This window comes from Bos javanicus, chromosome 3, assembly GCF_032452875.1.
Source record: "Bos javanicus breed banteng chromosome 3, ARS-OSU_banteng_1.0, whole genome shotgun sequence".
In the NCBI taxonomy this organism is placed as follows: Eukaryota; Metazoa; Chordata; class Mammalia; order Artiodactyla; family Bovidae; genus Bos; species Bos javanicus.
Genome location: NC_083870.1, coordinates 76,979,510 through 77,040,457, shown reverse-complemented (window position 1 = coordinate 77,040,457; position 60,948 = coordinate 76,979,510). Strand labels below are relative to the sequence as shown.

Sequence of the window (60,948 nt, the reverse complement as noted above, 5' to 3'; positions counted from 1 at the left end):
ATGCAGTGGACACAGCAGGTATTAGTGAGTGAATACATGAATGGAAGAATGAATGGTGCAACTTTTCTGTACCAGTTGATTGTCAAGGGAGTTGTTTTGAGTAAATAGGCCTTCTGCCCACTGTTCTATCACCCATCAGTCAAAATGGCTAACAAGTTTATTCTCAAGCACAACTGAGGTTGGTGTGTAATCATAGGTTAAGTGTTCAGTACATGTTTTCTAAAGTTGTAATACTAAACTTCTATGACAACTTCAAGCTTTTTGCCTTTAAATTTAAATGAGCAGCAGTAATTCTTAAATTCAAAGAAGTGAGAAGCTAATTACGTATCTACTTGAGTGTTACTCAGTACTTACTTCACAATATGACAAAGGCAGTTCTGTGATCTTTTATGTGAGAGAAAAAAAGTGAGGCAACAAAAAATTGTGGCCCATGACCATGGCAGCAGGATCTTTTTGTCTCTAGGATCTAGAACAATGCCTAGAAATGAAGAGATGAACACCATCTCATCCTTCTCAAGGCTAATTCACCATCAGCAAAATGTATCAGTGCATAGCTGAAAAAAAGAAGTGACCTCATTTTTTATAATATCAATTTGTGATGAGAATGCTATTATAATAGATTATGAAGAGAATTCTAATTTATCAAAGGGTTTCTTCTAAAGCTGCCTCTTTGAAAAAGCAGAGATTTTCTAATCAAATGGGTGAGTAGATTGCTTTTTAGAATATCTGTCGAATATAAGGCTTCAACTCATGCCAAGCTATTGAAGCCATGATTCAATATCCCGAATTCCAATCAGATTTGTAAAATAAGATGCCAGATTGAAAACTTCAGTCTTTTTTTTTTAATATAAATTTATTTAAATTGGAGGCTAATTACATTACAATATTGTATTGGTTTTGTCATAACATCAACATGAATCCACCACAGTTGTACATGTGTTCCCCATTCTGAATCCCCCTCCCACCTCCCTCTCCGTACCATCCCTCTGGGTCATTCCAGTGCACCAGCCCCAGGCATCCTGTATCATGCATCGAACCTGGACTGGCAATTCATTTCATATATGATATTATACATGTTTCAATGACATTCTCCCAAATCACCACACCCTGTCCCTCTCCCACAGAGTCCAAAAGACTGTTCTACACATCTGTGTCTCTTTTGTTGTCTCACATACAGGGTTGTTGTTACCATCTTTCTAAATTCCATATATATGTGTTAGTATACTGTATTGGTGTTTTTCTTTCTGGCTTACTTCACTCTGTATAATAGGCTCCAGTTTTATCCACCTCATTAGAAGTGATTCAAATGTATTCTTTTTAATGGCTGAGTAATATTCCATTGTGTATATGTACCACAGCTTTCTTATCCATTCATCTGCTGATGGACATCTAGGTTGCTTCCATGTCCTGGCTATTGTAACAGTGCTGTGATGAACATTGGGGTACACGTGTCTCTTTCAATTCTGATTTCCTTGGTGTGTATGCCCAGTAGTGGGATTGCTGGGTCATAAAGCAGTTCTTTTTCGAGTTTTTAAAGAAATCTCCACACTGTTCTCCATAGTGGCTGTACTAGTTTGCATTCCCACCAACAGTGTAAGAGGGTTCCCTTTTCTCCACACCCTCTCCAGCATTTATTTTTTGTAGACTTTTGGATAGCAGCCATTCTGACTGGCGTGAAATGGTACCTCACTGTGGTTTTGATTTGCATTTCTCTGATAATGAGTGATGTTGAGCATCTTTTCTTCTGTTAGCCATCTGTATGTCTTCTTTGGAGAAATGTCTGTTTAGTTCTTTGGCCCATTTTTTGATTGGGTCATTTATTTTTCTGGAATTGAGCTGCAGGAGTTGCTTGTATATTTTTGAGATTATTTCTTTGTCAGTTGCTTCATTTGCTATTATTTTCTCCCATTCTGAGGGCTGTCTTTTCACCTTGCTTATAGTTTCCTTTGTTGTGCATAAGCTTTTAATTTTAATTAGGTCCCATTTGTTTATTTTTGCTTTTATTTCCAATATTCTAGGAGGTGGGTCATAGAGGATCCTGCTGTGATTTATGTCAGAGAGTGTTTTGCCTATGTTCTCCTCTAGGAGTTTCATAGTTTTTGGTCTTATGTTTAGATCTTTAATCCATTTTGAGTTATTTTTGTGTATGGTGTTAGAAAGTATTCTGGTTTCATTCTTTTACAAGTGGTTGACCAATTTTCCCAGAACCATTTGTTAAAGATTATCTTTTCTCCATTGTATATTCTTGCCTCTTTTGTCAAAGATAAGGTGTCCATAGGTGTGTGGATTTATCTCTGGGCTTTCTATTTTGTTCCATTGATCTATACTTCTGTCTTTGTGCCAGTACCATGGTGTCTTAATGACTGTGGCTTTGTAGTAGAGCCTGAAGTCAGGCAGGTTGACTCCTCCAGTTTCATTTTTCTTTCTCAAGATTGCTTTGTCTATTCGAGATTTTTTGTATTTCCATACAAATTGTGAAATTATTTGTTCTAGTTCTGTGAAAAATACCACTGGTAGCTTGATAGGGATTGCAAAACCTCCGTCATTCTTAACTTGCTTCTCAGAAGATCCTTGTATGTAATCAGCAGAATAGTACAAGGGCACACAGGAGAAGAAAAACAAGCCACACACAAACAGAATGTGGTAAAGTTGGGCATAAGTTACAGGGCTTTAAACCTATTTTATAATTAAAAACTTGGTCAAACATTTGTTAAGATATAAAATATAATTATGAAAAGGTGAAATATCAGAAAAGAATTCACTGAAAATACCCAAATCAGACTTGTTGAATTATTTATTTCCAGACTTTGCTTATCCTGCATACGAAAAAAAAAAAAAAAAAAAAAGCTGAGTGGGAAAAAAAGCAGATTAGTAGATTCTAATAGCTTACCAAGCAAGCTTTGTCAATTAGTTTGCAACTGCTGATAAAAGCACAAAAATGTGTACTAGAGCTGTGAGATAGTCCATGAAACTGTTACAGTGTCTTTTCCTGGTATTAATTGCAAATGCAAAAATTGACATTCAGTAAGATTTACTAGTAATTTCTTTCCAAATAAATCCCTCATAATCTTTTTTTAGCTAAGTTAATCATGTCTGTTCAGATTGCGTGCAACTGATTCAATTTTTCAAAGAATCTTGGTCTCAAAAAAATCACTTTGATCTGTAATATTCATCTTTCTGAATGAATGCTTTCAACTTGAAACTTTTATCTGAATTATCTACTGTTGAGTCAAATTCCTATTTTATTCTTTTGCATGAGGACATATTTTTGAGTGTCCTGGTAGCTCAGCTGGTAAAGAATCCAACTGCAATGCAGGAGACCCTGGTTCGATTTCTGGGTTGGGAAGATCCCCTGGAGAAGGGATAGGCTACCCACTCCAGTATTCTTGGGCTTCCCTGGTGGTTCAGACAGTAAAGAATCCACGTGCAATGTGGGAGACCTATGTTGGATCCCTGGGTTAGGAAGATCCCCTGGAGGAGGGCATGGCAACCCACACCAGTATTCTTGGCTTGGAGAATCCCCATGGCCAGAGGAGCCTGGCAGGCTACAGTCCCTTGGGTTGCAAAAAGTTGGATATCACTGAGTGACTAAGCACAGCAAAATTTATTGTTTTTTTTTTTTGTATTCAGTAGAGATGTTTTACTTAATTAGGAATTTCTTTTAACAACTGGATTTAGAAAGGTTCCAACTGCACTGAAATTAAATTTTAATTTATCTTAGGATTTATCTTAGATAGAAGCATTATGAAACTTTTCTCTGTGTCTTGGACCTTTACTCAACCATGAGAAAAAGCCCATGCTAGATAGCTGGAAAGTGAGAGGCATGAAATGGAGATGACCATCTTAGCCGAAAGTGAAACTGAAGTCACTCAGTCGTGTCCAACTCTTTGTGACCCCATGGACTGTAGCCTACCAGGCTCCTTTGTCCATGGGATTTTCCAGACAATAGTACTGGAGTGGATTGCCATTTCCTTCTCCAGCGGATCTTCCCAACCCAGGGATGGAACCCAGGTCTCCCACATTGTAGACAGACGCTTTACCATCTGAGCCACCAGGGAAGTCCTAATCTTAGCAGAGGCCCATTCTAAATCAGGTAAGATCAGAAACACACACACACACACACACACACACACACACACACACACACAAAAAAACAAAACCTATCTTTCTGAACCCAGTTAAAACTGCTGAATTGCAGAATTGTGAGCTAAATAAATGGTCATTGTTTTAATTTTTAGATCTTGAGGGATGGTTGTTTAATACAAAAATAGCTATTTGATATCTTGCAACTAAAGATGAGGGACAGATGTCAATTGATGAATATTTGCTTATTTGCTACTCTAAGCCAACTACTAGCATTTGGCTAATACCATAAAACATATTATCAAAGAATTTTAAACATGATATAAACTTTAAAGATATCTTGATAGAAGCTCCTTAGTTTACCAATGAAGAAACTGAGACTCAAAGAGATTAAGTGATTTGTAAAAGGTCATATAGGTAACTGAGGTGCTAGATTTTATGGCAACCCACTCCAGTACTCTTGCCTGGAAAATTCCATGGATGGAGGAGCCTGGTGGGTTACAGTCCATGGAATCACAAAGAGTCGGACACGACTGAGCGACTTCACTTTCACTTTTCACTTTCATTCACTGGAGAAGGAAATGGCAACCCACTTCAGTGTTCTTGCCTGGAGAATCCCAGGGATGGGGAAGCCCAAATGGGCTGCCATCTATGGGGTCACACAGAGTCAGACACGACTGATGTGACTTAGCAGCAGCAGCTAGATTTTAAGAATGCTAGGAGAATAATAAAAAAGATAGATGACAAATGCATATCAATTTTGAAAGCAAAGTGCTCATGAACTTCTTTAGAAAGAGAAGAGAATGTGACCATGGAAAGCTTAGGAAAGGAGTTCTGCATGACCGAGATGTTTTCCATCATTACCAGTAGACATGTGTCTCTCAAATCTTGTCACCCAAATAGTCTGAATGTTGGATGAGAATGAACTCACCCTCAAGGGTTTTGTGGGTGTAACCAGAGGCTACTGACTTGGAGGATCAAATTTCCTTGAAGTCTGTAAAATACTTTGTGCCCTATCACATGGTATAGATTGTTTACATAAATAAGGATTTTTTATCTCCAAAATTTCATGACAAACTGACTCTGAAGAAAAATGAAACCTATTTGTCTTAAGTTTTGAGTTATGACCTGAACATAACCTTGAATCCTCCTGGAGAAGCACATTAGATTAAAGCGGTCAAGCAAAAAAAAAAAAAAAAAAAAACCATATTCTATACACTGCTGATAACAGGGTAAAAATTCACAAGGCCTCTGGTTGTCTCATTTGGGGTAATTTATTGTAAATCCTCTCTATTTTACCCCCTCTATACATATTTATTGAGTACCTTATATGTTCCAGATACTGTTCAAAGTCTTGAAGATTTTTTAAAGCAAAGATATACTATTCCAATTGTGACTTAAACCAGAAACAATAGCTTTCTTATAGTGTAACCACAGATACAAGTGGTATCCCGACAGAAAGTGCAGAAGCAGCAGCTCTAACGACCCAGATTCACTTTCAAAGGTAGTCAAAAGCAAGAAAAACTTAAACAAACCGTGAAAACTGGCAGTGGTTGGTAAGATACCTGCTGCGAATAGGGTGCAACCCACATTTCTGGCTTGTTATCTAGATACCCTTGGCTTCCACCCCATCTCCCTGACATCTGGCCACTTGCAGATGCAGGTATGACAACCTGTACGCTCTGGTAGGAGGGAAGCCAAACCTTCAGCACACAGAACCAGACAAACAAGAAAGCAATGGCTGTCTCTTGGAGGGAAAGGATCAATAATCAGTCTCTCAAAATCAAATTCACACAAGTAACCATCCAAATAACTAATTTTACAAATGTTTTTCTCTTGTTAATCTAAATTTGGAAAAGATAAGACTAAAAGACTTTGACCACCCTGGAGACAGAGGTCCGAGAGGCTGACTTTGGGAAGAATTTTTACTTTAGGCCACCTTTGTCAGGGGTCCTGGATTTCAGTTGCAGCATCCAGAGCAAGTGAGTGTCCTAGCTAGCCTATTAATGCCAGAAGTCTAGGAGAGAAAAAAGTCTTTTCTTCTACCCATTTTAAGTTCCTTAGCTGGGGCCCTGATAATCTGGCTAAAGGCAGATTGTTGTTTTTATTGTTCAGTTGCCAAGTCGTGTCTGACTCTTTGTGACATTATGGACTGCAGCATGCCAGGCTTCCCTGTCCTTCCTTCACTATCTCCTGGAGTTTGCTCAGATTCTTGTCCATTGAATTGGTGATGCCACACAACCATCTCATCCTTTGCTGCCCTTTTCTCCTTTTGCCTTCAGTCTTTCCCAGCATCAGGTTCTCTTCTGATGAGTCAGCTCTTTGCATCAGGTGGTTGAAGTATTGGAGCTTCTACTTCAGCATCAGTCTTTTCAATGAATATTCAGGGTTGATTTCCTTTAGGACTGACTGGTTTGATCTCCTTGCAGTTCAAGGAACTCTCAAGAGTCTTCTCCAGCACCACAATTCAAAGGCATCAATTGTTCAGTGCTCAGTCTTTTTTATGGTCCAACTCTCACATCTATACATAATTACTGGAAAAACCATAGCTTTGACTATAAGGACCTTTGTCAGCAAAGTGGTGTCTTTGCTGTTTAAAAAAAAATTATTTATTTTAATTGGAGGCTAATTACTTTACAATATTGTATTGGTTTTGCCATACATTGACATGAATCCGCCACGGGTGTATATGTGTTCCCCATCCTGAACCGCCTCCCACCTTGCATCAAACCTGGACTGGCGATTTGTTTCACATATTATATTTTACATATTTCAATGCCATTCTCCCAAACCATCCCACCCTCGCCCTCTCCCACAGAGTCCAAAAGTCTGTTCTATACATCTGTGTCTCTTTTGCTGTCTCACATACAGGGTTATCATTACCATCTTTCTAAATTCCATATGTATGCATTAGTATACTGTATTGATGTTTTTCTTTCTGGCTTACTTCACTCTGTATAATAGGCTCCAGTTTCATTCACCTCATTAGAACTGATTCAAATGTATTCTTTTTAATGGCTCAGTAATATTCCATTGTGTATATGTACCACAGCTTTCTTATCCATTCGTCTGTTGATGGATATCTAGGTTGCTACCATGTCCTGGCTATTATAAATAGTACTGCAATGAACATTGGGGTACACGTGTCTCTTTCAATTCTGGTTCCCTCGGTGTGTATGCCCAGTAGTGGGATTGCTGGGTCATATGGCAGTTCTATTTTGAGTTTTTTAAGGAATCTCCACACTGTTCTCCATAATGGCTGTACTAGTTTGCATTCCCACCAACAGTGTAAGAGGGTTCCCTTTTCTCCACACCCTCTCCAGCATTTACTTTTTGTAGACTTTTGGATAGCAGCCATTCTGACTGACGTGAAATAGTACCTCATTGTGGTTTTGCATTTCTCTAATAATGAGTGATGTTGAGCATCTTTTCATGTGTTTCTTAGCCATCTGTGTGTCTACTTTGGAGAAATGTCTGTTTAGTTCTTTGGCCCATTTTTTGATTGAGTCATTTACTTTTCTGGAATTAAGCTGCAGGAGTTGCTTGTATATTTTTGAGATTAATTCTTTGTTGCTTTGTTTGCTATTATTTTCTCCCATTCTGAAGGCTGTCTTTTCACCTTGCTTATAGTTTCCTTTGTTGTGCAGAAGCTTTTAATTTTAATTAGGTCCCATTTGTTTATTTTTGCTTTTATTTCCAATATTTATGGGAGGTGGGTCATAGAGGATCCTGCTGTGATTTATGTCAGAGAGTGTTTTGCCTATGTTTTCCTCTAGGAGTTTTATAGTTTCTGGTTTTACATTTAGATCTTTAACCCATTTTGAGTTTATTTTTGTGTATGGTGTTAGAAAGTGTTCTGGTTTCATTCTTTTATAAGTTGTTGACCAGTTTTCCCAGCACCATTTGTTAAAGAGATTATCTTTTCTCCATGGTATATTCTTTCCTCCTTTGTCAAAGATAGGGTTTCCATAGGTATGTGGATTTATCTCTGGGCTTTCTATTTTGTTTCATTGATCTATATTTCTGTCTTTGTGTCAGTACCATGGTGTCTTGATGACTGTGGCTTTGTAGTAGAGCCTGAAGTCAGGCAGGTTGATTCCTCCAGTTTCATTCTTCTTTCTCAAGATTGCTTTGGCTATTCAAGGTTTTTTGTATTTCCATACAAATTGTGAAATTATTTGTTCTAATTCTCTGAAAAATATCATTGGTAGCTTGATAAGGGTTGCATTGAATCTATAGATTTCTTTGGGTAGTATACTCATTTTCACTATATTGATTCTTCCAATCCGTGAACATAGTGTATTTCTCCATCTATTTGTGACCTCTTTGATTTCTTTCATCAGTGTTCTATAGTTTTCTATATATAGGTCTTTTGTTTCTTTAAGTAGATATATTCCTAAGTATTTTATTTTTTTCATTGCAGTGGTGAATGGAATTGCTTCCTTAATTTCTCTTTCTGTTCTCTCATTGTTAATGTATAGGAATGCAAGGGATTTCTGTGTGCTGATTTTATATCCTGCAACTTTACTATATTCATTGATTAGCTCTAGTAATTTTCTGGTGGAGTCTTTAGGGTTTTCTATGTAGAAGATCATGTCATCTGCAAACAGGGAGAGTTTTACTTCTTCTTTTCCAATCTTTTCCTTTTATTTCTTTTTCTGCTCTGATTGCTGTGGCCAAAACTTCCAAAACTATGTTGAATAGTAGTGGTGAGAGTGGGCACCCTTGTCTTGTTCCTGACTTTGGGGAAATGCTTTAAAATTTTCACCACTGAGGATAATGTTTGCTGTGAGTTTGTCATATACAGCTTTTATTATGCTGACATATGTTCCTTCTATTCCTGCTTTCTGGAACGTTTTTTATCATAAATGGATGTTGAATTTTGTCAAAGGCTTTCTCTGTATCTATTGAGATAATCGTGTGGTTTTTATTTTTTAATTTGTTAATGTGGTGTATTACGTTGATTGATTTGCAGATATTGAAGAATCCTTGCATCCCTGGGATAAAGCCCACTTGGTCATGATGTATGATTTTTTAAATATTTTGTTGGATTCTGTTTGTTAGAATTTTGTTGAGGATTTTTGCATTTATGTTCATCAGTGATATTGGCCTCTAGTTTTCTTTTTTTGTGGCATCTTTGTCAGGTTTTGGTATTAGGGTGATGATGGCCTCATAGAATGAGTTTGGAAGTTTACCTTCCTCTGCAATTTTCTGGAAGAGTTTGAATAGGATAGGTGTTAGCTCTTCTCTAGATTTTTGGTAGAATTCAGCTGTGAAGCTGTCTGGTCCTGGGTTTTTGTTTGCTGGAAGATTTCTAATTATAGTTTCAATTTCTGTGCTTGTGATGGGTCTGTTAAGATTTTCTATTTCTTCCTGGTCGAGTTTTGGAAAGTTGTACTTTTCTAAAAATTTGTCCATTTCTTCCAAGTTGTCCATTTTATTGGCATATAGTTGCTGACAGTAGTCTCTTATGATCCTTTGTATTTCTGTGTTGTCTGTTGTGATCTCTCCATTTTAATTTCTAATTTTGTTGATTTGATTTTTCTCCCTTTGTTTCTTGATGAGTCTGGCTAATGGTTTGTCAATTTTATTTATCCTCTCAAATAACCAGCTTTTGGCTTTGTTGGTTTTTGCTATGGTCTCTTTTGTTTCTTTTGCATTTATTTCTGCCCGAATTTTTAAGATTTCTTTCCTTCTACTAACCCTGGGGTTCTTCATTTCTTCCTTTTCTAGTTGCTTTAGGTGTAGAGTTAGGTTATTTATTTGACTTTTTTCTTGTTTCTTGAGGTAAGCCTGTATTGCTATGAACCTTCCTCTTAGCACTGCTTTTACAGTGTCCCATAGGTTTTGGGTTGTGTTTTCATTTTCACTCATTTCTATACATATTTTAATTTCATTTTTGATTTCTTCTGTGATTTGTTCATTATTCAGCAGTGTGTTGTTCAGCCTCCATATGTTGGAATTTTTAATAGTTTTTCTCGTGCAATTGAGATCTAATCTTACTGCATTGTGGTCAGAAAAGGGGCTTGGAATGATTTCTATTTTTTTGAATTTACCAAGGCTAGATTTATGGCCCAGGATGTGATCTATCCTGGAGAAGGTTCCATGTGCGCTTGAGAAAAAGGTGAAATTCATTGTTTTGGGGTGAAATGTCCTATAGATATCAATTAGGTCTAACTGGTCTATTGTATCATTTAAAGTTTGTGTTTCCTTGTTAATTTTGTTTAGTTGATCTATCCATAGGTGTGAGTGGGTTATTAAAGTCTCCCACTATTATTGTGTTGTTGTCAATTTCCCCTTTCATACTTGTTAGCATTTGTCTTACATATTGTGGTGCTCCTATGTTGGGTGCATATATATTTATAATTGTTATATCTTCTTGGATTGATCTTTGATCATTATGTAGTGTCCTTCTTTGTCTCTTTTCACAGCCTTTGTTTTAAAGTCTATTTTATATCATATGAGTATTGCTACTCCTGCTTTCTTTTGGTCTTTATTTGTGTGGAATATCTTTTTCAAGCCCTTCACTTTCAGTCTGTATGTGTCCCTTGTTTTGAGGTGGGTCTCTTGTAGACATCATATATAGGGGTCTTGTTTTTGTATCCATTCAGCCAGTCTCTGTCTTTTGGTTGGGGCATTCAACCCATTTACATTTAAGCTAATTATTGATAAGTATGATCCTGTTGCCATTTACTTTCTTGTTTTGGGTTTGAGTTTATATACCCTATCTGTGTTTCCTGTCTAGAGAAGATCCTTTAGCATTTGTTGGAGAGCTGGTTTGGTGGTGCTGAATTATCTGAGCTTTTGCTTGTCTGTAAAGCTTTTGACTTCTCCTTCATGTTTGAATGAGATCCTTGCTGGGTATGGTAATCTGGGCTGTAGGTTATTTTCTTTCATCACTTGAAGTATGTCTTACCATTCCCTCCTGGCCTGAAGAGTTTCTATTGAAAGATAAGCTGTTATCCTTATGGGAATCCCCTTGTGTGTTATTTGTTGTTTTTCCCTTGCTGCTTTTAATATTTGTTCTTTGTGTTTGATCTTTGTTAATTTGATTAATATGTGTCTTGGGGTGTTCCACCTGGGGTTTATCTTGTTGGGACTCTCTGGGTTTCTTGGACTTGGGTGATTATTTCCTTCCCCATTTTAGGGATGTTTTCAAGTATTATCTCCTCAAGTATTTTCTCATGGTCTTTCTTTTTGTCTTCTTCTTCTGGGACTCCTATGATTCGAATGTTGGGGCATTTAACATTGTCCCAGAGATCTCTGAGGTTGTCCTCATTTCTTTTCTTTTTTTTTTTCCCTGTCTGTTTATTTCTACCATTCTATCTTCTACCTCACTTATCCTATCTTCTGCCTCAGTTATTCTACTGTTGGTTCCCTCCAGAGTGTTTTTGATGTCATTTATTGCATTATTCATTATATTTGACTCTTTTTTATTTTTTCTAGGTCCTTGTTAAACCTTTCTTGCATCTTTTTGATCCTTGTCTCCAGGCTATTTACCTGTAACTCTATTTTGTTTACAAGATTTTGGATCATTTTCACTATCATTATTCGGAATTCTTTATCAGGTAGATTCCCTATCTCTTCCTCTTTTGTTTGGTTTGGTGGGCATTTATCCTGTTCCTTTACCTGCTGGGTATTTCTCTGCCTTTTCATTTTGTTTATATTCCTGTGTTTGGGGTGGCCTTTCTGTATTCTGGCAGTTTGTGGTTCCTCTTTATTGTGGAGGTTCCTTGCTATGGGTGGAGTTGGATGGGTAGCTTGTCAAGGTTTCCTGGTTAGGGAAGCTTGTGTCAGTGTTCTGGTGGGTGGAGCTGGATTTCTTCTCTCTGGAGTGCAATGAAGTGTCCAGTAATGAGTTTTGAGATGTCAATGGGTTTGGTGTGACTTTGGGCAGTCTGTATATTGAAACTCAGGGCTATGTTCCTGTGTTGCTGGAGAATTTGTGTGGTAAGTCTTTCTTTGGAACTTGTTGGCCCTAGGGTGGTGCTTGGTTTCAGTGTAGGTATGGAGGTTTTTGATGAGCTCCTATTGGTTAATGTTCCCTGGAGTCAGGAGTTCTCTGGTGTTCTCAGGTTTTGGACTTAAGCCTCCTGCTTCTGATTTTCAGTCTTATTCTTACAGTAGCCTCAAGACTTCTCCATCCATACAGCACTGATAATAAAACATCTAGGTTAATGGTGAAAAGATTCTCCATAGTAAGGGACACCCAGAGAGGTTCACAAAGTTACATGGAGAAGAGAAGAGGGAGGAGAGAGATAGAGGTGGCCAGGAGGAGAAGAGGGGGAATCAAAAGGGGCGAGAGCAAGCTAGCTAGTAATCACTTCCCTATGTGCTCTCCACAGTCTGGATCCCTCAGAGATGTTCACGGAGTTACACAGAGAAGAGAAGAGGGAGGAAGGAGACAGAGGTGGCCAGGAGGATAAAAGGGGGAATCAAAAGGAGAGAGACTGATCTAGCCAGTAATCAGTTCCCTAAGTGTTCTCCACAGCCTGGAACACACAAAGAGATTCACAGAATTGGGTAGAGAAGAGAAGGGAGAGGGAGGAGATAGAGGTGACCTGGTGGAGAAAAAGGAGATTCCAAAGAGGGAGAGAGCAATCCAGCCAGTAATCTTGCTTTCAAGTAAAAATGGGTACTGAAGATTGGGTTCTTAAAGGTACAAAATTGATAACAAAAACAGAAAAGCAAAGATTGTAGATTCTCAAAAATACAATATTAAAGAAAAGAATAAAATCACAAAAATTATAGAATATATATATATATGAAGTTTGCTTTAAAAATAGGGTCTTTTTTTTGCAAAGTAATGGTAGGTTATAAAAATGAAAATTAAAGGAGTAATAGAGGACTTAAAAATAAAAAAAGTAAAAAATTTTAAAAATGTAATCATAAAAGTATATCTAGGACTTTCTCTGTTGTTGTTGTGGACCGTGTGGGGTCAGTTCATTTTCAGATAGTTCCTTGATCCAGCTTACACTTCTTAAGATCTATAGGCCCCTTCCTATGTAGTCGGTGCTAACTGCAGGGTTTAATCTATTGTACCTGTCACTTCCAAAGCGGTTCATTCCCTCTGTTTATTTTAGCTTCTTCTGTTTGCTGGCCTCTTCAGTGTCTAATTTCCACCCTGACACAAGGGAGTGGTTGTGGTCACTTAATTAGGCTTACTTGTTCAGTCGTGCTGTGGGGAGGGAGTAACACTGCGAACATACATCACTGGCGTGTGTGGGGAGTGCTCGCAGTGTTTTGGCCACACTGGGTTTGTCCCCGCTCATGGCGTGTGTGCTTTCCCAGTCTACACTGTTCAGGCTGTAGGTTGCTCTGCCAGGAACTGTTTGAGGTGGCCCTGGGTTACATGCGCTTCCCAGGTCTAAGCTGCTCAGGTTCAGCTTCTCGGGTACTCCACAAAGGTGCAGACTTGGGCCTGCATTCTGTGACCTTCCCAGGTCCAAGCAGCTCAGGTGACCAGGTGCTTGGCGAGCGCAGTTGCCCCCAGGTGGGGCTGTGACTTATCGCCTCCCCCATCCCTGCTGCTCGGTTTTCTGGGTATACAATCTGTGCGCCTTCTCAGGTGTGCCGTGTGTCTCTTCTGGGGAGTTGATCTCTGGCTGCGACCCTCCAGTGGATGTTAACCATCCAGAATCCCAAGAAGTCTTGGTTAGCAATGAAGCCTGCTTGCAGTTTGGTATAGGACGCCTCTCTGGGGCCGCGATTGCCCCCTTCCGGCCCTGGCTGCCCTTGCCTGCCTGTCTCCGGTGGGGTATGGGCTGATGCTCAGCCGGCTAGCTCTGCTCAGTCCTTTGTTCTGTGAGTGGGCCTGGCGGTGTTTTAGGTTAGGGCTTTTCATGGGATAGCTATCCCACAGTCTGGGTTGCTGTCTCTAGTTAGTTCTCTCAGATTGCCCTTGGGGCCATTCAGGCCCGGTCCTTACCCTAAGCAATGCAGCCCGCGCCTCCCTGTCCAGCCCCCGCTTGCTAGTGGCAGATGCGAGTGTCTGGGCTGCTTCTCTGCTGGGAATTGCCGTTAGGCATGCAATCTGTGGGTTTTAATTATTTATTTTTCCTCCGGGTTATGTTGCCCTCTGAGGTTCCAAGGCTCACAACAGACGCACTGGTAAGAGTGTTTCCTGGTGTTTGGAAACATCTCTCTTTTTTAAGACTCCCTTCTTGGGACAGATCTCCATCCCTACCTCTTTTGTCTCTCTTTTTATCTTTTATATTTTGTCCTACCTCCTTTCGAAGACAATGGGCTGCCTTTCTGGGTGCCTGATGTCCTCTGCCAGCATTCAGAAGTTGTTTTGTGGAATTTGCTCAGCGTTCAAATGTTCTTTCGATGAATTTTTGGGGGAGAAAGTGGTCTCCCCGTCCTATTCCTCCACCATCTTAGGACTGCCCCTCCTGTCTGAAGCAGGATCCCAGGACAACAGACACCGTCTTTGCTTTTTAATACACTGTCTAGGTTTGTCATAGCTTTCCTTCCAAGGAGTAAGTGTCTTTTAATTTCATGGTTGTAGTTGCTGTCTGCAATGATTTTGGAGTCCAAGAAGATAAAATCTGTCACTGCTTCTACTTTTTCCCCTTCTATTTGCCTGAAGTGATGGGACTGGATGCCATGATCTTAGTTTTCTGAATGTTGAGTTTTAAGCCAGCTAGCATTCCATTAACAGTATGATAAGGCAGAGGCAGATTAACAAATGAAAAACAAGAGAAGTTTATCAGCATGTGCATTGTGCATGTACATATGAGAGCACCTAAAGATGAGCCACCCAAAATGTGTTCAGAATTTGGGTTTTTATACCATCTTAGACAAGGTAAAGGGATAAAAGGCTTCTGAGGAGACTAGTTATGCAAAGGTAGCCAGAAAATATATGGTAAGCAAGAGTTGTTTAATAAGGTTTGTTAACCATTTTTTTTTTTTAGTGCCTTCCCCATTGATGAGTTGAGTCCTCTTTCTGGTATAGGAAAAGAAGACATCTTTTCAAAAATTTCCTTTATCAATGTAAGTAAGTAAGTGTTAGTCACTCAGTCATGCCCGACTCCTTGCAACCCCATGGACTGCAGCCCACCAGGCTCCTCTGTCCATAAGATTTTCCAGGCAAGGATACTGGAGTGGGCTGCCATTTCCTTCTCCAGGTGATCTTCCCAACCCAGGGATCGAACCCGGGTCTCCTGCACTGCAGACAGATTCTTTACTGACTGAGCTACAGGGAAGCCCTTATCAATGCAAGTTTCCTTTAAAAAGGATCCTGTGCCCTGGTTTAGAGCTTTTCCTCAGCATTTTGGTTCTAATGGCCTCTAGCCCAAAGAAACATATTTTGGCATGGTTATTCTGTACCATTCAAGATAGAGTAGCAATGAAACCAAAACTCCTGCTCTCAAGGAGTATATTAAATTCCTGCTGTTAAACACCACATACTAACTGAAACAATAGAAACATTGTCTTAAGTTTCTGGAGGTTAGAAGTCTAACTTGGTTTCACAGAATCACTTTTCTTCTGAAGCCTCTAGGAAAGAATGCTTCCTTGACATTTCCAGCTTTTAGAGGCCACCTATATTCATTGACTTGTGGCCTCTTCCTGTATCTTGAAGACAGCAGCACAGCATCTTCTCTGTCCTCTCCTTCCATCATCACATCTCTCTCTGTCTCTGATCTTCCTATCTTCCTTTTATAAGGACTCTTGTGATTATATTGGGGCGACACAGATAATCCAGGATGATTTCTCTATCCCAAGATTATTTCAGTCACATTTGCAAAGTATTTCTTTCTTTTCTTCTTCTTCTTTTTTAAAAATCATATAAGGTGTTATAGTCACAGGTTTTGCCATTAGGACATAAACTTATTTGGGAACCTGTTATTCAACTTCACACAAGGAAATTATATTTCAGTAAAGTCCACCTTTATAGGATGAATTTCTTGAATACATGTCAGATAAATTTTTATGATGTTTGGGAAGGAGAAAGATGGGGAAATAAGAGGACTTGAGCTTATCCCCTCTCTTGAATACACTAAAAATAACATTAATAGCTGAACAACCATTGACAAAAATGACTGGAACCTACCACAAAAGATATTCTATATCTAAAGACAAAGAAGAAATCACAAAGAGACAGTATAAAGGGTACTTTTCATGATATGATCAAATCCCATACTCACCAGTTTGGTTATCCACAGATTGGAAAATAACTATATTGCAGAGTTTCTCCCACAGGAGTGAGAGTTCTGAGCTCCATGTTAGGCTCCCCAGCCTGGAGGTCTAGCACTGGAAGCAGGAGCCCTCAGAGCATTTGGCTTTGAAGGCTAGTAAGGTTTGAGTGCAAGAGCCCCACAGGACTGGGGGAAACAGAGATTCCTTGTGTGCACTTGGAGGGTGCACACAAGGTTTCAGGTACACTGGGACCCATGGCAAAGCAGTGACTCCATAGGAGCCTGGGCCAGATCTAACTGTGGGTGTTGGAGTGTCTCCTGGAGAGGTAGGGGTTAGCTTTAGCTCACTGTTGGGGTGGACACTGGTGGCAGAATCCCCAGGGAATATTCACTGGCATGAGCTCTCCTAGAGGTTGCCATTTTGACACTGAGACCTGGCCTGACTGAATAGCCTGCAGGTTCCAGTGCTGGGATGCCTCAGGTGGAAACACAGCCCCATCCATCAAGACAGGCTCCTTAAAGTCATCATGAGCCCACAGTTGCTGCCTCTAAAAACAACTTGTGACATGGCCCTGCATACCAGAGACAAAATGCAGCTCCATCCACCAGTGGGTGGGCACCAGAAGCAAGAGGAAGTATGATTTTACAGCCTGTGGAACAGATAGCACAAAAATAGGAAGCTATTAAAAATGAGATGCCAGAGAAATATGTTCCAGATATAGGAACAAGATAAAACCCCAGAAAAACTAAGTGAAGTGGAGATAGGCAGTCTGCCTGAAAAAGAATTCAGAGTAATGACAGTAAAGATGATCCAAGATCTTGGAAACAGAATGGAGGCAGACTGACAAGATTATGGGAAATGTTTATCAAAGAGCTAGAAGATTGGAAAAAAAAAAAAAAAGAGAGAGATGAACAATACAATAAATGAAATGAAAAGTACACTAGAAGGAAGCAATAACAGAATAAATGGGGCAGAAGAATGAATAAGTGAGCTGAAAGACAGATTGGTAGAAATCACTGCAGTGGAACAAAATAAAGGGAAAAAATGGTTATGAAGTTTTTATGATATTCTCAGCAGTATCTCTAGTAACTTCCTGACTCAAATCCATAGCTCAGCAATCTTGACTTGCTCCTATTACCCCAACCTCAAGAACACGTTTGCTATTTTTCATCCCCAATGATTTGCCTCTGTCTACACTACCCTATGGAGAAGGGAATGGCAACCCACTCCAGTGTTCTTGCCTGGAGAATCCCAGGGATGGGGGAGCCTGGTGGTCTTCCATCTATGGGGTCCCACAGAGTTGGACACGATTGAAGTGACTTAGCAGCAGCAGCAGCAACAGTACTCTAACTCTGTCCCTACATCTGTGAACCCTCTGCCTGGAAAAACACCCATCCAAGGTATCACCTCATCTGAGAAATGGTGCCCCTTCCATTTCCTCCAAAAAGATCCTTTGTCTCTACTATGGGCTCCAAAATCACTGCAGACAGTGACTGTAGCCATGAAATTAAAAGGCACTGGCTCCTTGGAAAAAAAGCTATGACAAACTGAGACAGTGTACTAAAAAGCAGAGACATCATTTTTCTGACAAAGGTCCATGTAGTCAAAGCTGTGATTTTTCCAGTAGTCATGTGTGGATGTGAGAGTTGGACCATAAAGAAGGCTACTAATGATGATAAAGTGTTAGTCACTCAGTCGTGACTCTTTATGACCCCATGGACTGTAACTCGCCAGGTGTCTTTGTCCACGGAATTCTCCAGGCAAGAATACTGGAGTGGGTAGCCATTCCCTTCTCCAGGGGATCCTCCTGACCCAGGGATTGAACCGGGGCCTCCTGCATTGCAGGCAAATACTTTATTGCCTGAGCTACCATGGAAGCCCAAAGAAGACTGAGAGCTGAAGAACTGATGATGCTTTTGAATTGTGGTGCTGGAGAAGACTCTTGAGAGGCCCTTGGACTCTAAGGAGATCAAATCAGTCAATCCTAAAGGTAATTAACTGTGAATATTCATTGGAAGGACTAATGCTAAAGCTGAAGCTCCAAAACTTTGGCTACCTGATGTGAAGAAACGATTCATTGGAAAAGACCCTGATGCTGGGAAAGATAGAGGGTAAAAGGAGAAGAGGGCATGCTATGAGAATGGTTATATAGCATCACTGACTCAATGGACATGAATTTGAGCAAACTCCAGGAGATAGTGGAGGAATGAGGAACCTGGTGTGCTACAGTCCATGGGGTCGCAGAGTCGGATATGACTTATCGACTGAATGATGACAACAATGGATTTGATCACACACTGTATTAGAACTGTCTACATGATAGTAGTCTTGCTCCATTAGTTGAAGGCTCCTTGAGAGTAGGGAGTGTATCATTCATTTTTTCTAGCCTCATCACTCACTCATAGTAGTTGGCACACAGTGAGAGCTTAAGTAATGTCAAATAAATAAGTATCACTGAAATTGATTAAGTATAGTAATTATGAGAGGATGGAGGGAGGGAAAAAAACTCAAGAAGTTTTATCTTGAGTTGTTAAATAAGTTTAGTAAAGAGCAGCTTTCTCTGCTGAGCCTTAGAAACAGAATAGCAGACAGAAAAGATGAGATGAGATATACATGACTCACAGGCAGTGAAGATAACAAGAGCCAGAGGCACAGAAGCTTCAGGGCTGCTCCTCTCAGTTGGGGTGCTTTTGATGTGTGCCTGCTTTGATCCCTGCTGTGTAGCTATGGCTCAAGATACTCTGGAATGAAGAAAAACTACTTACTGTCTTCTGTTTCCAAGATCCAGAGTGTGTTAGAAAAGAAGCACATGGGGAGGGGGCAGGTTTATCTGGTGGCAAAATAAAATCATTTCCCAAAGGTAAATAGTCTCTCCCAATGGTTGAGAGCTGAAGCTAAAGAAAAGAGGATGCACAGAGGGGACACTGCTGTGTGCAGAAGAGAAAAGCTGAATGCAACATAAAAGCAGAGACAAAGAAAAAAAAAAAAAGCAGAGACAAGATAAAATAGAAAAATGTAAAAGGGCAGCTGTGCACAGGTGAGGTCAGCTAAGCTGTATAATTAGTGAAGGACGCAGTAGGACACTGGGCCATACATGGAAGGATTTTGCCAGCCTCTTGGACAACACATGGGAATATAGTTAGTGACATTCCAGGACCTTATACCAAGGAAAAGGACAACACAGATAACAGATCATGACCGGGGTAGAGGGAGAAATACACTGCTACTTCTCTGTGTATGGGGGGCCAAGTAGAACTCCCATTTGTGTACCTTATTTTTAAAAGCACGACTTCTATTATAAATTATGCCCAAGTAAAATCATCCTAAGTAAAAGCTGGCTTAAAACTCAACATTCAAAAAACTAAGATCATGACATCTGGTCCATCACTTCAGGCAAATAGAATGGGACTAAGTAGAAGCAGTGACAGATTTTATTTCCTTAGATTCCAAAATCACTGCAGATGGTAACTGCAGCCATGGAATTAAAAGACGCTTGCTCCTTGAAAGGAAAGCTATGACAAACCTAGACAGTGTACTAAAAAGCAGAGACATTTCTTTGACAACAAAGTTCTTCATATTCAAAGCTATGGTTATTCCAGTAGTCATGGATAGATGTGGGAGTTGGACCATAAAGAAGGCTGAGCACTGAAGAACAGGTGCTTTGGAGCTGTGGTGTTGGAGAAGACTCTTGAGAGTCCCTTGGAATGCAAGGAAATCAAACCAGTCAATATAAAAAGAAATCAACCCTGAATATTCACTGGAAGGACTGCTGCTGAAGCTGAAGCTCCCATACTTTGGCCACCTGATGTGAAGAGCCAATTCATTGGAAAAGACCCTGATGCTGGGCAAGATTAAAGGCAGAAGAAGGGGACGACAGAGGACTAGATGGTTGGATGGCATCCCCAACTCAATGGACAAGAGTTTGAGCAAGCTCTGGGAGATGGTGAAGGTCAGAGAAGCCTGGAGTGCTGCAGTCCATGGGGTCACAAAGAATCGGACACAACTGAACAACCATAACAACAACAGATCATCCTTATTAAATTTGAGATATGGATTCAGTTATTCTCAAAACTACTTTTTTGAAATAGAGCTTTCATTCAGAAATTTTCTAAATTTGTATAATAGTCAGATCCTCTTTAATATCTCAGACTAACCTAGTGTAAATGTTCAAAAATTTCATCTCCCCAGGTTGGTAAAGAGAGAAAGGAGATACTATGAACTCTCAAAGAAAAGGAGAAAAAGGGTCCAGGTGGAAAAAGCTTTGGAGAGTTATTGTTAGAAGAAAAATCAAGTACTATGATGCCATGCGTATTAAACGAGTTTAGGGGTAAAAATCTGGGGCTGTACCTAAGCAAATTTCTGATGGACTTGATTCAAAAAGGAATCACTTGCAGAATATGCAGTATTTTAGGGTTAATCGCTCCATCCCCACATCTGGGTATTAGATGAAATATATGTGGAGGTCAGTCATTATACTTCTTCTGCTATTGTTGCTGTTTAGTCACTAAGTCGTGTCTGACTCTTTGCGACCCCATGGATTGTAGCCCACTAGGTTCCTCTTTCCATGGGATTTCCCAGACAAGGATACTCGAATGTGTTGCCATTTCCTTCTCCAGGGGATTTTCCCGACTCAGGGATTGAACCCGCTTTTCCTGCTTGGCAGATGGAATCTTTACCACTGAGCCACGTGGGAAGCAATAGATCTACAAAGGCCTAAATCATGTGATTTAAAATACCCCAAAGCAGAGACTTTATTTTATTCACCAATAGAAGAATTTCTGCACATTGTGGATACTCAACAAACAGTTGATGAAACAAGGATAAGTGTAGAGAAGCTGAAGCACTGAATCTATTAAATTTGTGCTTGTGAATGGGGATAATAACAGGGAAGAAAATCATGATTTTTCAAACACCTGTTGAGCCTCTGAGGCTTGGGCTTCTGTGATTTAGTCCCAGGAGAGAATTAATATTAATAGTTACATTATTGAATACCAGATATTGAGCTAGACAATTTAGATACATTGTTGTTAATCCTCAGAATAACTTTCCAAGTTTCATATTATCTGTTTTATAGATGTGTATATAGGCTGTGAAAAAGTTAAACGTTTCCAAAGTTACATAGCCATTAAATGGCAAAGCAGTAACTCAAATCCATATGACTGCTAAATCAATGTATTTTACTTTTATCACATTTAATATTGTATATATTTTGAAAAATTTTATTCCTTGTAGTAAAATTAGTGTATGTTCATTAGAATAAATTCAGAAAAGAGAGAAAGGTGCAGGGGGACAAAGCCAGCTATGATATATCCACTCTTTTGTAAACATATGGCAATATAATGTTTCTATAAAGTCACGCAAACACTGAAATAGCAATCCTGAAACTTTGCGCCTAGGGGAATTATAGAGTTAGGTTCCTTCGAGCCTTTGGCCCTAACATTTTCATGAACTGACTAAGCTATAACCTCGTTTTATGTATATTTCTGTTTAAAAATGCATTATTTAATTGTTTTGTTGATTCATTTACATTTAACTGATAGCCAACAGTATTATAACTTGTGTCTGAATGGAGTTTACCTAACACATTCATTTGCTCTTCAGGTATATCACCACCTTGTTATTCTTAGGAACAAAAGGCAGCACTTCAGCACTATACTTGGGGTTCATTTTAAACAGTGAAGTCACCTATCAAAAGCTCCAAAATAAAAACATGGCACTGCATAACTGTAAGAAGGACACTTATTTACAGCATGAAAGCTGAAACAAGAAGGTAGAGCCTTATCTTGCTCAACCTCTGCTGGAAACATGCATGTCAGGTGATTCAAACATGGTGTTATTCGGGCATGTCCATGAATGACCATGGAAATCATAGTCTACTATGTAATCACAGAGCTAGAAACTGAATTATCATGTCAGATTCTGCTTTCTAAGAGGACAGATCTTAGGCAGTTTATTCCATTCTTATCAATTTTGAAGAAAGCTGTCTACAGATTCCCTTGAAAGTATACATTATGATTTTAGAGAAAATTTACTCTAAATCTGAATTGCTCAGGTAAGACTTCTCTTCTTTTTGTCTTATTTAGAAGCAAAGATTTAGAGGTGGGGGTGAAGAGAGGGAACTGTCATTCATTTTAATATAAGGATAATCTCAGATATTTTCCTTTTCCAAATATTTATATTTATTAGCATTCTATTTTGGAAAAAGTAATGTTGGACATGATAGAAATTAAAACAGTTTCAGGGGTACACACATTAAAAAAATAAGACTCCTTCATACTCCCCAAATTCAGCAATCACTGTTTATCATTTCTTATAAATATATTGTAGAAATACTCTATGCAGCTACCAACATATATATCTACATTTAAATTTTATAAAAGACATAAAAATGAAAAGATATACAGGATAGGCTAAGTATCCCTAATTTTACTTTATCCAAAAAGGTAATGATATATTTTATAACTCTTAAATGCACTAGGTACAAAGACAGTAAATGGTCTTGAGATTTTTGTTCTAATTTTAAGGGAAGGGGAACTATTATCAATTGATAGCATATTGTATGCACACTTGTGCTAGGCACTTTATACATTTTATGTATTTTGAGGTCTCAAAGATGTCATGAAGGAAGTATTATTCCCATTTTATAAATTAAAAATACTGCATTTCAGAGAAGTTAAGTACTTTCTTTAATGTCACACAGCTGATAATATATACACAATTAGAACCCACTTCCAGAGCATTATTCCAATATCTATGCTAATTTCATATATATAGTCTAGCTCTTACACATTTCTTAACATTTGAATTATTAATATGGATATGGCAGTTGATATTAGCTCAGTGGTTTAAAAATCTCTAATGAGGATCTGTACCTATAAGTTCATCCTTCTTCAGTCTGTGATTAATGCCACTTTGTACTTGACATTATAAAACCATAAATATTCAGTAGAGTCAAATCTCTTAGAGAACACCAGACACTAAGAAGAATGGCATCACAGACCTGCAGATGGCACTACTGCCCACAAGTCATCCAAATCTAACTTACTAATAGGTTTCTTAAAAATACATTCACTTTACAAATTATGTAACACTGATTCCAAAAGTTACATTTCCACCATCTGTGATTTTTAAACTATGTAATTCTTCTAATTTATGATTTGATTTTTAAACTATGTAATTCTTCCAATTTATGATTTGATTTTGAAATTTAATTTTCTGTTTACTGACCAATAAGTGCTTAATAGCAACACTTAATAGCACTACAGCCTAGGTGAAATATAAATCTGAGTGGAGGGGACACACAATGTTAAGATGGGGAAAAGAAAGACTTTGGACTCTTCACTTGAGCATGAAGTAATGCCTGGCAAGTTAGATCACTGAATTGTAAGAAGCAGGTAGAAACTGCTAAAATCTAAAGATGATTGCAGTCTTTAGAATTTCCAAGATATAAATCAGAAAGCTGACAAAAAAACCCCATAAATACAAAAGTCTGAGACATTGTACATAATGAATAAGAATGCAGGTTCTTTCACTGTATTTTTAGCTTCATCACGAACTTTTAAGAAAAATTACTGCTAATCTCAGTCAATCATATAAGCCTTAGAAGACAAAAAGAGAGCTACTTTATTCTGAGTTGTTGAGAGATAGGATACTTCAAGATTTCATTGGGTTTTATCTGATTGTTAAGATTACAGGCAATTTAAACTTTTTCAATTCCAAACCATCTATTAATATGATAGACATTACTTTTTAATAACAATGAAGCAAATAATATCCCAAACCATCAATTCTCATAACCTCTCTCATATTAATCCAATCCCTTTTCTAGTTTGTTTGTTTTAATGCTAGGGATCCCTTGCAGTGGATATGAGGTGTTCTACATAGAACCCCTTCTGTGCTGAGTCATTCACTTCTCACCAGTCAGGGATATTGGCTGCAGTCCTCTTTAGGAACCATGCTTGACTGAAGGGAACTTCACCCAGGGTTGCACTTCCCAAATCAACCCATATTGAGTGACTGGTTTACAGAAGGTACCTTCCCTGGTGGCTCAGATGGTTAAGAATCTTCCTGCAATGTAGGTGACCCAGGTTCAATCCCTGGGTCAGGAAGATCCCCTGGAGAAGGAAATGGTAGCCCAATCTAGTATTCTTGCTTGGAGAATCCCATGGACAGAAGAGCCTGGTGGGCTACAGTCCATGGGGTCACAGAGTCAGACATGACTGAGTGACTAATACTTTCACTTAGATGAAAGTACAAAGGCTCAGTTGCTTTTTTCAATTTGGGACAATTCTAAAGGTCCATCCCAGCTCCAAAGCCTGTTCATTGGATCAGTTGAGGCCTTTGTTACAATTCTGTTGCAGTTCAACCTTTTCTTTTGCCCCATCCTTCCCACTCCCCATCACTTTTGCAAGTATTGCTAAGTGTTGTTCAGTTGTTAAGTCATGTCTGATGTTTTGCAACCCCATGGACTACAGCATGCCAAGTTTCCCTGTCCTTCACTGTCTTCCAGAGTTTGTTCAGATTCATGTCTATTGAGTTGGGGATGACATCTAACCACCTCATCCTCTGCTGCTCCCTTCTCTTTTTGCCTTCAATCTTTCCCAGTATCAGGGTCTTTTCCAATGAGTCAGCTAAATATACTACTCAGTAATCTTGGACACACAAATATTTGTCTCAGTACTTTAATATGGGTAACATGACCTAAGGCAGAACTAAGACTAGTCCTACAAAGCTGATTAAACTAGGATTTTGGATCTGGATCAATCAATGGCTAGCTTATAATGAAGAGACTATTACTTGTGGTTGGTAGCATACTGACAGCCCTTGCCAAAATTTTTACTGGTGGTGAATTTACACCAATTCCCAACCAAGAAAACAAACCTAAAACAGTATCACTTAACTGTCTTCTCATTTACAGTTTTTAAAAATAAGTCTATAATTCTTATTTTTGTTCCTTTGTATAAATTGTTTTTCTCTGAATGTTTTTCCTATTTATCATTAGTTTTCAGCAACTTGATTACATGTGCCTTGGTGCAGATTTGTGTGTTTTTTTTTGCTGTGTTACTTGAACTTCTATGGGTTTATGGTCTTTGTCACATTTAGGAAAACTTCATTATTTTTGGCCAGTAACTTTTACGCCCTCCCTTTTTCTTCTTTCATTTCTAGGCTCTAATTTACACAATTTTCAGTTTCATATTTTCACATAGCTCACTGAAACTCTGTTCTTTTCGTTTCTTTCAGTTTTGCTTCCTTTGTACTTTATTTTGAAAGTGAAAGTGAAAGTCACTCAGTCGTGTCTGACTCTTTGCGACCCCATGGACTATACAGTCCATGGAATTCTCCAGGTCAGAATACTGGAGTCTCCAGGGGATCTTCCCAACCCAGGGATCGAACCCAGGTCTCCTGCATTGCAGGTGGATTCTTAACCAACTGAGCCACAAGGGAAGCCTAAGAATACTGCCATTTCCTTCTCCAATAACTGTCAAAGTGCCTGTTAATTTCATTATCTCTGTTATATCTAGGTACATTTCACTTTTACCTCTGGCTATGGATTATATATTTTTCTGTTTCTTTGCATGTCTGATAATTTTTGACTGGATGTTGGACATTGTAATTTTTACGTTGTTAAATAAGGATTTTGTTGTATTTCTTTCAAGTATTCTTCTGGCACACAGGAAGTTACTTAAAGAGCAATGTGAACATTGTGAGGCTTGTTTTTTTTTTTTTTTCAAGGGGTTTTTTAATGGATAATTTTATTTTATTTTATTTTTCGTGTCACTAAGCCTTGTGACCTTTTTTTTTAAATTTTATTTTATTTTTAAACTTTACAATATTGTATTAGTTTTGCCAAATTTCGAAATGAATCCGCCACAGGTATACCTGTGTTCCCCATCTTGAACCCTCCTCCCTCCTCCCTCCCCATACCCTCCCTCTGGGTCATCCAGTGCACCAGCCCCAAGCATCCAGTATTGTGCATTGAACCTGCATTGGCGACTCATTTCATACATGATATTATACATGTTTCAATGCCATTCTCCCAAATCTCCCCACCCTCTCCCTCTCCCACAGAGCCCATAAGACTGATCTATACATTGGTGTCTCTTTTGCTGTCAATAACAATAACACAGGGTTATTGTTACCATCTTTCTAAATTCCATATATATGCATTAGTATACTGTATTGGTGTTTTTCTTTCTGGCTTACTTCACTCTGTATAATAGGTTCCAGTTTCATCCACCTCATTAGAACTGATTCAAATGTTTTCTTTTTAATGGCTGAGTAATACTCCATTGTGTGTATGTACCACAGCTTTCTTATCCATTCATCTGCTGATGGGCATCTAGGTTGCTTCCATGTCCTGGCTATTATAAACAGTGCTGCGATGAACATTGGGGTACACGTGTCTCTTTCCCTTCTGGTTTCCTCAGTGTGTATGCCCAGCTTTGGGATTGCTGGATCATAAGGCAGTTCTATTTCCAGTTTTTTAAGGAATCTCCACACTGTTCTCCATAGTGGCTGTACTAGTTTGCATTCCCACCAACAGTGTAAGAGAGTTCTCTTTTTTCCACACCCTCTCCAGCATTTATTGCTTGTAGACTTATGGATCGCAGCCATTCTGACTGGTGTGAAATGGTACCTCATAGTGGTTTTGATTTGCATTTCTCTGATAATGAGTGATGTTGAGCATCTTTTCATGTGTTTGTTAGCCATCTGTATGTCTTCTTTGGAGAAATGTCTATTTAGTTCTTTGGCCCATTTTTTGATTGGGTCATTTATTTTTCTGGAGTTGAACTGTAGGAGTTGCTTGTATATTTTTGAGATTAGTTGTTTGTCCGTTGCTTCATTTGCTATTATTTTCTCCCATTCTGAAGGCTGCCTTTTCACCTTGCTAATAGTTTCCTTTGATGTGCAGAAGCTTTTAAGTTTAATTAGGTCCCATTTGTTTATTTTTGCTTTTATTTCCAATATTCTGGGAGGTGGGTCATAGAAGATCCTACTGTGATGTATGTCGGAGAGTGTTTTGCCTATATTCTCCTCTAGGAGTTTTATAGGTTCTGGTCTTATGTTGAGATCTTTAATCCATTTTGAGTTTATTTTTGTGTATGGTGTTAGAAAGTGTTCTAGTTTCATTCTTTTATTCATAGCAGTTTTTATTCTAGCACTAATTTGGCCCACTATTGAAGTACAACTCTTCTGAAGATGCTATCCAATGCCCCAAGTATTAGAGGTTCTCTATACTTTGACAGATGGGAATATGTATTCCCAGATCTATGAGGTACTGAGATTGTTTGGTTTACTGCTTTTCAGTCCATTCTTTCCTTGCATCCTGCACCCCTCTTTTTAAGTACTCAACTGATCTACTTCACCCTGCCTAATGCCAATTAGTACTTAACAAAAACTTTAAACCACTGCAGATCTCTGAAGAGTTTTTTTTTTTGTTTTTTAACTTTTTGTCTTCTGTATTTTTAAATAGCTTCCTCAGTCATCCTCTGATCTCTAGCTTAATGCACTGAGACACTGAGCTTTATTTTGGCTGTCCCTCCCTGCACTGTGGCCTGGCAACTGCCTGGAGGCAGTAATCTTGAGACAATCATAGGGATTCTCCAGTGGCTCACTTGGTAAAGAACTTGCCTACCAATGAAGAAGATACAAGAGATACAGGTTCGATCCCTGGGTTGGGAAGATCCACTGGAGAAGGAAATGGCGACTCACTCCAGTATTCTTGCCTGAAAAGTTCCATGGATAGAGGTGGATGTGATTATGCACACACGCATAGGGCTTACCTCCTTTGTTTTCATTTTCTGAGGAATCAGTCTTTTATTACCTGTAGTTGGTATCTATTAACAGTTGCTTCATACATTGGGCTGGCCAAAACCTTGTTTGGGCTTTTTGTAAGATGTTATGGAAAAACTTGAAAGAAAGTTTTGGCCAACTCAATACTTGGTTTTCTAGTTGCTTATGGAAGGATAAGTTAGAGACCAATTAATGATACAAATGTTTTTTTCATAATAAGCAAAAGTCAAAACTATTTTCAAATGTCTTATACATTCTGCATTTCCTCAGTACACATTTTGGGAGGTTTTCTGGAGAGATTAAAAATAGCTATTCTGTATATATTTCCCCCCTAGTTCTTAGAATATAAGATTCTTAGTTAATCTTGCTGCTGCTGCTAAGTCGCTTCAGTCGTGTCTGACTCTTTGCGACCCCATGGACTGCAGCCTACCAGGATCCTCCATCCATGGGATTTTCCAGGCAAGAGTACTGGAGTCGGGTGCCATTGTTAATACAAAAGCTAAGTTAATTCTGAGTTAATAAAAAATTCTATAGTATAAAGTTGGTATACTTTATTATATTTAGAACTGTGAATTTTATTCCAGTGAACTGACTTTATTTCCTTAAATTTAGAGTTTAATGTTAAAACCACAATCCTTCCTTTTTCTTCTAGAAGTTTCAACAGTAATACCACATGCATACAACATGTGCTTTACCTTCAAAATCAAAGGGGGATATATCTGTTAGAGAGGTAACAGGCTGCATGGATATAAAATTCTGGAACTATTTTTAATTCTTCCAAACATGAGGTATAAATATCACCACTGATAGAAGAGAACAGAAAATATATTGTGAGATATGAGGACAGAGATTTGGAAGGAAAGGAGTTTTAATCAGCAGAAATTTTATTAAATTCAATATAAGAGGAAAGGATCTAGAAATTGAGCTTAGGCTTGCTAAGTTCAAGATTTAAATACATTACATTGCCTCTTTTAATTATCCTTACAACTTGGTTAAGTAGATGTTATTATTCATATTTTATGGATGAGGAAACTCAGAGTTTACACTTTACAAGGACAGAAAGCTAGTCAGTAGGAAATTCTTTGTACTTTCCACTACTGAATATAGATTAACTAGATAGTATATGAGAAGAGTGGATCAGTAAATGACAGCAATTAGCAGAAGCTAGTGGGAATGCTTGGTGGTGATAACTTTTGGCACCAGAAATAAAATTTCCTACATGTTCCAACAGATTTGCTAGACCATTTCATATCCTCTTCCCTGAAATTTGCAACATCTTCCCCAAAATGCTTTACTTTCAAGGGCTGATTTTGATTCTTTTTTCCCAAGAAAGTAAAAGCATTAGAAGAAACTTTCTGTAAGCATTTAACATCAAAGCAACCCATCAATATTTGAAATTAAAGACTCTTTTTTTCCCCCTGATACAATGTTATCTGTCCACATTCCAGTCAAAGGCTAAGCATTCTACTTGTGTAATGTATCCTGTATGCTTTCACATATTCAATGATTGCTTCTGAAGACATTAATGTTTTCTTTTCACATTAATTTTTTTCTTTATACTCGACCAAATATTTTCAACCAGTATGTACAATCAGAAGCTTTCTTTCATAACTAAAAATAGTTTAATAAGACACACACTACAAATAAGTTTAACAAGAAATTGCTCACAATTTTGTTTTGGTTCCTTCCCTTCTGCTCAAAGCAACTGAGAGGACTATATTTTTTCCTACAATCTCTTCTAGTGCTATAATTCTAGGTGTTTCTAGTATTAATTTCTAATATTTATAGAGTGCCTATTCTATGCTAGACACTGTGCTAAACATTTCTCTCATGCATTATTATATTTAATGCTCACAACATCCTAACAGACATGTACTATTATAATCTTTATCATACAGATAAGAGAAAACTGGGATTTAGAGAATTTAAATAACTTGTCTGCAGTTACCTAGTAAATAGCACAGTAGGATCCAAATCTGACTTCAGAGTTCACATTATTAAAGTGTTACATCATGTACTCTTTAACCTCAATTGAATGCACACTAATGGAGATGAAAGTTTACTATGTCTTTATAGTATTTATATACTTAATATCAATAAATACAAAATTAAATTGTTACAAAACCCACAATAGTTTTTATCGCAATACACAACATAATTCATACTAGTACACATCTTTAAACAAATTTTTGAGTCTACAAACACCTTGGGAAGAATTCTAATTTGGTTCAATATTTTTAGCTAAGGTTTCTGGGAAAAAGATATATTATTTTCTGTTCCTATTTTTAATAAAAATATTAATCTCAAATGGAACATTGTCATTTTACTGTATGACATTACACTGAGAAATCAAAACAGTCATTGAACAATAAGTGTCTATTACATCCCAGTCAGTATGTATATCTTTACACTTACCAAATAGATATTAAATAATCTTCAGAAAAATTTGGAAGAAAAATTGCTTCAAGTTTGTACTGTTAGTCAAGTAGAAATTTGGAGAACCTTCTATTAAGATGACAGGAACTTACACTTGGGATTTTCTTCCGTGAAATAATAAAGCCAATATGATACCAGTTTGACATTTTATTTATACAAAGTATTTAGGGCACTGATTCTCAAAGTTGGCTGAATATTGGATTCACCTGGAGAGTTTAAAAAATACTGAGGCCTATATGCTATTCGTTAAAATTTTGATTTAATCAATATAAGGTAGGGCCTGAGCATTTTTTATTTTAAAACTCTCCTGATGCTTCTAATATGCACCAATTTAAAAAACACTAGCTTAGAGAACTGTTTCATCATTAAAAAGGCTAGTCTTCAGTAGGAATGAATCCTCATGACTTGATTTCAGGGAGTGTACTGTTATTTTAAGTATATAATAGGTATATTTTCCTTGATTAGAAAATATTTTAGGGGAAGAGGTTTTCTGTTTTATTCATCATTTTCTCCTCACATCTTGAAGAATGAAAGGCATATAGCAGTTGCTAAATAAATATCTTTTAAATGAACATATGACTGCCTTCTACTTCTTTCATATTTCTACCTTCTTGTAGATTCATGACAATTAGAATGCAAAAGATGTTTACTGGAAAAAAATGAATGACTGAAGCAGTTGGGGTAAACATTAAAGGCAAACCAAAGTCTTATATATACATATTTTTAAAACACATAGATACATAAATAGATCAAAAGTAGAAAAAGAATATATAAGAGTGCAATATTTAGTAGATGAAAATTAATTCACCAAGCTTCCAAATAGTCTTCACATTCTTACACTTAGAAACAAAAGTAATTATAAACAACTAAAACATCTAGTTCTTTAAGTAACATCAATAAGCATGTGCAGATAAGTTTTTTTTTTAAACAGAATTACAGCTTAATCTTGATGAGCAAATGTCAGTTTTCAAAATTCAAGTAAATACAGTTTTAGCACACATCATGATAACTTTTCCAGATAGCTGTATAAAAAACAAAAGATCATTTCTGGTTAAAATATCTGGTATCATCTACTGTTGTTTGCTCTCAGTTAAGGTCTACTAGTTTCTTAGCAGCTTCACAATGATAAAAACTATTTGGCACCTCCTTATATAATGTTTTATTGAAAAAAAAAAAACCTTATTAATAAATACTTCTTTTATAGTACCTGAATTCTTACATATGGCTTCACTTACCAAAGTTCTAGAAGTAGTACATAATTTTCAATTCAATTAGTATCTTAAACTACGAAACTTTGGTTTTCTTAAAAATAGCATTGGTTGCTTGATTGTAGGTTTGTCACCAAAAAGTGCTGCTTCACTTTCAGAGGTTGGAAATCTTTTCTGATATATTAAGGGATATTCCTTCTGAAACTTAAAAATGGGGTGAAGAATTAGAGGATATTTAACATTATTAACCAAGCTGAAGCCACTGGTCAAGATTTTATAAGAATTCCGTGCTTTTCTCAAACATGTATTTGATAAGTATCCTTTTACTTTATCCTTACTTCTCCCTCCACTTTCTCACATGTGAAAGGTATCTTGTAATATTTCTTGGAGCCCAGTTAGCATTAATGCTCTAGGATTCTCTTCTGGTATTAATTCTCCTAAATTCCAGATGTTCTTTCTTCTCATTGGTAACACCATGAAGGTCACTGGGATCTACTTGGTATATTTCATATTTCTTCAAGTGTCTCAGATCTGGAATTGGACATGCTAGAATCATGTGGCTACAGTGCTTTGATATAGAGCCAAAATTCTAAATGGCAATGATGAGTCACTAAAATTTACATATTATAATCTAAAGTTTATAATTATTTTCCTAAAGCAATCCATGCTATAAATACAAAATACTTGACATAAAGGAGAGTATATGTTATTATTGTTATTATTAATTTCAGGATAGAGTAAAACCAAGCAGGTAGAAATACATAAGTTATATATATATAATCTTTAAAATTCAAAATATTAAAATAAGAAATTAGATTCTAAATGTTTTTAAGTAACAAACAGCAATAACATATTAGAAATATCTATGATTAGGAAATTATTCAATCTCTTACCTGTTTTATTTTTCTCCTTTTCTCCTTTAGAGGCAAACTCTTATTTTTAATAATATTCTCTAAAAGTTCTGCAATTGCAGCTTGAGAGGTAGAAACTTTCTGTTCATCAAACTCCTGAGCACTGATCTGCTTACAGTATGAATATGTTGGCAAAGGAGCAATCACTCCATCTCCAGGATTTTTAATCTGTAAAGAACAAAATGATACAGTCAAATCTATTAATTCAGGTCATGTTCCTATTTGGTAAATAATTCTTTCAATGGAATTTTGTTCATATTATTTTGCCACCAAACATTCAACACTTTAAGAAAACTGTATTATGCAGCAGAGAAGCAATAAGTCAGTAGGGTCTCACTCCCAGTCCTACAATCTACTACAGCTTTATAACCATCAGCAAGTGATTTAAACTTGTCTTGATTTGTCTCATCCATAAAATGGGGATGTACATAAGATATTAATAATGTAAAATCATCATTAGTACCATTAGCCATGGATTTTATTCTTTTAACCGTGAAACAGTAACAACATGATGTTTTAATTCATCTTAAAACACTGCTGCTGCTGCTGCTGCTAAGTCGCTTCAGTCGTGTCCGACTCTGTGCAACCCCATAGATGGCTGCCCACCAGGCTCCTCTGTCCATGGGATTCTCCAGGCAAGAACACTGGAGTGGGTTGCCATTTCCTTCTCCAGTGCATGAAAGTGAAAAGTCAAAGTGAAGTCGCTCAGTCGCTTAAAACACTAATGTTCTGAAATAGTGAAAAGTGTTCTACAATTTTTGAGGTGTAAGAATATGGGCAGGGCCTCTAACATCTGTAGACAAGAGAAAGAAATTGTAGAGGATAGTTATAATCATGGTAAGTTATGGCAACATTAGAATGATATGCATAGGAAGAAACATGAGTATATATGCTGGGCAGTCAAAGACTGAATAGAACTGATGTGTTGCTTTTGGCTGCTTAGATTCCTTTTCTCCTTCCCATTCTACCCCCAACTATCCTTACTTTTTTTTGAATAACAGATTATTCTCTAATCTATGTAGAGTCACTCAGAGTATGGCCCTCTTTCCAACTCAATCACCCTCAACCACTTAAAAAATGTGCATTTAACCTAGACTGGGCCAATATGAGTCCATACCAATAACTTTTCAAATCAAAGGTGAAGGAATGGCTCTTTTCCCCCATGGAATGCAAAGAGCTTCAATGGACCATAGGGCTTCCCTCATAGCTCACTTGGTAAAGAATCTGCCTGCAATGCAGGAGACCCCAGTTTGATTCCTGGGTCAGGAAGATAAACTGGAGAAGGGATAGGCTACCCACTGCAGTATTCTTGGGCTTCCCTTGTGGCTCAGCTGGTAAAGAATCCACCTGCAATGTGGGAGACCTGGGTTTGATCCCTGGTTTGGGAAGATCCCCTGGAGAAGGGAAAGGCTACCCGCTGCAGTATTCTGGCCTGGAGAATTCCATGGACTATATAGTCCATGGGGTCACAAAGAGTCAGACACGACTGAATGACTTTAACTTTAATCAAACATATTCCATCATGTGAAGGAGCCAGTTTTTAACTATAAGACTGAAATGGAAATAAGGGATGAAGGGATGGAAAAGAGTCCTCTGGCTATTTGAATCTCCATATTCTGTCTATATTCCTGACTTTTGGAGGTTATTTACGTGAGCTGAAATAGTTTCCCTTTTTGATAAGGCTAGTTTGAGATGATTTGACATTTGCAATAGAATAATGCAAAGAATTTTAAGACTTACAATACATACATGGCCCTTTCTTAAGTAGTCAAGATGTTTCTCTACTGCAGCCAGTAGGTAAGAAGGCACTTGAAGAATTTCCTGTTGATGGTCCATCAAGAAAGATACTAATCTTGCAGCAAGAAGCTCATCAAGATCTACTTCTTCAGCACAGCGTAACACACTCCGAGAAAAAGTGTGTATCATCTAGAAACATAATAAAAGACATGAATTTAAAAGCTTAAGGTTTTATATAAATTAGATTATCAGTAAATTCTAGGTAGCATTATGCTAACAGATTGAGATAAAGTGATAAGCCAACTTCAGCTTTAAAAATGAGGACAATAACATAACATTAGGAAGAATAAAATGCCAATTCCTTTTGTTTTAGTACTTGTTAAGTAATTCCTTAATATAAATTCCAAATGACTACAGAAGACTTAGCTTTTTCTTTAACTTTGTCACGCTTTTATTAGTAAATACACAGATTCCATTAATACCATATAAATATGGTGCCCCTGAGTTGGGAAGTTCCCCTGGAGAAGCCAGGAAGGGATAGGCTACCGACTCCAGTATTCTTGGGCTTGCCTGGTGGCTCAGATGGTAAAGAATCTGCCCGCAATGTGGGACACCTGGGTTAGGAAAGATCCCTTGGAGGAAGGCATGGCAACCCATTCCAGTATTCTTGCTTGGAGAATCGCCCTGGACAGAAGAGTCTGGCAAATTAAAGTCCCCAGGGTTGTAAAGAGTCAGACATGTCTAAGCACAGTACAGCACAAAGACTGTTAGAGAAGAGTGACTTAGTAAATTGATCCCACAAAAACACAAATAGAAGAATATATAACATATAAATACACGTGGTTACAAGGTTGGCACCATATATCTTTTGAAATTGGAAAATAGTTTTTAATGCTATTCCATCAGTCTTTAAAGACAACTTATGTATTTTTCAGTTCCATCATGATGATCTTCAAATCCTGGGATAAATTTTGGGTTTCAAAACTAATTTACTCTCATTTATATCCATATAAGCCACCAAATACAAGACACATACATGCATGCACCCTTGCACACACTATTTTCCAGTTTCAAAAGATATATGGTGCCAATCTTGTAACCACGTGTGTTTATATGTTATATATTCTATTTGTATTTTTGTGGGATTAATTTAATAAGGCACACATAAACACACACTTCATTCTAAAATAATTTGAATACAGAATTGTATTTTAGGTATTGTGCACATAATAGATGCTGAGCATATTTATTGAACTATTTTTGGTTTTATTTCTACATGTCTGGCAGGATTTTCCTATCTTCTACTAAGGTTCAGTCCTCAGATTTTTATTCTTTTTTTCCTCAGCTTTGTAGAGCTCATTTACTTCCATACCTTCAACTATCACTTTGCAAAACATGTACTTTCAGATCTGATCTTTTTTCACCAGGCTCATGTTTCCAACATGCTAGGATAAATTTCACGTGGATGTCCTATAACCTAACTGAAAAGTGTAAAATCAAAATTATCTTCTTTCTACTCATATCTCTCTAAATATCTTCCCCTACAAACTTCCTTATGCTTTTTAGTGGTGCCACAATCACTGAGAGTAATTCTTTCTCTTTATATTAGGTCTGTTATTATTAAAAAACTGTCCTGAGTGGAAGAATGGAACTTAGCTCCTGATTCCTTGCTACAAGAACATCCTGTAAATTGAAGCTGTGCTCTGAGGAAGTGGCAGTTCTTTATAGACAGAGAGAGAGACACAGAGATAAAGAGAGAAACAGAGGAACATATTAGAGGTACACTTTCAAGAGTTCATTTCCAATGGGGATCTGCATATGAATGCCTCATCCCTCATCTTCATATGGAGCCCAAGACTATTTCACAGAAGTTCTTCCAACTTCCTGCTTACAGTGACAAGCCATCCTAATTCACACAATACATCAAATACAACTTTTCCACTCCCAGAGTATCTGAAACACTCTGACTTACTACACATGAATTTCCCATTAATTCTCTATTTCAAGGGTTACAGTGCCCTTCAGCTTTCAGTAGTGCCTATATCTATCTCCTCTTCTTTCCCCACCAAACAGAATTGGCATGAGGCAATATAATATGGTCTGACAGTCTGACTCATTCTAACATAGAATGAATGAAGAGGCAAAGTCCTCAGACAATACAAAGATCAAGATGTGAAAGTATAAAAGACTGGGCACAAAGGATTAATGTGCATTCTGCTGCACATTAGGGAAGGTTAGACTTTCAAGTCTTTTAAACTCAAGAATCTAGGATTTCAAGACCATGACATCACTTGAATAGTATTCTTAGTTTGGTTTTCTAACTTTTTTTCTCTGCTGGGGATGGGGGAATGGTGGTGGTGGTGGTGGTGGTTTATGATTCAGACTTATTCTTTCCTTAAGAATCAACTTACCAGTGATCTTGTACCCATTGCATCATGAAGTTGGGGCATATCAACATTTTGACTCATTCGAGAAATCATGCGCATTAAAAGTTGAAGCTTTCTACGATTTGGTGGGGGAAGTAACAAACAACATAACTGCAGTGCATCGATGGCAACCCTCTCTAAATGAGGTTGCAGCAAACCTAGGAAAGCAAAGTCACCCCCCAGAAAAAAAAAATCATCAATGACACTAGTTGTTTTAATACTACCATCATATAGTTATATAAGGAAGGCAAAATAATATTTTAATATTATGTTTAACTATTCCATGAAATTTACACATTCTTCAAAAACATGGTAAGATATTCATTATTTTCTTCATAACCCATTGGATTATGAAGGACTGAAAATCTTTCACCAATTATAAACAGTGACTCAGAATAAATGAAATTTAAGGCAAAGAAAAGGAGTGCTTTAGGTAAGTAGAATAAATCTTAGTTATGCCATGACAAGTCTTATACAACAAGAATTTTTTCTTTTGGAGAAAAAAATTAAGCAATTTCAGAGAAGAAAAGCCAGGTAAGCAAAACTGGGTTAGTAAACACTAAAAATTAATATTACATGCATTGAAAGCATCAACCTTACTTTGTGTGCCAGTCAACATAGAAGAAGCTGGAGGTAAAGAGTTTTCTGAAAGTTCTATTGTGCTTTTGCAGAGTCTTTTATTGATTGTGGTACTAGACTCTCCGAGTTCACCTTCCATAGCTGTTTGCACACTGGTGCTGCCTTGTTCAAGATTTGGTTTCATGATAATTTCAGCCACTGGCATATTAATATAACTATTCCTTCTTGTACTACTTCTTAAAAGTAAACTCTGAGATCTACAAAGCTGTTTCGGTTTGCACTTTCCATTATATAACTCCTCTTGGTCTTGAATGGTCAAAGTAGAGGTTCTCTTATAACCAACAGAGAATGGCTTCTGAATACCTTCCTCTGAATGAAGATTCATCAGGGATTCCTGTTTGGTCTCAGACCCTAAAGATTGCATATTATTTTGTCCTTCTATGTTCAGAACAGATTGATGGAAGACACTGGAGACCTCTTTACTTGAACTCCCTGGTAAATCTACAATTCCTTCTAATGAATAGCACCTTGGTTTGATGTTAGAGGATAGAACATGCATTCTACTTAAGCCTATTAAATTATAGCAACTTCCTCCTATTATGTCATTAGCACTGGCTCTTCTGTTTTTAAAATTAACTAGCTGCATTTTCTTATCATATTTTTCTTGAAATCCTTGATCACTTATCTGGAGTCTCTCAGTAGTATCTGATTCTTCTTTTGTTTTGTCTTTATGAAGAAGACTGAGAAGAAGACACTCAGTTGATTTGAAGGAATTCAGATTGTTTAAATGAAGAATTTTTGAAGACTGTGGATCATCTTGGATTTTATGTATCCCTCTGGGTCTATCTGAAACTGTGACGTAGCCACAAACAACTACCAGGAAATGAAACAAAAATTAAGATGCAACTGTATGATAGTGGACAAAAATAAAACAAAAACAATAGCAATATTAAAAAAATAAAGCATCACTATAGTACATATTGTTAGTATAGTACAAATAGCAGCTGCTTAATTCAGAAGCCACTTAAATAGGACACATGCAACATTCAGTTACAAAGTGCAAGACTAGAGGTTTTCCAACTTGTGATGAAAATAATTTTAAAATTTATTTTAACAATCTAATTAAATGGATTGAGTCAAATACATTAAAAATATCTACTTTCAGTCTACAAGTATTAGAAAGCTCTTAATTATAAGACAACTGTAGTTTAAGAAAACATATATATGATTTTTCTCTCAGATACCTGGTACATAGCTCCTAAAACCCAAGGAATTTCCAGAGTGATTGGAGCCTTTTATCCTTCACAATGAGCCTATTTGAGCACGCTTCAGTTTACGCTAATGAGCTGACTTAGGGCTGGCCTGAGTAAAGTTGAGTAAAGAATCTACCTGCAATACAGGAGACCAGGGTTCGATTCCTGGGTTGGGAAGATCCCCTGGAGAAGGAAATGGCAACCCATTCCAGTATTCTTATCTGGAGAACCCCATGGAGAGAGAAGTCTGGCAGGCTACAGTCTATGGGGTTGTAAGAGTTGGACATTACTTAACTACTAAACCACCACCAGTGCTGGCCTTGCTTAGAAGGTTGGAATTTTAGTCCTAACTTAAGGAGACCTGAGTTTGATCCCTGGGTTGGGAAGATTTCCTGGAGAAGGGAATGGCTACCCATTCCAGTATCCTGGCCTGGAGAATTCCATGGACTGTATAGTTCATAGGGTCACAAAGAGTTGGACATGACTGAGCAACTTTCACTTCACTTGACTCTGGTGTTTCCCAGGTGGCACTAAGTGGTAAAAAACCCACCTGCCAATGTAGAAGACTTAAGAGAAATGGGTTCAATCCCTGGGTCGGGAACATTCCCTGGAGAAGGGCATGGCAACTCACTCCAGTATTCTTGCCTGGAGAATCCAATGGACAGAGGAGCTGGACAGGCTAAAGCCCACAGTGTCACAAGAGTCAGACACGACTGAAGTGACTTAGCATGCACACATGCATACCTCCCTGGAGGGGGTTGTAGGGTGGTTGGTGGTGGTGATGGAGATCAAACTTAATCAACAATGACCAATGATTTAATCAACCATGTCTATGTAGTGAAACCTCAAATTAAAATGGAAACAACACAGCTATGGGAGCTTACCAGTTGGTAAATACATGGACAAACTTGGGAGAGTGACATTTCTGAAGAGAACATAGAAGCTCTGCACAGCCCTTACCCCCCTTTCTTGCCCTATAACTCTCTTCTACTTGGCTACTCCTGACTTATACACTTTATAATAAACTGGTGATCATTAGGTAAAGCACTTTCCAGAGTTCTGAAAACTATCACAGTGAATTATTAAACCTCAGGGGGGTTGTGGGAATCCCTGGGTTTGGTAATTAGCCAGGGAGAAGGGCTATTAAACCTGAGGACCCCATTTGCAGCTCCTGTATGAAGTGAGGACAGTCTTGATGAACTGAGTCCTTAATCTGTGGGGTCTAAGCTAGTCCTGGGTAGTTAGTATCCAAGTTGAAAAACTTTGCCCTCAACTTTTGGGGTCTGGGTTAACTGGGTAGTTTCAGAAATGAACTGAATTGCAAGACATTATTGGTGTAGAGAATTGGTGTTAGAATGGTATATTTGAATGACTGGAAAACATAACAGCAACCAGAATATTTCTGAGTTTTAAAATAATTTATAGCCTGTCACTTTCATATGTATCTTTTTTCATACAGATCTTTTAAATTATGGGGGACCTGGAAACCAGTAAAATAAATTAAATAATAAGGAAAAATCTATACATACCCAAAATGTTCACAAATAATTCATAATATTCAAAGGTAAGTAGAGGTTCAGGGAGATCTAGAAAATAATCTGCAATTGTTCTGAATACATCTCGCTCAAATCCAATATAAGTTGGATTATTCATATCATTACTTCTTGGCCCTAAGTGGAAGGTAAAAAAAAAGTGAAACATATTTCTTTTAAATATAATTTTTAAAGATACTTATAAAAAGCCTAAAGCCTGTATTTATTTCATGAAGGATCTATGCTTAACAACAAATTCTGTCATAATTCAAAAATTTAAAAGGTTGTGCATATCTCATGCCTTCTCACTATCTTTTCACTAGAAATCACTGCACTTATTAATATTTTGTTTAGTTTTAATATTTATATGACTGAAAAATTTGAAATATATTTTAAAAGCATCGGGGAAGTTTATTTTAATGGAATTTTATCACAATTCATTTTATATAGCACAGAATATTTAGATATTGCAAATAACTTTTTCAAATTGTCTTTTGCAAATTTATATTTTCATGATTAAATTTTGCCTGATATAAAGCATACTCTGAATGAATTTAAATACTGTCATTACATTGCTGTTCAATTAGCTTAACGTTATTGAAATAATTATGCCTACTTATTGGTATTTTCCTCAGGAAATTCTGATCTCATGTTATAGATGAAGAAACTGAAGCTCAGAGCCACTTGCTCAAGAGGCAAGAGACTTTGATGGCAAAGCTAAAATTAGAACTCAGAGGTCTGTAAGAGCAAGTCATAGGACCTTGAGACTCAACAGCATTTAAAGTGCGGTCCATGGACTACATAATCAGAAACATCAGTGTGCCTATTAAAAGCATAATCTCTTCTATACAGTACAGAATCTATCAGAATTCCAATGCAGCTAGGAATTATTGATCTAGAAATTTTTGCTATTTGTTTACTAATTTAGTAGCTTCCAAATATTGATCTGGGCATCTTTACTAGAAGAATCTTCTGAGATATGATTTAAAAAAAAAATCCTGACATATTCAATCAGTTGAACCTGAATTTTTGGTGAGTATCTCTAGTGACTGTGATATGCACTAAGATTTGAGAGTTACTCTACTATCTTTCAAGGTAACACACACATATACACACTTAATAGTTTAAAGGCTAACGGTGGCTTTATGTGGAACAAAACAGTTTTTATAAGGAGGATATGAGATATATTCTTAATATGTAGAATAAAAATTTTGATAATCATTACAAGTTTTTTAAGATAGAAAATTCTTTACTGGAATTAAACATATAAAATTTACAGTTAGAGAATCTAGGTTTGAATATATAGCTCCTCATGTATTAGAAAAAAGGCAAAGTTTTCTTTTCTAGAAAAAAATTGGGAATAGTATCTTGATCACTGATTCTTGTATGTCATAGGATTACTGTGCAGGAATAAATAACAAACATGTTAAATCAAAGTCTTAATATTGCCTCTGGCTAGACATATTGTTGTTAAACTGGAATCCAGTAAGTTGCATCTTTGGTATCACTTATGCATAACATGGACTGGGAAGCAAAAGAAACAAAACCTTAAAGATGAGGTATCAGAGAAATCCCTGGAATATTTGAGTTACTATCTATGAAGCAAGGTATGAGAGAGAAAGGCAGGTAGGCAGGGGAAGGTAGAAAGAGAATTTCAAAAATCTTATGTTTCTGTTCAAGATCTTTACCTTGATTTGATAAATAAAATTTTTCTGTATCTAATATTATTTACTTTATTGCTATTCTGTTATTTTGTCATATTGACACCCAGTGGACAATAAGGGAATATATACTTATTTTGAACATTAATAAAATACAAATTTTATAAGACCTAGAAAATTACCTCTGTAATGTAATTATTAAAATATAATTTTACTTTTGATGATGTGTGCATACACCTCTGTACACATTTTTAAAACTGACTTTTGAGAGCAATTAGTGTTTTGTACTTGAACAGGGCCTTAAATTATAAAAATCAATCATCATTGACCAGTATGGGAAAAGCTTGAAGAACAAAACATTAAAAAATTATCTAATTTAGTGAAGATCATTCTTTTTGATAAACATAAAAGTCTCATTAATATATCCTATGGAGAAGAAGCGTATCATGAAACATCTGAATGCTGAAGCTCTGTACAATGGCCAGGGGAATGAAGTGGGTTTTATAGACTTCATTTCTAATTGAAGCTTTATATTTACAAGCTGCTTTACTTATAAGTTGTGACCAACCTAGATAGCATATTCAAAAGCAGAGACATTACTTTGCCAACAAAGGTTCGTCTAGTCAAGGCTATGGTTTTTCCTGTGCTCATGTATGGATGTGAGAGTTGGATTGTGAAGAAGGCTGAGCGCTGAAAAATTGATGCTTTTGAACTGTGGTGTTGGAGAAGACTCTTGAGAGTCCCCTGGACTGCAAGGAGATCCAACCAGTCCATTCTGAAGGAGATCAGCCCTGGAATTTCTTTGGAAGGAATGATGCTAAAGCTGAAACTCCAGTACTTTGGCCACCTCTTGTGAATAGTTGACTCACTGGAAAAGACTGTGATGCTGGGAGGGATTGGGGGCAGGAGGAGAAGGGGACGACAGAGGATGAGACAGCTGGATGGCATCACTGACTTGATGGACGTGAGTCTGGGTGAACTCCGGGAGTTGGTGATGGACAGGGAGGCCTGGCGTGCTGCGATTCATGGGGTCGCAAAGAGTCGGACACGACTGAGCGACTGAACTGAACTTACTTATAAGTTGCTATTTGAACCCCCTGGACTCATGAGACAATTGATGTTGATTATATCTAAAAATCATTTTTGAGATCTTCTAGCCTGTGAATTTATGATCTATGAAAACTGAGTCATAAATGATTAGCTTGGATTATAAAATCATTATCTGCAGAGAAAAAGTGCTCTATAACCCAATCCATATGTAATGAAATGTAATCAGTTCTACTAGATCTTCATTTAAACATCAACAGAAATGATATAGTTCAATTTTATCATGACTTTCATGAATTAAAATAATCCCTTGGCTCTTATTAAATACTATCAATATAATACATACACATATCACACATATACCGTTTGTTTACTTACAATTTGCTAGGCACTTCATGGCAGATAGTACCCAGTGAGGAAGATCATCTACACAAAAATTAATATCATTTAATTATATAATTATTGTAATAGTATATTTAAAACTTCACACTTGCTACATAATTATACATATATTTATATATATGTATATGTACTACCAGAATTAAAATTGATTACATATTTAATAATATATAGGGCCATATAGTATTTTAAAATACAAGTTTAAAAGTTAGCTATGCTTCTTGAATATTACTGATTTGAGTGAAACCTATGACAGAAAAAGCTATATTTTATTAATTATATTTTATAAAATATAAAAATTATATAAAATATAATATATATTAATATATAAATCTATTAATAAAATATAATTGATTAAAATACATTTTACTATTAAGGTGATTTCAAAGCAAGGCTTGCTTAAAATCTTTCAACTGCTACTAAGTGAAATATGATGCATAAGTGTTACAGTTTTTTGACACAAACACAAAAACCACACATACATTTCACTTGAAAAGTTAATAATCATAAATAGAAAGCTTAGATGAGAGCATACACTCAAGTTATTTCAGGTAATGAAAGATGGGACTGATCCAAAGCTGGATGCATATACAACATAGCTCCTAGTTTTCAGCATTTACTTTTTGTTCTTATGATTAAAATCTCAAAAGTTCTTGCCCACAGAAAGAATCTCAAAGTAATGCATGTCAGTTAATTCTACAGCCAGCAACTGATTATTAGGAAAAAAGAAAAGAGCCAACATTTTGAGTAAATTTATTAATACACTTCCTATAATGTAAATTTTCCAATGCAACTGGCTTGATTTCCCTGATTTTCTTTATATTTGAAACCAATACATTATATAAAATACATACAATATAAAGCCAGTATTCTTTTAAATATGGTTCTTAAGTTTGGACTTATTTTATTTTGTGTTACTTTGGTTTTGCATGTGTCTTGACCCCTTTAAATCTGTATGTAACTTGTCATGTAAGCTCCAGAAAGGAATGGACCATTTTTCTCTTAATCATCACTAATCTTTAGCACAATGCCCAGCACATTGTAGGTCCTCAATAAAATGTGGTTAAACAATAGTTTCAACTATATTTGCATACTCTTTGGATGCTTACTCTGCCATTAAAAAAATTCATGCAAGAATCCACCTTAAGAGCTAAAGCAATAGTGTGAATAATATTCATTTAAAAATTATTTCGAAATGATTATCAAAGCACCTCTGATTAAACAGTAGTCTCCCTGATGTTCTCTCAGTTGAAGCATTCTACTTTATGTATTTTGGTCTTTCTTTATCCTCACTATAGCTGCAGCCTTTTTCAGCAAGTTTAAAATGATTCCAACTTCTTTTATTGATACCAACCTGATTTGTCTTGCAGTATAACTACTCCGTGTTTACTTGTATTGGTCATGTTGTACATTATATACTGAGGAATTACTTGTTTGGGATTTATGACTTCTTCTAGGGAGGATACACCTAGAACGGTTTGCAGGCTAAATAGAAGAAAGAATACAAGCTTTTTTTTTTCTCCATAAAATAGGTGGAATAGAAATACGAGAGTATGAATAGAAAACAGACAAAGCTTTCAGAATATTTTTCTTAAATCGAACCTCTAAGGCTTATATTTAGTATCTACTTTAAAGTATATTTATCTTTATAACCTTTGAAGGATACCAACATAGACCCCAAACTATAGCTACAACTTTGAGTCAAAGAAAAAGCAAATCATAGTCAAACCATTCTACTTCTCCTATACCAGAACAATAAATACAAAAGTATTTATTAAGAAACACATGTACAGGTGAAATCCTAAGTGTTGAGAATTAATCTGCTCTTCTTCAACTGAGCATCTTGATGAAAATAACAAAATAATATCCTTAACACCCCCAGGAACTTGGTCATAGCTTAGTTTTAGCTTACTAGATCAGAATAACATATCTCCAAACTTCTTCAACATCTTTCTGGCTTATTTCTCTGTTTTCAGCTAAATTTTCTTGATCTTCCTCGATTATTTCACAGTTCATTTTCTCTGAATTTTCCTGAAAAAAGAATTACTTTGGTTTAATATGATATGCTCAAATTTTAGAAATAATGAACTGATACTACTTCTAATATTTAGTAATTCTATTAGTATCAGTCTACTGTGGAGCTGTAAAGGTGTCACTTGAAGAAATAATACAATATTTGGGGCTTCCCAGGTGGTACTAGTTGTAAAGAAACTGCCTGCCAATGCAGGAGACTTAAGAGACCCCTGGATTGGGGAGATCTCCTGGAGAAGGAAATGGCAACCCACTCCAGTATTCTTCCCTGGAGAATCTCACAGACAGAGGAGCCTGGTGGACTATAGTCCATGAGGTTGCAAAGAGTTGGATATGAGTGAAGCAATTTAGCACTTGGCATGTGCCGTAATAGAGCTTTTGGTTTTGTATCTGCCCCCACTACTGTCAAATTAATTTAAAATACGTGCTTAAATTATACAAATAGTATTTCAAGTATGTCTCACTATAATTTTTATTATTATTTGAGTTCCAAACAAATTTACATGTATACACTTAGAATATAATATAGCTAAGTGATTCCAAGCATTGGCTTCAAATCTTAAAGAATCATTTACTTTTAATTATTCTATTGATATTATTAAGCACACAGTAATTATATTTAAACAAGTGATTAGTAAAAAAGATGTTTTTACCTGAGAGAAATGTAGTCCATGTTTTTTAGGGGTTCTTCGAGATAAGTTTCGCAATTTAAAAATACTATCTTTATCTTTGGAAAAATTCTCTATGTTGTTTTTTCTCAATTCTGGATGCCTTCGTGGAAGAGTTTTAAGTGGAGAACTTGTAGGAAATCTGGTTTAAGAATATGCAATTAAATAATGTGAGATAATGAACTTTTAGTGCCTATTTATCTTAGTGCCTATTTATCTTTTGAATTGTGGTTCTGGGAGAAGACTCTTTAGAGTGCCTTGGATTGCAAGGAGATCAAAAAAGTCAATCCTAAAGAAAATCAACCCTGAATATTCACTGGAAGGACTGATGCTGAAGCTGAAGCTCCAATACTTTGGCCACCTGATGCGAAGAGCTGATTCACTGGAAAAGACCCTGATGCTGGGAAAGATTGGGAGTGGGTGCTGGTGGGGAGTGGGACAGAGGATGAGACAGTTGGATAGCATCACTAACTCAATGGACATGAGCTTGAGCAAAATCTGGGAGACGGTGAAGGACAGGGAAGCCTGGCGTGCTGCAGTTCACGGGTCTCAAAGAGTTGGACGTGACTTAGCAACTGACCAACAACAAAAATCTTAAAAATAACTCAAAAACACTGGGTTTAATTTATCAAGGAATGAATATTCTACATAAATTAATTTTCTCATTAAGCCTTTAAATTTTTTTAATAGTTTCCTGATATCATGAGTAAACTGTATATTTTAACTTTATTCCTGTATAATTCAGTGTTATTATTAGGACTAATTCTTTAGGAGAGGTATGACTTACATACAAAACAGTTCTAGAAAGTTACATTTTCTAAATTTCTCTTATTAGTTATCTAATTTGTATATATTTTCTGTCCTTTGTGACTTCAATTTTCAGAACTCTGTTGTTCCTTTTGATTATAATGCTTTTCCTCCCTTCAATTTAATATAAAATATTTCAAAGATACAAACAAATACAGGGTGTTTTTATAAAATAACATCCACATAGGTGACCATCAACAAATGCAACTGTTAACATTTTAACAAGACTTCTTAAACCAATTCATAGTTTTATTATCACTGTAAAAGGCCTAGAGGTAGAGAGATTAAGAGTTTTACAGAATTTCAGGTAAGAGAGAACAACAGTCTAATGAAAAAAATATCATGAAGACAAGCAGACAGATCAGAGCGTACTGAGGCAGCATGATATACATGGTTTGATAATTACCTCATATTTAAAGAGAAGGGAAAGAATGAAAGCAACTACAGGAAAGATTGCCATTCATTCAGATATGGACGACTGAAGTGACTCAGCAATAGCAAAAAACAAAAATGGATGTAAGAGGTCAAAAGTTAGCTTAGGAGATGATAGTGATTTTTCATATGCTATATGATATGTGAAGTGCCTGTCTAACAGGCAAAAAGTGAGTCCTAAAGCTCAGGAGCGATATTTGGGTTGGAGACTTGAAAGTCATTAAGACATGGCGTGAAAGCAGAGACATAGTAGGAGACTGTCCAGGGAGAGAGGTGAAGTATAGACAAGCCTAGGACCTTGAGGACAGTAAAAGCTAAAGGATGAGTGCAGCAGAGAAACTCAAATGGTGACTGATGAGTAGCACAGAGAGGAAGGATTTACAGAGTTTTATACAAAGTATTTATATATTTGTTACTGTAGTTTACTTGTGTGACATAAACCATCTTTGACACAAAGGCAAAAATCTATTTCTACATTTCATTTGAAAAGTACTAATTTTGTAGAGTAAAAAACCACGTGTATTAGAATCCAAAGATCTAATTTAAGGGATATATAATCAAGAACTCTGGGTGCATGAGAGAAAACTCAATTATGCAGACCCAATTATGCAGGAGTCAGAAAGGTCTCCTGACCTCAAGGTGGGCTACAATATAGATGACATGAGAAGAAATGTATTCACTAGTCTGATGAATGTGTACATGAGCATATTTCAGACTGAAGGAATAAGATTTGCTGATGCATGGTCTCTACCTTTTCACCTGTAAAAATGAGTTAATATCTACCCTGTTTAGCTATTCTAGGGATTAAATAAGGAAAACATATAACTCATAAAGTAAGGCTGCTAGTACATGATAAATGCTTATTTTTTTTTCAAATTGTGTTATATTTCTTTTTTTAGTTATTATATAAGCTTGCTATTATTTATCTCATCATATGTATTCTTAGATTGTATATTATATGTCTATTGAAGGGAAGAACCTGTGAGAATTTATAATTCTTAAATCTATGAAACTAAATGTTGATAATGTTCTGTCCTTCACATGTTACAGAGCTTTCAGAAGATGTTAAAGTTACAGTATCTCCTCCTTTCCTCACAACTTTGTTTTATTATATATACTATTTATCATTATAAGGTTTGAATTGTGCAGGAATTAGTTTTAAAGGACTTTAACTTCTAAGTGGTTTCAATTGAACTAAGAGCAATAGTTTTCTAAAGAAAATATTACTTCTTCTAAAGAGGCTGCTGTTTTAGTAACCATATAATAGAAGCAGAGTGAAACTTTATGGTTAAGTAATTCAGTTTTGCAGTTATTTCTTTGTTTAATACCTGAATAGCTGACTGTTGTCATCAAGATTTTCTGTCCCCCATTTGCCTTTGATATCTTCAATTACATGATTCTTAAGAAATTTTCTCAATAGCTGGATAGTCTGTTGCCTTGTAACTTCAGGACCAAAATTGCTATTAGTTCTTAATAGGTCATAAAGCCAGTCCACTGCTTCTCCTGCTGTAAAACAGTTGCCATATTTTTTGAAGTGTTGCCTATGTTTTCTTAGGGGCATTCCCACTCGAAAAGATGTGGTAATTTCATTCCACTGCAAAATGAAAAAAAAAAATTAAAAATCCACTCATTCCTTTCACATATTATCAAATCATTGAAATTCATGAAGAAATCACTTGTCTTATTTGTGCTAAAATCTTTTTACATCTCATACTAATTTCTTATTATTAGTTACAGTGTTACAAGAATATTTTTATGTGATGGTTTTTGACTAAAAGTACTTCATTGGCTGATTGGCTTACTTAGGAAACCTAAGAATAATGGAGAACTGTAATGGACCTGCTTTTAGTCCTCAACAGAGAAAGCATTTATTCCTGTTTCTACAACTTCAACTAATATTAATGATATGATAGTAGCATTTGTGTCAGACATTATGCATTGCATTCATTACTTCACTTTAATTCTCACAATTCAATGAATGGGTACTATTATTATCCCATTTTCAGATATGGATTATGAAGTACTGAGATATTTAATAACTTGACCAAGGTCACACAGCTGAAAACTCTAGAACCTGCACTCATAACTAAGCAGGCCAAACAAAACTTATGGCAGGCAGTAGTTTTACTGGTAAAATACCTCTAGTATTAAAAAAAAGTTTATATATTTACTAGTGAAGATTCCAATAATGAACATAACAGATGGAGTAAATTAAAATTTAAGTCTATTATTTGTTTGACACTGTGATATATTTATATTTTAAAAAGATAATCACACTCTCAGAAATCTTTTTCAAATTACCCAACCTTTTGGGTTTGTGTCAGGTCTAAGAGTGGTGGTATAGAAGGTGGTGGTGATAAACATTTTTTTTTTGGAATACAACTGCTTTACAACCTTGTGTCAGTTTCTCTGTACAGTGAAGTGAATCAGCTATGTGTATGCATATATGTCTTCCCTCCTGGACTTTCCTCCCACCTGTCCCCTATACCACCCATCTAGATCAACACAGCACCAAGCTGAGCTCCCTGTGTTATACAGCAGGTTCCCATTAGCTATCTATTTTACACATGGTAGTTGGGTTTCCCAGGTGGCTCAGTGGTAAAAGAATCCGCCTGCCAATGCAGGAGATGCAAGTTCAATCCCTGGGTCGGGAAGATCCCCTGGAGGAGGAAATGGCAACGTACTCCAGTATTCTTGCCTTGACAAAGCCTAAAGGGTTATTCTTGCCTTGACAAAGCCTAAAGGGTTAGACATGACTGAGCACGCCCATGTGTATAATATACATATATATATATGTTAATCCTAATTTCCCAATTCTTCCTACCCTCCCTTTGTCCACACCTCCATTCTCTATGTCTGTGTCTCTATTCCTGCGCCAGAAATAGGCTTCCTCTGTATCATTTTTTCTAGATTCTACACATATGGGTTAATATAATAATATTTGTTTTTCTCACAGACAGCTCATAGAGCTCAATATCAAAAAACAAACAACCCAAGTCAAAACATGGGTGGAAAGCCTAAAAAGACATTTCTTCAAAGAAGACATACAGATGGCCAATAAACACATGAAAATATGCTCAGTGAAAATGGGCTTCCCTTGTGGCTCAGGTGGTAAACAATCTGCCTGCAAAGTAGGAGACCCAGGTTCAAACCCTGGGGCGGGAAGATCCCCTGGAGAAGAATACATAGAGATGGCCCATGAACACATGAAAATATGCTCAACTTTACTAATTATTAGAGAAATGCAAATCAAAACTACAATAAGGTATCACCTCAAACCATCAGAATGGCCATCATCAAAAAAATCTACAAACAATAAATGCAGGTGAAGGTGTGGAGAAAAGGAAACCTCTTGTACTGTTGGTGGAAATATAAACTGATACAGCCAAGTGGAGAACAGTATGGAGATTCCTTCAAAAACTAAAAATAAAACTACCGTATGACCCAGCAATCTCACCATTGGGCAGATGCTCTGAGAAAACCATAATTCAAAATGACACATGTACTCCAATATTCATTGCCACACTATATTCAATAGCCAGGACATGGAAACAACCCAAATGTTCCATGACAGATGAAAGAATAAATAAGATGTGGTACATAGATAAAACAGAACGTATAGCTTTTTAATTGAAAAAAATCCTACATTAGAGGTGAAGAAATCTGATCTGTAAGTCCAACTATGTTAGTACTTGCTATCCTACCACTTCTCTAACCTATGTGGTCCCAACATCATAGCACAAAATTTAAGAGCTGAAAGAAAACACAATAACTGTATTCTTTTCTTTATACACCTCCAGATTTCATATATTATTCAAGAAACTTACACTGAGCTGCAGTTTCTACGGGGGAGCCTGGTGGGCTGCTGTCTATGGGGTCGCACTGAGTCGGATACGACTAAAGTGACTTAGCAGCAGCAGCAGCAGCAGCATTCTACAGATAACAACACACTTTCACCTACAGTAACATCTACTCTGGACAACTCTCAGCTCTACTTTACCAGTGGGGAAACTGATGCTTACACAAGTGATCCTCCTAATGTCACATAACCAGTGGCACAGTATCCTCGTGGATTGATGATCCAAATACACAAGACGCTGTGTGCAAGTACAAATCCTGTGACTACAAACAGTGGCTCCTGATGGGTACTTAAAATATTCTGAGTTTTAGCTGTTAGAAATAGCTGTTATTGAGTTGTATTCAGTCGATACATCCTGTATTTAATTCCACAAGACTGGCAAAATTAAGCTGTTACAATCTGATCCTACAAAACACTGGAACACGTTCTGCTGCTGCTAAGTCGCTTCAGTCGTGTCCGACTCTGTGCGACCCCATAGACGGCAGCCCGCTAGGCTCCTCTGTCCCTGGGATTCTCCAGGCAAGAATACTGGAGCGGGTTGCCATTTCCTTCTCCAATGCATGAAAGTGAAAAGTGAAAGTGAAGTCGCTCAGTCATGCCCGACTCTTAGCGACCCCATGGACTGCAGCCTACCAGGCTCCTCCGTCCATGGGATTTTCCAGGCAAAAGTACTGTCGTGGGTTGCCATTGCCTTCCCCTAAAATCCTGTTGGGGGTAGGAAATATGGCGTGAGGAGCGTCTAAACTCAGACTAATCTAAGTCATTCCAGGGGACGCCGAAAACACCAAGAACAGAGTCACTTAAGAAGTTGGGTCGATGCGCCTACCCCAGGAACCTGGAGCAAAGAAAGGAGGAGGGCAGACTCTCAAAGGAGGGGGACAATCGTGTCCTGCAAAGATCCGCGATACTCGAGAACTCCCCTCATCCTCCTCTTCAGCGATCTCCTGGGCTCTGGCGCCCATCCCTCCGCCCTAGGAAAAACTATGAACCTTCTCACGTAAAACCGGCCATCACCCCGCTGGCCAGTCTCGTCGTTCGCGCTGTCTTACCAGCTTAGTGGCCCGATAAGGGCCTGGAGGCACATCCCGATTCTCCATTCCGCCCACCAGGCCCACGGGTCCCTCAGCGCCCAGTGCCCGGCATGGAAGCGGAAGGCGACCCTCAGACCCCGATTCCCGGGCGGTGACACAGATCCCCACAACCGTCGACCCCGCCGTTGATTTGAATACCGCCGAGGGCTGCGCTGATTGGCTGAGCTGCCTGGCCACGTGACGCACCGCCCTGGCCCAGCCGCAGGGGGCGTGGGCTGTGGACTCGCTCCAGGCTGCGGCGCAGGCGGGCCTGTCTGAGGAAAGCTGATCTTCTCCCTCCCAGGGGGGTGAGACGGTCTCCTTACCTCACCTGGCTTCTCTGAAGTTGCTTGTCTGTCTTGCGGTCGTTGGCGAGGCGGAGTCATGCTTCCACACTCAGAACTGGTGAGGCGGTTTATTCCCCTACAGGATGTTTGGAGCCCAGCATTTGGCTTAAAGGAATTTGAAATTTGAAAAGAAAAAACCGAACAAACACAAGCCTTTTCTGCCTGGTCCCGCAGGGTCTCAAGCATTTGGTTAGCAAGAGAAACAAACCTGGGGCGTAGCTTTCGCGCGACTGACTGCTTGGTTTTGGTTTTAGGAAGCTTCCTGGGTATAAGGGACCACAATTCCATCCTCCCCAGTGCTGAAATGTAAGTTAACCCCCCTTCCCCCGGTTAATTGGGTAGTAAAATGGAGCTTAGTAGTTTTCCATCAGTATACTACTTGTGACAGGTGATGCAAAACTTGCCAAATTGCTTCCCTTAAAATCTATCTCATCAGACGAGAATCCTGGCTTTATTTAAATCATGGATATACAGAAACTAAAGTTCCCAGCACTTGCTCAGAATCTCAGGTCCTGCTGGCAGATCTCAGACTTCTTACTGTAATAAACGTTCTATCGCCAGTTTGAAGCTGTTTTGGTGGTGGGAGTCCCTTAGTTCAGACACTGAGAAATTACCTGAGTGAATTGAAGCCGTGGAAGAATTAATTTGGAAATTAAACAACAATTTGAAAGGATGGACTATAGTAAAAACGAGTGGTAAGAGAAAATTTTATAGGGAGAACACGATGGTGTGATCACTCAACCTAGAGCCAGACATCCTGGAATGTGAAGTTAAGTGGGCCTTAGAAAGCATCACTACAAACAAAGCTAGTGGAGGTGACGGAATTCCAGTTGAGCTATCTCAAATCCTGAAAGATGATGCTGTGAAAGTGCTGCACTCAATATGCCAGCAAATTTGGAAAACTGAGCAGTGGCCACAGGACTGGAAAAGGTCAGTTTTCATTCCAATCCCAAAGAAAGGCAATGACAAAGAATGCTCAAACTACTGCACAGTTGCACTCATCTCACATGCTAGTAAAGTAATGCTCAAAATTCTCCAAGCCAGGCTTCATCAATACATGAACTGTGAACTTCCAGATATTCAAGGTGGTTTTAGAAAAGGCAGAGGAACCAGAGATCAAATTGCCAACATCTGCTGAATCATGGAAAAAGCAAGAGAGTTCCAGAAAAACATCTATTTCTGCTTTATTGACTATGCCAAAACCTTTGACTGTGTGGATCACAATAAACTGGAAAATTCTTCAAGAGATGGGAATACCAGACCACCTGACCTGCCTCTTGAGAAATCTATATGCAGGTCAGGAAGCAACAGTTAGAACTGGACATGGAACAACAGACTGGTTCCAAATAGGAAAAGGAGTACGTCAAGGCTGTGTATTGTCACCCTTCTTATTTAACTTATATGTAGAGTACATCATGAGAAATGCTGGGCTGGAGGAAGCACAAGCTGGAATCAAGATTGCCAGGAGAAATATCAATAACCTCAGATATGCAGATGACTCCACCCTTATGGCAGAAAGTGAAGAGCAACTAAAGAGCCTCTTGATAAAAGTGAAAGTAGAGAGTGAAAAAGTTGGCTTAAAGCTCAACATTCAGAAAACAAAGATCATGGCATCTGGTCCCATCAATTCATGGGCAATAGATGGGGAAACAGTGGAAACAGTGTCAGATTTTATTTTGGGGGGCTCCAAAATCACTGCATATGGTGATTGCAGCCATGAAATTAAAAGACGCTTACTCCTTGGAAGGAAAGTTATGACCAACCTAGACAGCATATTAAAAAGCAGAGACATTACTTTGTCCATGAAGGTCTGTCTAGTCAAGGCTATGGTTTTTCCATTGGTCATGTATGAATGTGAGAGTTGGACTGTGAAGAAAGCTGAGCACCAAAGAATTGATGCTTTTGAACTGTGGTGTTGGAGAAGACTCTTAGAGCCCCTTGGACTGCAAGGAGATCCAACCAGTCCATTCTAAAGGAGATCATTCCTAGGTGTTCATTGAGAAGGACTGAAGCTAAAGCTGAAACTCCAGTACTTTGGCCCACTTAACTTCACATTCCAGGATGTCTGGCTCTAGGTTGAGTGATCACACCATCGTGTTCTCCCTATAAAATTTTCTCTTACCACTCGTTTTTACTATAGTCCATCCTTTCAAATTGTTGTTTAATTTCCAAATTAATTCTTCCACGGCTTCAATTCACTCAGGTAATTTCTCAGTGTCTGAAGTTTTCTAAGGTTGGATTTCTCCCACCACCAAAACAGCTTCAAACTGGCGATAGAACGTTTATTACAGTAAGAAGTCTGAGATCTGCCAGCAGGACCTGAGATTCTGAGCAAGTGCTGGGAACTTTAGTTTCTGTATATCCATGATTTAAATAAAGCCAGGAGCTTTCTGTCTTTCCCAGCATCAGAGTATTTTCCAATTAGTCAGTTCTTCACATCAAGTAGCCAAAGTTTTGGAGTTTCAGTTTTAGCATCAGTCCTTCCAATGAATATTCAGGACTGATTTCCCTTATGATTGAGTGGTTTGATCTCCTTGCTGTCCAAGGGACTCTCAAGAGTCTTCTCCAACACCACAGTTCAAAAGCATCAGTTCTTCAGTGCTTAGCTTTCTTTATGGTCCAACTCTCACATCCACGCATAACTACTGGAAAAACTATAGCTTTGACTAGATGAACATTTGTTGGTAAAGTAATGTCTCTGCTTTTTAGTATTCTGTCTAGGTTTGTCATAGCTTTTCTTCCAAGGAGCAAGTAACTTTTAATTTCATGGCTGCAGTAAACCATCTGCAGTGGTTTTGAAGCCCCCCGAAATAAAGTCTGTCACTGTTTCCATTATTTCGCCATCTATTTGCCATGAAGTGATGGGACCAGATGCCATGATCTTAGATTTTTGAATCTTGAGTTTTAAGCTGGCTTTTTCACTCTCCTCCTTCACCTTCATCAAGGGGCTCTTTAGTTCCTCTTTGCTTTCTGCTATAAGAGTGGTGTCACCTGAATATCTGAGGTTATTGATACTTCTCTGTGAAATCTTGATTCCAGCTTGTGCTTCATCCAGTCTGGCATTTCTCTTGATGTACTCTGCATATAAGTTAAATAAGTAAGGTGACAATATACAGCCTTGATGTACTCCTTTCCCAATTTGGAACCAGTCCCTTGTTCCATGTCTGGTTCTAACTGCTGCTTCTTGACCTGCATACAGATTTCTCAGGAGACAGGTAAGGTGATCTGGTATTCCCATCTCTTGAAGAATTTTCCACAGTTTGTTGTGATTCAAAAAATCAGAGGCTTTAGCATAGTCAATGAAGCTGAAGTAGATGTCTTTCTGGAATTCTTTTGCTTTTTCTATGATCCAGTGGATGTTGGCAATTTGATTCCTGGTTCCTCTCCCTTTCCTAAATCCAGCTTGTATATCTGGAAGTTCTCTGTTCATTCACTGTTGAAGCCTGGCTTGGAGAATTTTGAGCATTACTTTGCTAGCATGTGAGATGATGCAATTGTGTGATAGTTTTAACATCCTTTGGCCCTGCCTTTCTTTTGGATTGGAATAAAAACTGACCTTTTTCAGTACTGTGGTCACTGCTGAGTTTTCAAAATTAGCTGGCATATTGAGTGCAGCACTCAGTATCATCTTTTAGGATTTAAACTAGCTCAGCTGGAATTCCTTCACCCCCACTAGTTTTGTTCTTAGTGATGCTTCCTAAGGCCCATTGACTTCACACTCCAGGATGTCTGGCTCTAGTTGAGTGATCACACCATTGTGGTTATCTGGCTCATGATGATCTTTTTGTATAGTTCTGTGTATTCTTGCCACCTCTTCTTAATAGGTCTCTCACATTGCAGATCTCCCACATTACAAGCATATTCTTTACCAGCTGAGCTACCAGGGAAGCCCAGGATTACTGGAGTGGTTAGCCTATCCCTTCTCCATCACATCTTCCCAACCCAGGAATCGAATTGGGGTCTCTGGCATTGCAGGTGGATTCTTTTCCAGCTGAGCTAACAAGGAAGCCCCAAAGGCTGGGTACATCCATGGAAATATTTTAAAATACCTACCTTTTACTTTCAACCATCCATGTCCAAATTCCTGTATCCTCAGGTATGCAGACAGATGCTATAGTTTAGGGTTGGAAGTATAGTTGACATTCATTGTTTTGTTTGGCAACTCACTCTTATTTCTTTTGAGAGTAGCATACTTCCTTATTTGGAATACTAATTCTCCCACTGTGGCTTATATTCTGAATGGACTTTTCCATCTTCCCCATGTCCAACTCAGTCGTAGCAATTTGCTTCCCTGACTCAATGAGGTAGTCACATGACCAAGCTAAGTTAAGCAGAGTCCTCTGAGATTTTTTTCAAACTGGGTCAAGATGGAAGAGGCTTCCCTTTCTGGTGACTGAGAAGATATGAGCTAGGAGCCAATGGTGGCTATAATTACAACTGAATGGAGTCTTCTGGTCTGTTAAAATGCACTGATTCAAAAAAGGAAAAGGAGATCTAGCAAGTGCTAGTTTTAGTCTTTCTGAGGCTAACTTATATTCCTATAATTTGATTACACGATTCATAATTTTTTTTAGTTTGTTTAGATCTTTGTCATGTAAGTGTTGTCAAACCATACTTGAATCCACTCACCGGGGTTCAGTAAAGGCAATCTACTGACACTGGGTTGTGCTGAAGGAAAGTGCAGTGTTTATTACAGGTGCCAAACAAGGAATGTGGTAGCTAATGTTCAAAAACCCCTAACTCTCCAACAGGTTTCAGAGAAACAATTTTAAAGGCCAGGTAAGGGAGAGGAGCTGCATGGTAGGTGATCAGCTTGTGTACCATTCTCTAATTGGTTGATGGTGATGGTTTGTTTTTTAATGTTTTGTCTTTTGTGGGGAGTTTTACTTCCTGAGACCTCTACTCTCCTGTCTAGTATACAGTAGATGGAAGTCCCTAACTCATTTCTCCAAAGCCTCTAGTAAAGCTGATGATTTCAAATGCACTATCCAAGTCTACTGAGTTTTGGAAGAGAAGTAGAAAGATAGGGTCTTATAGTTAGGCTGCTGTATTCTATATTTTTCTGTGTTGTACTTGTGTTTAATAGAATAATTTACAGGAAATAAATATTTGAGATTGAAAGGGCTGTGAAAAATTCAATTATGTGATATTTTTCCCTATGCAAAATCGTATTAGCCAGCTTCCAAGAGAGCCCCTGATGAGTCATGCTTCCTGGTATTTATGTCCTTGGGTCATCCCATCACAAACCAAGTATGGCTAACCTCTGTAACCAGTAACCTCTGTAACCATTGTACAAGTGACAGTGTGATTCTTGACACTAGATCAGAAAAGAAATTCCTGCTCAAATCTTGCCATTTCTTGAGTCTTTCACTTTGGGAGAAGTTAGCTGTCATATCCTGAAGCCACTCAGGAAATCATTTGGAGAAGTTCCTGTGGACGGGAGCTGAAGCCCTCTATTTAATAACCAGCACTGAATGAGTGAGCCACCGTAGGAACCTCCAGCCTCAGTTAGGCTTTGGATGGCTAGCCTTGGGGAGCATTTTGACTGCAGTCTTAATGACGGTCCCTGAGTCAGAGCTACTAAGTCATATCTGAACTCCTGACCTATAGAAACTATACATTTAAAACATTAAATGTACATTGTCCTAAGCTATTAAGTTTTGGGAGAATTGTTACATAGCAATACATGATTAATTCAAGGATTCTCATTTTTCTTAAGAAATCAACTGGATAAAGGGTAGTAGAATTTATTCTGATGGAAAAGATTAGGGGAAGAACAAATATGAGCAAAGCTTTCCTCATTGGACTTTTTAATTATGAGATGCCAAGTAGAAATTTAAATGCAGAAGTCAAATATGAAGGTGGACATAAGATTCTTAAGTTTCATAGAGAAAACAGAATTACATAATGAAATTTGAAAGGAATCTGTATATAGATTAAAATTATAGGAAGAGATGTGGACAAAGAGAATGGAGCTCATCACTGAGTCACAAGGAAGAAGAGTTAGCAAAGAAGTCTGAGAATAGACAGTCATTGAGATAGGAAAAGAAACTAGCCTGTGTGTTAAGGAAGCTGAGAGGATAAACTCTCTCTAGATGGGAGTGGGCCATCCTTTATAATGCCCTGAGAGATTGAGCAGGATTATTATAGTAGAGACATATCTGTGGAAGTTGGTGACATGGAGATCAGCAACATCTTCATAAGAGTAGTGGGGAAAGAATGAAGCACAGTTGGAGTGACTTGACAAGAGAATGGGAATAAGGAGGTTAAGACAGACATCACTAACAGGTTCATGAAGTTCTGCAGTGAAGAAGAGGTGAGAAATATGAAGATAGTTGGAAGAGGGGAGCTTATTTCTATTTGATGTGTTTATAATTAAAGTTATAGGATATGAGACTACATTTGTAAGCTAATGGGAATAATTAACTTCAAGAAAATAATTGGTGATGCAGGAAAGGGGATAATTGTAAGAGCAAACCCCATAAAAGACTTAGAGGGAATGGAATTGTTGCAGGAAGGGAGACCCCTTCCAGGCCCCAGAGTGGCTCATCTGTCTCTTGGAAGTGGATTGTCCGAGGAGACGTGCTGAAACTCACAAAGCAAGAGACTATTGGGAAGGGACAGGCAGGTGGAGAGCAGCAGGTTAAGGGAACCCAGGAGGACTGCTCCACCACATGGCTCACAGTCTTGGTTTTATGGGATTAGTTTCTGTGCTGTCTGTGGCCAGTCATTCTGATTCAGGGTTCTTCCTGGTGGTGCGTGCATTACTCTGCCAAGATGGATTCCAGTGAGGAGGATTCTGGGAGGTTGGTAGGATATATGGCGTCTCCTTTTGACCTTTCCCAAATTCTTCCAGTTGGTAATAGTTTATTAGTTCCATATTCTTTACCAGGACCTCCTATGGTAAAATTACTCATGCAAATAATTATTATGCTGTCTGGCCAGGATGGGTGGTTTCAGTTAGTGTTTCCCCAACAGAATAGAAGTAGAGATGCTGGACTTTGATGGGAACAGAAATACTTCCTCTGTTTATTAAGAAGGCAATTGTGGGCCCTTTCCTTAGTAATACAAAGACTATGGGAAGTGAAAACATGTCAGAAAAGCTGTCTTGCCATCTCAACTCCTAGTCTATATAATTAATTGAAGGAATTAATCTCTGATACAAAATTTTGATTGATTATTCATTAAAGGAATATATATTGAACTCCAACAAAGTAGAAGTTACTTAGGAAAAATGATAGAATATCTTTCTCTAGGAGATTAAAACCTACTTTGGAAGTGATCACTCACATAAGTAATTCAGATGCAAGAATTTAATGGTTATAATGGAGATGTGTTCAAAGTGCATTGAAGCATAAGAGAAAGAAGGACCCAAGACTAAGGGGGAAGGCTGCTTAGCTGAGACTTAATGGAAACTATAAGGAAAAGTAGGAATTTGCAGTTGAGCTGGTTAACAATAGCCATAATAATAAAAATAGCAATGATGATTCGGAGACACCTCATTCATACATATATGGGAGAACACAATAAAAAGGTGGTGATGAATCCTTTTCTACTTTTCTTCCTGTGTTTTATATGAATGCCTTCACACACTTGCATATTAGGTCTTTAGTGGGCTATCCTTGGAGTTCTTTGTTTAGCTGCATGTAAGTATAGGGCAACCCACTCCTGTGTTCATGCCTGGACAGTTCCATGGACAGAGGAGCTTGGTCAGACACGACTCTTTGCACATACACACACAGTGTATTGATTTAGACTGGATTGCTTGTAAACAATAGATTTAGAATCCTTTAGAGATAGGAAGTTGAACATTTCCTTAAAAACTAACACCAAGATCAAATAGTTTTAAAGTGGAAATTCTGCATTTTAGAATTTAAGTTAATTTCTGTAAAACTGTATATTGTGTGTGTGAATACACAGGTGTGTATATATATTGAAATTCAAATTAAAAAACATGAATGTATATAGGGTATACTAGCTAATCAGAATTTTCTGTTTAATCAGAATACTATTGGTTTTAATATTGTTGAACATCTTTCTAAAATAAATCACTTTCCTTTGATGTCTTATTAATGCTTAAAAATGTGTATTAAAATTATAGGAAATTCTAATGCAAGATTGTGTGTGTGTGTGTGTGTGTGTGTGTGGTGTATGATAATAGGTAATACAGTTTTATAACTTATATTCTGCTATTAATGCAGAACTTTAGTTTTTTCCTTACAGCCAGTCACATAAAGTACTTTTCTCTTATGTCTTCCTTTATTCTATCTGCTTTTTTCGCTTCATCCTTTGTCTCTTCTTGTGGAGAGGTAATAATAAGGAAGGAGGAAATTCTGGTCTTCATATCATATGTCATTTTATAGACTTGTATTTTTCTTTGAACTTTACTGCTAATTCTTTGTTCTCTTTTAACTCTGCTTAGTCAGTACTTTTACTATCCTCCAGGGAGTAATAATAATAAATGAATTTTAGTGAGTATATGTGGAAAATGCTAATATAATATATAACCATCACATGTCTGGATTCCC

General features: G+C 37.5%; 1 protein-coding gene and 1 long non-coding RNA gene across 5 annotated transcripts; one reads left to right on the top strand and one right to left on the bottom strand.

Moving 5' to 3' along the window:
- The first annotated feature begins 433 nt into the window (after positions 1–433).
- On the top strand, positions 434–34,449 carry LOC133244435 (uncharacterized). Its single transcript, XR_009735404.1, has 3 exons — positions 434–701; positions 15,000–15,078; positions 34,363–34,449. It is a non-coding gene; the product is annotated as an uncharacterized LOC133244435 (long non-coding RNA).
- On the bottom strand, positions 30,070–52,365 carry DEPDC1 (DEP domain containing 1). 4 transcript variants are annotated; one of them, XM_061411624.1, is made up of 12 exons: positions 52,053–52,352; positions 48,473–48,738; positions 45,891–46,047; positions 45,119–45,237; positions 44,561–44,691; positions 43,186–43,233; positions 40,097–40,237; positions 37,336–38,187; positions 36,721–36,893; positions 34,313–34,498; positions 32,555–32,740; positions 30,070–31,865 (listed from the first exon to the last, which is right to left on the bottom strand). In XM_061411624.1, exons 1-12 carry the CDS (start codon positions 52,098–52,100, stop codon positions 31,725–31,727), a joined length of 2,448 nt encoding a protein of 815 aa, XP_061267608.1. In that variant the 5' UTR covers positions 52,101–52,352; the 3' UTR covers positions 30,070–31,724. The 4 variants fall into 4 exon arrangements, with proteins under 4 accessions (XP_061267608.1, XP_061267609.1, XP_061267611.1 ...); XM_061411625.1 differs by having other exon boundaries at positions 34,322–34,498; positions 52,053–52,266; XM_061411627.1 differs by lacking the exon at positions 37,336–38,187 and having other exon boundaries at positions 34,322–34,498; positions 52,053–52,263.
- Between the last annotated feature and the right edge of the window lie 8,583 nt (positions 52,366–60,948).

Excerpts from the sequence above, each read along its gene's own strand:
- DEPDC1 (XM_061411624.1), bottom strand. The coding sequence starts at position 52,100 with ATGGAGAATCGGGATGTGCCTCCAGGCCCTTATCGGGCCACTAAGCTG. Across the intron at positions 44,692-45,118 it reads AGATATGTTATTCTGATCTA|CCTGCAAACCGTTCTAGGTG; the intron begins GTAAGCTAAAAC and ends TCTTCTATTTAG. Across the intron at positions 36,894-37,335 it reads TATGTTGACTGGCACACAAA|GTTTGCTGCAACCTCATTTA; the intron begins GTAAGGTTGATG and ends TTGCTTTCCTAG.